This window comes from Xyrauchen texanus, chromosome 10 (assembly GCF_025860055.1).
Source record: "Xyrauchen texanus isolate HMW12.3.18 chromosome 10, RBS_HiC_50CHRs, whole genome shotgun sequence".
NCBI lineage: Eukaryota > Metazoa > Chordata > Actinopteri > Cypriniformes > Catostomidae > Xyrauchen > Xyrauchen texanus.
The window spans coordinates 30,989,390-31,057,517 of NC_068285.1; the positions used below are offsets into that span (position 1 = coordinate 30,989,390).

General features: G+C 37.7%; 3 protein-coding genes across 5 annotated transcripts; 2 read left to right on the top strand and 1 right to left on the bottom strand.

Annotated features, from left to right (window-relative positions):
* The first annotated feature begins 8,239 nt into the window (after positions 1–8,239).
* Positions 8,240–31,418, top strand: LOC127651032 (protein NDRG1-like). Of its 2 annotated transcripts, XM_052136734.1 has the most exons (16): positions 8,240–8,373; positions 19,002–19,076; positions 19,171–19,206; positions 22,378–22,483; positions 22,617–22,737; positions 22,830–22,892; positions 23,156–23,216; positions 23,456–23,542; positions 23,663–23,719; positions 23,812–23,915; positions 24,009–24,071; positions 24,354–24,405; positions 25,809–25,856; positions 26,242–26,277; positions 26,816–26,867; positions 30,050–31,418. In XM_052136734.1, the coding sequence occupies exons 2-16, from the start codon at positions 19,020–19,022 to the stop codon at positions 30,256–30,258; spliced, it is 1,152 nt and encodes a 383-aa protein (XP_051992694.1). In that variant the 5' UTR covers positions 8,240–8,373; positions 19,002–19,019; the 3' UTR covers positions 30,259–31,418. The 2 variants fall into 2 exon arrangements, with proteins under 2 accessions (XP_051992694.1, XP_051992695.1); XM_052136735.1 differs by lacking the exons at positions 8,240–8,373; positions 19,002–19,076; positions 19,171–19,206 and adding an exon at positions 21,286–21,449.
* On the bottom strand, positions 30,968–37,743 carry LOC127651033 (CCN family member 4-like). The gene is made up of 5 exons (XM_052136737.1): positions 37,577–37,743; positions 35,859–36,150; positions 35,222–35,476; positions 33,694–33,887; positions 30,968–32,289 (listed from the first exon to the last, which is right to left on the bottom strand). Exons 1-5 carry the CDS (start codon positions 37,622–37,624, stop codon positions 31,990–31,992), a joined length of 1,089 nt encoding a protein of 362 aa, XP_051992697.1. The 5' UTR covers positions 37,625–37,743; the 3' UTR covers positions 30,968–31,989.
* A 13,566-nt stretch (positions 37,744–51,309) lies between these two features.
* Positions 51,310–59,651, top strand: LOC127651034 (src-like-adapter). Of its 2 annotated transcripts, none has more exons than XM_052136738.1 (8): positions 51,310–51,479; positions 52,115–52,233; positions 52,342–52,435; positions 55,408–55,494; positions 55,938–56,041; positions 56,479–56,610; positions 57,649–57,778; positions 59,086–59,651. In XM_052136738.1, exons 2-8 carry the CDS (start codon positions 52,164–52,166, stop codon positions 59,282–59,284), a joined length of 816 nt encoding a protein of 271 aa, XP_051992698.1. In that variant the 5' UTR covers positions 51,310–51,479; positions 52,115–52,163; the 3' UTR covers positions 59,285–59,651. The 2 variants fall into 2 exon arrangements, with proteins under 2 accessions (XP_051992698.1, XP_051992699.1); XM_052136739.1 differs by having other exon boundaries at positions 52,131–52,233.
* Positions 59,652–68,128: the final 8,477 nt, after the last annotated feature.

Here is a 68,128-nt window from a genome sequence, read left to right on the forward strand (position 1 = left end):
AGACCATTTCCTGTCAAAACATGTTTTCTCTGCTCCACATCTTGCAATGTATTCGCGTTTGCCATGAGGTGGCAGCAGTAAGATGTGAAGGGCTGATATTTACACAAATAACCTTGCAGGACTGCAGCTATGGAAAAATTACTCATATTCATTAATGAACAATTTAGTTAAAATCAAGAATACTCGTCATAGCATGAATAAATAAGAAAACAATTCAGACATGGATACATGTTGAAACATTCACATGATGATTTATAATTGCCACTTTTTTTAAACGTTTTTACATCTAAAATATTCAGCCAATTTTTTTTAAATTTGCACAATTTTAAAAGTGTTTCATGTAAACAACATTTGTTGTTACTTCCAATAGGGTGTTATTTCCAAATACTGATGGTGTCAGTTTTGGTATATTTAGCCTAATATACAGTAAGTTTCCATTTCAAATTCAAATATTTTTTATTTTAATATCCAACAATAAATGTTACCAATTTTTTTTTTTTTTTTTTTACCAATTTCCAAATAAGACCAATATTTTTAATATCTGTACTGCAAGAGATTCGATTGGGTAAAATCAATGGTCTTATTTATTTATTGACCAAATAATCTCATTTCTAAATATAGAGTTTCAACTAAATACAAACAAAGGACCACAATCATTTACCCATTATTTACCAATTACTGTAAATAATCACAGTTGTAGAACATTTAGGCCTACTTCGGCATAGGATTATTCTTTACATTCTCCTAGTATTTCTGTAGATGTTCAACTATGATCATGTGTTGACACCATTTCGAATGAGCACTGACCATACCCAGATCAAGAACAGCCAACCCAGTCAACAGCAAATACACCAGAGACTAAAACTGTTTACCTTGCCTTAAAATAGACATTTTAACTAGATGCTCTTTTCCCTCTTGTCTGATTGTACAGAGGTTTAAAGCAGTGTCAGCATTTATTTTCCTTCAGGCAAGAGAGAGAGAGAGAGAGAGAGAGAGAGAGAGAGAGTGTGTGTGTGTGAGTGAGAGAGAAATAGAAACCCAAATGGTGACTTTATATGAAATAAAATAAAATCGACAAAACAAAAAACAAATGTCTATGAACTCTTAATAACAGCAAATTAAATGTCCTAATAAGTTTATTTTGACCAAGCAATGCTTAAATTATTCAAAGATGTGTATTTCCCACAACCTCAGTCCCTTACTTAATCTTGAAATCTTCATTTTATGGATTTTTAAGCCAAAGAATTTCAAGAATCTCACAATTATTATTGTACTTTATTTATCACACTAAGTTCAGGATTTACGTTTCTAAATAGTAGTTATTTATTTTCATACGTTATGGTTGTTGAGCCAACATTGTTTTTCCTTCTTCAGGTTGGATGGATGGGAATAGAATATTGTCACACCTCACAGACACACCAGTAAACACAGGCTACAATCGATAGGGGCTGGGAAACATTTCATTCTCATGTGCAAACCTCACGTTGAATGTTTACATCACCGTATATGCATTTTTAACAATCAATACATTTTTAACAGTTGATAACAATGGATTTTATTAATACATCATTTGGCGTATTTCCGAGTATTTCTTCTCATAGAACAATCTTCAATTATTCTTTGTACCATGCTCTAAAAACTAAATATCATTTGTAGGCCTACCATGCTCTAAAAACTAAAAACCATTGGCACGACAGTCTATTCGCAGACAGGTATGCAAGACAGGAAGATAAACAATCTTATTTCTCCCCGCTTAATGTTCGCCCCGCCCATCACAGGCGCACCAGAGACGTCGGCCACGTCTTCATGAGGACGTGAAGTCATGTTTGAGACACACCTCACTAGCGCCCAACAGCGCAGGTGGCTAAACGCTGACTGAGCACCAGAGTTTATACTACACCATCAGGGAGTGAAGGGCTTTATTTAACATGAATATTACATAATACAGGTCATAGAATTCATAGATTCTCGTGGTCATAGAAAATATGGGAATTGCAAAATTACGAATTCAAGTTGTGGAAAACATATGAAAATTTTAAATATTTAAGAAAAGTCCTCGAAATCTGTAAAGAGTGAGAGTTTGTGTAGAGTAAAATTGCTTGAAAACCAACATGACAACATCTGTGTGTTAAGGGTGTTACTGGAGGCTCCCTGTAAAAGGCACTCTCCCAAAACGCTAAATAGCTTCTAAAACTACCCCAGCAAACAGCTGTTTGTCACTATGCACTACAACATTTTCCATTATACGTGAAACGTTTAAATATTCATTTTAAGGTAATTTGATTGAACTTTTAATTGATTTAATAACACTTAAAATGTTGTGTTTCTTAAGTGGGGGGAATAGATTTGTTATGAAGAATGTTCAAAGTGGGCTCACATTTACTATAACTATTACTATAAATATCGCCCCAATATCTACACTATAACCCCCTGAGTGTGGTGTTAAACAACTATCCATTATCTTTTCCATTATGTTGTTCCATCAATATTCAATAAAAAGTCATGTGTGTGTATATATTAATCTTGATACAGTTTGTGATCAGAAAAAAACAAAGAAAAGCAAATTTTCTTTGAGGGGTGCTCCATTGTACCCTACAATTGTTTAAAACGTTTAAGTCCAAAGATTGGTAACTCACATACAAATGTAAATCCCCCTCAGTTCAGAAATTAAATGATTTTTCCAGTAATCATGATCGACTGGGTATAGGTCATGGAAAAGTCATGACTGTTCATTTAGTCAAAAAGTATGGAAACCCTAATAATATGTTAAATACATTGCACTTTATTTGTTATTATAACAATACAATATAATATTCTCCATCAGAATAAAGCTTTTATTAGAAAGTAAATGAACTCTGGTGTATGATCATGTGAGCATATGCCTTTGTTTTGATGCTGTAAGCGTGTTGTGTGGACAGAAGTCTTATGACTGGCTATAAGGTCATACGCTGGATAAAATTATTAACAGAGATTCCTATCAAGGACGCTATGTCCATCATCTACCTCAGCAGTGGAGTTATTATTACCTCTGCCTGTGGCTCAGGTTTAATGCAAAACAGTGGGTAAATAAGTACATTGTTTTCTCCTGGTTTCCCTTCGTTTGTTTAACCTGCATTCTCAGAAATGACATCTTTCTGACAGTGTTTATTCTTGTAACCACTGTAAATCATGGGTTTGCCAGAAGGGGAAAACATCTCTGATTTGTTCTTCTCTGCATTTCATGCCACGGGAGTTCTCTTGTCTGAATTTTAACAAGCATTTTAGACTACGCCAGAGGAGCCTGTACACCCATCCTCTCCGGCTGTGGCAGAAGTAATAGAATGTGTATATCTGAGATATTTTTCCAGAAATTCGAAACTGTTTTCCTGTTTCCAGTAAAATCAATAACAGTGGCCCTCCTGTGGTGAAGTGGCCCCATTCACACTCATCATTGTCCCTTTGTCATAACAAGATTAATAGTATATGAGCACATTTCAGATATTAGACTACCTTTCATAAACATACTCATTGTGTATGTTGCAGGTTCATACATATTACAATTTAAAACTTAAATATTTACTTCGGACAAGATGGTGACTGGTTACCTTGTAATGTCACCTTTGAATTAGCTTAGGCCCTGTTTTAGAGGTTATTTTCATGGAAAACAAAACAAAGTCAGGCCAAAGCAATTTTCCACTTCAGTAAATAGTTGCATCTTATCAGCAGAGGCAATGACCTGTTGCAAGAATGTTACACGTTGCCAGGTCAAAGTTAAGTGGACACGGGAGATCAGAAGGAGTTCTGCCATTGCTCTGGTATTGATATTGAATAAATTGAGTGAGGTACCTGTACATTATAACTTATGAAATAATTCCACTTTCATTACTTTGTATTGCATGAAGATGAACCAGAGAAAATAATTAATGCAGACCCTTGTTACTGTAAGCTTTGGTTTATTTGGCTGGGGAACAAACTAGGGTGTGTCTAGATAAAACAGCTGCAAGAAACCAAACAAAGACTGTGCTGCGGTATATCCATGCAAGCACTTGTAAAAAACTTAATGCATAAGCCTAGATGGGGGAAACTGTTTAGTAGAGTGTTATGATTTCAAGGGTATCTAGGTTAGTTAACTAACTGAAACGAAGATAACATTGTGTCTGTGAGCTAATCTTGGCACACTGTCTATTGTCTACACCATAGTTATATAACTAGCAGAAATGTCTGAAAACATGTCGAAAAACAGGACTCAGCTGCAAAACGTACGCTAGCCAGGTATCAAGCTTACATTCATTTATTACCAGTGGTCTGGCTGCATTCATCCTCCTCTTCCTTTTTCTTTTTTCTTTTTCAGCTCCCGACTTGTTGGTGTGCTTCATAATGATGTAAAACCCTTTGAAAGTGCGCGTGCCTGTTACATCTAGCTACAACTCTCTCCTTGCAGTTACATTATCCCTTCTCTGTCGGGCCACAAGGGGGCCCCCTAGAACTGTCTAATTGAACCATAACAGCTGCCCGAGTCTTACGCACCACTTTTAGTATATATACAAATATTTATAATAATTATAATAAATAATAATAAACGACCTTGCTTTGCGGGGCCCCCTGGTGGCTCGGGGGCCCTTAGCAGCCGCTTATACCACTTAGAGATAGGATCGGCCCTTGTATTATATGCAAGTGTTTGTTTGAATCTAGAGCAAACCAGTGGTATAGTTGAAACAAATAACTAACTGTACAATGCAGCCAATTCTTGTCAATTTTGGTAAAAGTTTTGAGTAATATTTCAGTAGAAAGTAGTAAGAAATACTCCAAGATCAAATACTTTTTAGTAGGGGCAGAAATGGGCCCTAAAAGAGTTATGGTCATAGTTACTTACTAATTTCATTATCCTCGCCATCAAAGTGAGATGAGCAGTAAAGTGCTATTGTAATTGTTGCTTCAGTGATAAAGACTGATAGTGGATACTGACCATAGATCAGATAGTTCAAGAGCCTCTGTCAGAACTTACCTCTAAAACACACACACCAGTGGCACCAATAAATTGCTAACAAACAAAGCATTTTGTTACTTCAATACATAACTCAATGCCTTCAATACGGGATATTTCCCTGTGCCACCGGGGCGGAGGTGCCCCTTGAGCGTTTTGCTGATAAAACACGATTCTTAATATCGCTTAATAATTTCAGGCAGAAATATGAGAAGTTCCGATTATGGGACAGTTGGCAACCCTAATTCTACATAATTATACTGGTTGCACATTCATGAGCACCACCCTGTTGAGATCAAATTACTCTCAGAACATTACTCCTTTTATCTTAATAATTATTTTGTAACTGCACCCTTTTGCTCGCAGAATAAATTACTCTTGGCTTATTGCAAATAGTGTATATTTACAATGACATTATAAACTGACCACAGTCAGATCAAGTAGTAGATGTTCATAGATGTCAGGGTTAATGTTCAATTGGTTACACTGTTGTCTACCTAGGTGTTGATCATTAAGTCGAGGAATCAATGAAAATACATCTCACCAAAAACTCTGTCTATCCCTCACAGCCTCGCTTAAATTTGCATTACTTTGCTGTCAACACTGATTAAGGTTTATAATTATGGATTTTTTTTTTACATAATTTTTACAAGTTTTAACATAACAGCCTTAAGATTCTTTTCCAAATCATGACTTAATGGGAAAAGGTGTATCTGGTGACTGGCATGCCATGTTGCTTCACTAGAGTCAGAGGAAGGGAAAGGGAACATCTTTGACAGTAGGCATCTCCTTTTGTCAGTCACAATCTCTATGTCAAACCAACACCCTTGACCTCTCAGCAGCTGAAAGAAAGGCTTATATTGCTTATATATATATATATATATATATATATATATATATATATATATATATATATATATATATACATACAACCCCATTTCTGAAAAAGTTGGGACAGTATTAAAAATGCTAATAAAAACAAAAAGGAGGGATCTGTAAATCATTATAGGATGTTTTACCTTGTGAATTTCATTGTTTGTTTTTTAATGTACAGTAATTTAAAATCAGATGATTGCAACACACTCAAAAAAAGTTGGGACTGGGATACTTTAAGACTAATACCAATTTGATGAGTTAAAATAACAAGTCAATGTGAAACAGGAGCTGTTTAATAGGTAATGCAATCGTGTCAGTTTATAAGGAGTATCCAAAAACAGCCTAGTCCTTCAAGAGCGTTCAAGACTTGTCAATTTGCCAACAGATGCTTCAGCAAATAATACAGCACTTTGAGAACAGTTCCCCAAAGACAAATTGGATGGATTTTGGGCATTTCACCCTCTACATTGCACAATATATTTCAAAGATTCAAGGAATCTGGTCAAATTTCGGTGCGTAAAGGGCAAGATGAAAACCACTTCTGAATGTGTGTGATCTCTGATCCCTCAGACATCACTGTCTTAAAAATCATCATTCATCTGTAATGGATATCATGAACATGGGCTTAGGATTACTTTATTAAACCTTTTTACTAAAAGTAATACTTTTAGTAAAGCTGCATCCACGGGTACAAGTTAAGACTTTACTCTGCAAAGCAGAAGCCCAACATCAACACTGTCCAGAAGTGCTGCCGAATTCTCATTTCATCTTAGATTGAAAGTAGAACAGCGGAACTGTGTTTTTTGGTCCGATGAGTCCACATTTCAAATAGTTTTTGAAAAACACAGCTGTCATGTTCTCCACGACAATGATGAAAAGGACCATCTGAAAATGTTAAGTGGAATGCAGCCCCAGTGCTCTGCATATTCATCAAGAACTAGGAATTGTGATCATGCTTGAATGATCATGCCTAGATATTGCAATGGCAATATTTCCAGTAAAAAAGGATTTATATTTTGTTCTGTTCTCACCCAAAACCAATTGGATCTCTTCAGAAGACATGGATTTAACCAATACATTTGAATGAATTACTTTAATGTTGCCTTTATCTGCTTGTTGGAGCTTCAAAGGTCTGGCCACCATTCACTTGCATTGAAATGACCTACAGATCTGAGATATTCTTCTACAATTCTTTGTTTGTGCAGAAAGAAGAAAGAAAGTCATACACATCTGGGATGACATGAGGGTGATTAAATGATGAGAGAATTCTCATTTTTGGATGAACTATCGCTTTAAGATTATTGTATAATTTTCTTATTTAACTTAAGATGACTGCAATAGCTAGTCATTCTTTTATTTACAGGTGGATGCATGCTTGTTCAGTGTATTTTATTAGAATTTTTACAGACTGGTGAAGTTATTACAAGAATCTAGTCTTCTTTTACTTTTGTCTAAATGGAGATGATAATTAGATTATCAAAAATAAGTGTAGCATGAGTATAAAACTAAACTCTGAAAAGATCTAGGTGAGTAAACAGTGAAATGAACCTGTCGGGTAAAAGTCCACAATTCTTATCTGTTATAATACTCATTAACCCCTTTCATAAACCTAAGCAGTCTTTATAAACCCAAGCACTCTGATTTGCTTCCAAATTCACACTGTATAAACCTTAAAACTCATAAAAGTTTATCTGGATAAGTGTGGTTTCAGTATCTTCCCTCAATACAATATAACCAGCTTTGCAGAGCTTTACATCAAAGAACTACCTAAAAATAACTCCAAGCACTTGACAAAGTTTTGATTTATGAAAAAGTCTCTCATGCTGAACACAGCTTCTGAAGAAAATTCTATTCTTTTTCCATTTCATTTATTTGGGATTCAGATTTAGATGTTTAAATGGTGCTTGAGAGTTGATCAGCATAATAGCTGTTTCTGTGCAATGCGGCCATTGTGAATGTGCTTGTTATCCCGTCCTCCTATAGAGATATCAGTGTGTGGTTAGAGAAGACACACATACGGATGCACGCACACAAAGGCATGCACTACTCTGAACAATACTTTTTTACAGAATTCTTTTTTTGTTTTTAACAACATTAGATTATCAAAGTCTGTAGTCTGTACCAACTGCGAGCATGCAAATCTTCCAGGTCTGGTTTAACAAAAGCACACGTTGAAACTTTGCCACAGGTGAACAAATACCAGTAAAACGAAGTTGCCTCTCTACTATCTTATAATAGATTTCAAAGTTTTATTCTAATGTGAAAGATCTGCTCTAGTGAAGGCACTTTCCTAAAGCTAACACTGTCATCAACTCTCATGCAATGAGAAGAACACATGACTCATTGATGTTGCCCAATAGAAAGAGGAGTGGGCAGGACTGACTAAACACACAGCTTTATAAAATTGCCTGCAACATCCTGTCTCGCAGGACATTGCAAATTTAAACACATATTCAAGAGTCAGACTTTTTAACTTTTCTGTTATACATTGGAGATCTTATTTGTAATATTTTTTGGACAATCAGTCTTGATAGGTGAGTCAAGTGCTATTAGATTCATTTATGATATCTTAGTAAATTTTAAACATGATTTCTGTTTTGAATAAAACAACATTCTGCATGTGCTACCAAACATGTGGTGTTTATCAAAGCTTTAAACAAAAAATATCTTGTGTAATAACTCAGTATAGCAAGCCTTTTTAGCTTTTATTCTTTTGCAGGATATTCAATATTTACAAGTTAAAATTCTAATTCTAGTTCAAATGTAATTTTTACTAGTGGAAATGTCAAATGTTGATATCAACAATTACATTTCCACTAATAAAAATGTGAGTTCTTGATATAAAAAATGACATCATCACTTGCAGAAATCACGTTCTTGATATCAAAAATGGATTTTCACTAGTTGAATTTCACAATGATCTCTGATAATGTTGCAAGCCGATTTGACTTTTATTCATTCACAGGCAATCGGTTGTTGATATCAATAATGACATTTTCACTAGATAGACTGCTAATTCTTGATATCAAGAAAGACATTTTTACTAGTGGACATAACAATTGTTCATTTGCAGACAATCAGTTGTTGATATCAGTAATTATATTTCCACTAGTAAAAAAGTGAATTCTTGATATAAAAAATAGCCATCATCATTCACAGAAATCACATTCTTGAGATCAAAAATGGCATTTCAACTAGTAAAACCCCTAATTGTTTATATCTATAATTACATTTTCGTTAGTAACATTTAACTTGTCAATCACTCCTATTTAAAACTCCTATTGATATAAAAAGTAAAAACTAAAGTAAGTTACTTACTTGCTGAAATTCCAATTTCACATATCAACAATTCTTTTCTTAAAAGTATAATGTAATTTTTTATATCAAAAATGTAATTTCTACAAGGGAAAATGGAAATTTTCACTAGTGACTATTTTAATTTCTGATATCTGTAATTCAGTTTTCACTAGTGACTATTTTAATTTCTGATATCAGTGATTCAGTTTTCACTAGTGACTATTTTAATTTCTGATATCTGTAATTCAGTTTTCACTAGTGACTATTTTAATTTCTGATATCAGTGATTCAGTTTTCACTAGTGACTATTTTAATTTCTGATATCTGTAATTCAGTTTTCACTAGTGACTATTTTAATTTCTGATATCTGTAATTCAGTTTTCACTAGTGACTATTTTAATTTCTGATATCAGTGATTCAGTTTTCACTAGTGACTATTTTAATTTCTGATATCTGTAATTCAGTTTTCACTAGTGACTATTTTAATTTCTGATATCAGTGATTCAGTTTTCACTAGTGACTATTTTAATTTCTGATATCTGTAATTCAGTTTTCACTAGTGACTATTTTAATTTCTGATATCTGTAATTCAGTTTTCACTAGTGACTATTTTAATTTCTGATATCTGTAATTCAGTTTTCACTAGTGACTATTTTAATTTCTGATATCTGTAATTCAGTTTTCACTAGTGACTATTTTAATTTCTGATATCTGTAATTCAGTTTTCACTAGTGACTATTTTAATTTCTGATATCTGTAATTCAGTTCCCTTACGAGGGAACTTGCGATGCGTCGATGACGCTTTGGGAACGCCTTTGCGTGATTACCTCTGAAGCACGTATGTCAACTAGTCAATGGAATGAATGAACGCCACGGGCGGGTGACGTCATGACCAGGAAAGGATATAAGCACATCCGGTGCGTTACTCGCGTTAGCTTTTTTGCCTCAGCAAAGGGCTCTGTGTCAAAACTCTCTGTCTTATTTATTGTTGTCTGTCTCTCTTTATATTGGATATTATGGCGAAACAACTATTTAAAGCCTGTGCTTCTCCTTGTCCTCGTTATATCACGGGTGGAGATACACATGAGCTTTGTGTAGTTTGTTTGGGAGTGGAGCATGCGATGGCAGCCTTCAAGGGGTCTGACTGTCAGCAATGTGAGCGTCTGCCGCTCCGCGTGCTCCGCTCCCATCTGTCCGCATTTGAGGATGATGGACAGGCTCGCGAACCTCAGGGTTCTGGACCCGCGGCTGCCGAGGCAGCGCGGAGAAAGCTCACTTGGGGTTCGCAAATGGATCTCTCGGCGGGGTTGGAGACGGTCTCTGCCTTATCTCCTCCTTTACCCGAGGGATCCATTGCTCTGTTGCCGGTGTCGGAAGCCCCTCTAGCTCTGAGGAGGTAGAGTTACTGAGCATTTATGAGAGTGACACAAACACTAACACAATAAGGGGAGAGGATTCGCCATCCCTCTCCCCAGCATATGAGGAACTTATTGAGGTGATAACTCGTGCTGTTGATAAATTAAATATTGACTAGCCTGCAGAAAAAAGAGATACTCGTCCTAAAAGCAAATTAGACGAGCGTTTTCTCACATCTAATGTTTCATCTCAATCACGGGCCCTTCCATTTTTTCCTGATCTACATAGTGAGCCATGTAGATTATGGAATAAACCATATTCGTCACGTCTTTTTAGTCCCCATGTTCACATGTATTCAAATATAAAGGGGCTGAAAGATTTGTTTATGGGTCGATGCCCCCAGCGGAACAGACGCTCGCGAGCTATCTGTCTCCTGGGTCAGCATCGTCCCTGAGGGATCCCGTGTTGCCGAATAAACCACTAAAAACCACATCCAATTTAGTGGGTAAGGCTTATACGGCAGCAGGTCAAGCTGGAGCCTGTCTGCACACGATGGCAGTGCTCCATGCCTATCAGGCAGATCTGCTGGGGGATATTGATAGGAGTGAGGGAGTTAGTTCCGACGAAATTCGAGAACTTCGTCGGGCTACAGATCTTTCTCTTAGAGCCACGAAGGAGACCACCCGTGCTATTGGGCGGTCTATGGCAGCCCTCGTAGCTACTGAGAGACATCTTTGGTTAAATCTTGCAGAGATTAAAGATAAAGAGCGGGCTTTTCTCTTAGATGCCCCTATGTCTCCCTCTGGTCTTTTCGGTGACTCGGTGAATACGGTTATTGAAAGATTTCAAGAAAATAAAAAACAATCTGAGGCTTTTAAAAAATTCCTTCCTCGCCGAGTCCATCCCCCTGGGGATGCTGGGCGTGAGCATCCCCAGCCAAGTTCCTCGCACCGTGTGCAACAGAAAATAAGTGTTGCGTCTCGTGCTCCCCCGAATAAATGTTGGGGACCGAGCCAACACTCTCAGCCGAAGTCGGCTAAGTCTAAGCCGGATCTGAGGACCGTACTTACGGCTAAGAAGGCTTCGGCTCAGAAAAGGTCCTGACGCTATGCACGTCAGACCATCGAGGACAGCCCCAACCGGGGTGGAGCGGTGTACACCTCAGAATACAGTGCCTGCTCCACTTCGGGGTCCTCATGGGACCAGTCTGCCAACCCCGCCACCCTTGGTGCTTCGGGGTGCAGTGGTATCCAGCGAAAGTTCGGCGCAATGTCGACTCGACGTTGGGTCGGACTTGAGCCCTCTGAGGGGGGTTCAAAAACAGTCAGTTCGGTTGTTTCCTGCCAATATGCTTCAGGTCGCCGAAGTGGCTGTTCCTTTAACACCAGAGGCCAGTCTCGAGAGTCTGGTACCCTTAGTAGATTTTCTGACAGAGTGGAAGAATCTGGCGAATATATCTCCTTGTGTCCTGCAGATAATAGAGAAAGGTTACAGAATCCAATTCGGTTCTCCTCCACCTCGTTACAACGGGGTGTTACTCACAGTAGTACATCCCGAGCAGGCTCTGGTAATGGAGCAAGAAGTAGAGTCTCTCTTAGCAAAGGGAGCTATAGAACAGGTGTACTCCCCCGACAGAGAATCAGGGTTTTACAGCCGATGCTTCATTGTTCCAAAAAAGGATGGGGGGTTGCGTCCAATTTTAGATCTCTGTTTGCTGAATCGTGCAGTCATGAAATTGAAATTCAAGATGCTCACACTCAAACAGATAGTGACTCAAATCAGATCCGAGGACTGGTTTGTCACGATAGATTTGAAGGACGCTTACTTCCATGTCTCCATCCTCCCTCAACACAGGAAGTTCCTGAGGTTTTCTTTCGGGGGCAAAAAATACCAATATCGGGTGCTTCCATTCGGTCTAGCTCTGTCACCCCGCACGTTCACGAAGTGCGTAGATGCAGCTCTGGCCCCGCTCAGGCTGCAGGGCATACGCATTCTGAACTACATCGACGACTGGCTGATTCTGGTGGAATCAGAGCTGTCAGTGGGTCGGCATCGAGATGTCGTTCTCGCTCATATGAAGAAATTGGGGTTGAGACTCAATGTCAAGAAGAGTGTGCTTTCTCCATTACAGAGAACCACTTTCCTTGGTGTGGTATGGGATTCAGTCACGATGCGGACCACACTATCACCCGTTCGTGTAGCTGCTATCTTCACAGCCACAAAAGAGTTGAAGCTAGGCCAGTCACGCACTGTGAAACAGTTCGAGAGACTGTTAGGCCTCATGGCAGCGGCGTCCAATGTGATCCCCTTTGGCCTGCTGTACATGAGACCTTTGCAGTGGTGGCTCAGGACCAGAGGGTTCTCCCCGAGGGGGAACCCACTTCGTATGATCAAGATCACGGCGGTGTATCCGCGCCTTGATTTTATGGAGGACACATTGGTTCCTGTCCCAGGGTCCGGTGTTGGGAGCTCTTTGCCATCGAGTTGCTATCTTGACAGACGCTTCTCTCACCGGCTGGGGAGCGGTAATGGAAGGCTGCTCAGCTCAGGGTCTGTGGAGGAACCATCATCTCTCTTGGCACATAAATTGCCTGGAGATGATGGCCGTCTTCAATGCGTTGAGACATTTCCTCCCAGACCTGAAGGGCCATCATGTGCTTGTCCGTACAGACAACACATCGGTGGTCTCTTATTTAAATCGACAGGGGGGGTCTGTGCTCGCGTCCACTCTGCAAACTGGCGCACCAGATCCTCTTGTGGTCCCTGGGTTAAATACTCTCCCTGAGGGCAGTGTATATCCCAGGGTACCAGAATATAGGAGCAGACACCCTGTCGAGGCAGGTGCTGAGGCCAGGGGAATGGAGACTCCACCCCGAGGCGGTGGAGCTCATTTGGGAATTTTACGGCCAAGCAGAAGTGGATTTGTTTGCGTCTCAGCTTACGACGCACTGTCCACTTTGGTTCTCCCTCACGCAACCAGCCCCCTTGGGGTTGGACGCTATGGTACAGACGTGGCCGAGGCTACGTCTGTACACATTTCCCCCTGTTGCTCTGCTCCCAGGAGTTCTGGAGAGAGTCCGCCAGGACGGAGTAAGTCTATTATTAGTAGCTCCACGCTGGCAGAGTCGAATTTGGTTTGCGGACCTAATTCATCTCCTCGACGGCCCTCCTTTCGAGGTACCTGTCAGGAGAGACCTTCTGTCTCAGGCAGGGGGCACGATATTTCACCCCCGACCGGAGATTTGGAACCTATGGGTTTGGCCTCTGAGGGGGCCCAACTTTTAGAGAGTGGTCTCTCGACTGAGGTCGTTGAGACCATTCTTAGCTCCAGAGCTCCAGCCACGAGGAAGTTATATACACTTAAGTGGAAAGTTTTCACGTCTTGGTGTCACCAGTATCAGCGAGATCCAGTTAACTGTTCAGTCAACACAATACTTGAGTTTCTCCAGTATCGTTTTACATCAGGTTCATGTCCTTCTACCTTAAAGGTTTACGTGGCGGCCATTGCGGCTTTCCACGCCCCTGTGGGTAGTACATCTTTGGGTCGAGACCCCCTGATTATTCGTTTCCTTCATGGAACCTTGAGGCTGAGGCCTGCGGTTCGAACTAGGGTGCCGGCATGGGATTTGGCGATAGTTTTTGAAGGCTTGTCTGGGGCTCCCTTCGAGCCCCTAGAGTTAGTTTCAGAAAAATTTCTGACGTTCAAGACTATCTTTCTGTTAGCCATTTCGTCCCTAAAAAGAGTCGGAGACCTTCAGGCTCTTTCGGTGTCTCCCACCTGTTTGGAATTTGCACCGGGTATGGTTAAGGCGTTCTTATACCCTACTTACGTCCCTAAGGTGCCAACCAATATTCCAAGGCCTATTGTACTGCAGGCATTCTGTCCTCCTCCGTTTACATCCTCGGACCAAGAAAAACTGAATCTCTTGTGTCCAGTGCGAGCACTGGACACTTATGTCCACAGGGCTGCCCCGTGGAGAAGATCTGATCAGTTGTTTGTCTGTTTTGGTTCACCTAAGAAAGGTCTTCCTGCTTCTAAACAGACAATCAGTAAGTGGATAGTTGAGGCTATTTCTCTTGCATATGAGTCCTCTGGCCAGCCGTGCCCTTTGGTGGTCAGAGCTCACTCTACTCGAAGTATGGCGGCCTCTAAAGCCCTCTTATCAGGAGTTTCCCTCCAGGAGGTTTGTGATGCGGCAGGTTGGTCCTCGCCACTAACTTTTGTGAGGTTTTAGAGCCTGGACCTGGAAGCTGCCCCAGGATCCCGGGTGCTTTTTACTTAATTTGCCGACAGTTTTTTTATCATCTGGCATTTTGTAATTATGGCGGATTGGGTATTATCGTTCCCAAAGCGTCATCAACGCATCACGAGTTCCCTCGTAAGGGAACGTCTCAGGTTACGACTGTAACCCTAGTTCCCTGAGAAGGGAACGAGACGATGCGTCGCCCTGCCATACTTCCTGCATCCCTGCGATCGACTTTGCTTCGGCTCTAAAAGCTAACGCGAGTAACGCACCGGATGTGCTTATATCCTTTCCTGGTCATGACCTCACCTGCCCGTGGCGTTCATTCATTCCATTGACTAGTTGACATACGTGCTTCAGAGGTAATCACGCAAAGGCGTTCCCAAAGCGTCATCGACGCATCGTCTCGTTCCCTTCTCAGGGAACTAGGGTTACAGTTGTAACCTGAGACGTTTTCACTAGTGACTATTTTAATTTCTGATATCTGTAATTCAGTTTTCACTAGTGACTATTTTAATTTCTGATATTTGTAATTCAGTTTTCACTAGTGACTATTTTAATTTCTGATATCAGTAATTCAGTTTTCACTAGTGACTATTTTAATTTCTGATATCTGTAATTCAGTTTTCACTAGTGACTATTTTAATTTCTGATATCAGTGATTCAGTTTTCACTAGTGACTACTTTAATTTCTGTTTTCACTAGTGACTATTTTAATTTCTGATATCTGTAATTCAGTTTTCACTAGTGACTATTTTAATTTCTGATATCTGTAATTCAGTTTTCACTAGTGACTATGTTAATTTCTGATATCTGTAATTCAGTTTTCACTAGTGACTATTTTAATTTCTGATATCTGTAATTCAGTTTTCACTAGTGACTATGTTAATTTCTGATATCTGTAATTCAGTTTTCACTAGTGACTATTTTAATTTCTGATATCTGTAATTCAGTTTTCACTAGTGACTATTTTAATTTCTGATATCTGTAATTCAGTTTTCACTAGTGACTATTTTAATTTCTGATATCTGTAATTCAGTTTTCACTGGTTGTATTTCAATTGTTGATATCAAGAATGAACATTTGACTAGTAACAATATAATTACTGGAATCAGGAAAGAGAGCTCTACTAATAACAATTATTGCCTTGATATCTAAAATAGCCTTTGTAACTAGTGAAAATAGAATTACTGATATCTTAAATGTGATTTTAACTAGTAAAAATATTATTATCAATATCTAGAAATAACATTTTAACAGGTAAGAATAGCTATGGTAATGAGTTTATGAATATTAATGAGACCTCATTTTCCCATGAAGCCCATTTTGGCGCCAATAGTAGCAGGTATGTGGGAGATATTCCATGTGGAAAAACAGCAATTTTATTTTTACGGTTTTATGTTTAAGAAACGGAAATGATAATTAATTTCTTTTTTTCTTTTTTGTTTACTGTTAAAAATAAAAAATAAAAGCAATATTAGATTGGCATATTTGGGCGCAACTGCAGCGCCCCTTTCATCTGATTGGCCAGCCTGTGCCGTCTTCTGTACTGCCTTAATAATTTTAGCCAGAATAACAGTTGGTTCTGCTCTGCATATTTGGCTTAATTTTAATTAAATAGTGTCCTGAACTACCACTCACTGTAAACTACACATGCTATACGCAGAACAATCTTTTTGTTGGGCACAAAGCTGGTGCTGTTGCGAGGTGTTGTCTCTAATGGTTGACGCATAAGAGATTGCAAGCCACATCATATGGTGACTGGGAGTTTATTCTCACATAAATCTCTGGAAAAAATTAAGAGACCACTCCAAAATTTTCTTAAATCAACTTCACATGTATGGCAGCCATTCCATTCTATTGTCTGTTGAATTCCTGCTTGAATTTGTGTGCCAGGAGTGGAATAAAGTCACACAAGAGCAATGTGAAAGACTGGTTGAGAGCATGCCAAGACAAATGAAAGCTATTATTGAAAATCATTCCACTAAATATTGATTTCTGAACTCTTCCTAAATTAAAACATTAATATTGTGTTATTTAAAAAATAATATGAACTTTTTTGTTTTGCATTATTCAAGGTCTGAAAACACTGCTTCTTTTTGTTATTTTGACCAGTTGTCAATTTCGGCAAATAAATGCTCTAAATGACAATATTTTTATTTGGAATTTGGGTGAAATGTTGTTAGTACTTTATAGTATAAAAAACAAATGTTAATTGTATTCAAACACAAATAGTAAAATAAATAGTAAATCCAGATAAACTGATAATTTGGAGTGGTCTCTTAATTGTTCCCAGAGCTTTATATTTGTCTATACTGTATATTTGTAGACATTTGTGAGCTAATAATTGTTAACTGCAGACCTACTTATTTAGGTTACTTCATTAAATTAGACATTTGATCAATTAAAACCTCACAAATAGTGCACACATGTTTATAACACATGAAGAGGCAAACAGCTCAGACGCATAGGCTACTAATCAAAAGATAGAGTAGAGAAATTGTGCATTGTGTGATTATAGTCTTTTGTGTTGTAAGCTGTGTTGTCAGTGTTGGTGCTTCGTAAGATTATAATATTTCGTTTGAGGCCATGTATGATCATGCAGAGTCTGTTTAATATCAAGTTTGACATATGTCACAATCTAATGTAGGTCTACACTATCTTAACCCAGGCTTCTGGATTTGACCAAATACATTCTCAGAGATTAGGGAAGCAGTCATTGTTTCAGCAGATGTCTTCTAGTTATATTTTCTTTGGCACTCTCTTTCTGTGGTTAAATCCCTTGTATGAATTGCAATACTCTGGTATAATATGTAAACAACCAAACAAAGGTAGAATGAGACTGTCTTCCTGTGTTTTTCAAATGGGAATTTGAATTCTTTCATATAGCAGTGTCAAGAGAGAAAATAAGAAGAACAATAAAACAATGGTAATGAGAAGTGAAACAAATACTTCCCTCATCCATTTCTATGCAGTGTAGTGTGCAGATGCAGCGCTATTTCAGTCACCCTCTTTTAAAACAAATAAACAGTTACATAAGCATTACTAATACCATGCAAAAATGAGTTTAAAGCTTGTCAAAGTTAGCCAAATAAATGTACACACACTGTAAATAGCTCATATGCATGTGAACGAAAGAGTTGTATCTAAATGCCTTATCAGTACCAATATTGAATATTTGATTATATTAGATATTAGTACACATTATACATTAGTCTTCATGAATGAAGTTAGTAAATATAAAGTTTATCATTGCATATTGTGATGGAAACATGGACTGTAGAGGCAGACAGGTGGATTTGGATACTTTGAAATAATTGATTAAAATTCTCATTTAATCAGTTATTTCAAACATGATCCAAATGTTCAGCTCTCACATGATTCTGGTCAGGAATGTGTGTAGTGGGCTGCAATAGAACCCTCAACAAGTGATGGACTGCATAATGACGTTTTTGAACCACAGCTTGGCTTGGTTCCTAGAGCTCCTCTGTGAATCTGAAATTCAGTTGCTGCTTTGGAAGGGCTTGGTACAGGAACACTCCTTGTTGAACCTGTGGGATGATAAGACACAAAGGCTTTCATGCTGACTTTGGAGCAGAGCTGGAAAAAGTTGGTTTATTAAAGGGGTGGAGGGACTGCAGACGCCATGGAAGCAGCTGTGTCAGTGGCTTCCTGTGTGTAGCGTCCAGACCCGCTACAGAGGAAAAGCCTGACATGTGACCTTTAGAAACCTCATCTTAGACAAAGGGCCCGTTCAAGCCCTCATTCCATTTACATGCACATTAACATTCAAACTGCCATCTTTTGAACTCCATGATCTACATCGTCCTTGGCGCGAGAACAGCAGAGGAAACAATCACATATAGCTAAAGCTGCATATTTAATATGAATATTCAGTTCAAATATTTGTCCATTTGTCTATTTTTAGATAGCTAGATTAAGCATTGCTTTTCCAGAAATAAATTGAAGCTATAGGTTTTAGGTTGGAATCCATATATTATCTTTACCCACTGGAGACAATTCATCAGTTTATAAACCTCCCCAAATGATCAAGAGAGAGAATGAGCCCTATTTCCTTGATCTCACTTAGAAGTTATAAATAGTGTCTGCCAAAACTGAATTAAACCAAAATGTAGAGAGAGGAACTGGATCTTTCTATTGTTCTGTAATTTGATACTTCCTTCTGTGACCTTTGTGGAAGATTACAGCAAATAAGTGCACCAACATGAATATTTGTGTTTCTGTCACCTTTATCTTACCTCTAGGTGTCCTCAGCATTGAGAATGGACGATATCCAGGTAGTTGAGTCGAAACCTCTGCTTGTTGACAGGGATTTGCAAGTATGTGTATCACTGTTGTTTTTCTAGACTTGTACTGAATGCACATTCATTCTTATATTGAAATAACCTGCACTGTTGTATCGTTTTTTCCTAGGGGCTAAGGGAAGCTGTTCAGCAGCTGGTGATTAAGGCAAGCATTTCATATTTTGCATTGTATTTGTACACTTTGCTACTTTAGAAACTTTAACAGTGATGCATTATACACTGCTTTAATACTTACATTTTCCCTAATCCAACATTGTCACCATCAGCATTAGGTGAAAAGTTGAATAGTTGCTAATAAACTATGTATGATTACATGCAAGAAGACTTAAAAGTACCAAATTGTACTGTGAAAAATATATTTAATACTCTGATTTCATTGTGGAGTGTAATTATACAAATACTTTGACAAATCATTAGTGGTTAGAATCACTTCATTTAAATGTATTTAAATATTCTTTGAAATTGTATATTTAGTATCTGTACACATACTGCGAACTTATTTTGTTGTTGTTATTATTTTGTTATAATCATGTTGTCATCTTAAGGGAACATTCCGGGATCAATACAAGTTAATCTCAGTTTACAGCATTTGTGGCATAACGAGGATTACCACAAAAATACATTTCGACTTGTCCCTCGTTTTATTTAAAAATCGTTATTACATTGAGGCACTTACAATGAAAGTGAATGTGGGCAATTTTTGGAGGGTTTAAAGACAGAAATGTGAATCTTATAATTTTATAAACGCACTTATATTAATTCTTCTGTTAAAACTAATTTATTATTTGAGCTGTAAAGTTGTTTAAATGTTGTTTTTATTTTTACATTTGTTTAAAAAGTAGATTTTTATAGTCATTTTATGGTTTAAGGGTTTGTTAACATTACATCGTCATGGTAACGAAGTTGTAAAATTGGCTATAACTTTACACAGAAAAGGTTATTATGAGATTTATCACAGTAAAATCTAATTATTGTTTACATCTTGAGCTATACATTTGAAAAAGTGAATATTTTAACATTCAAAAATTGACTTCCATTGTAAGTGCCTCATTGTAACCCAGATTTCTGCTTCTTTTAAAGAAATGGAAGGGCAAGTCGAAATAAATTTTTGTGGTAATCAATAATATACCACAAATGCTGTCAATTGAGCTTAACTTGTATTGAACTTAGAATTATTTCTTTAAAAATCACAGTTTTCATTCCTTTACTGATTATCATCAACGCTGATCGTAACACCATGGCGTTAATGACTGGCCTCTCGTGCTGATCCTCACGTGGATTAAAGTCCTGAAGTTTGAGGGTCATGTATTTTATTAGAGAGTTCAGCCTGTAGACCAATGACGTGGGCAGCTGAGGGATGACCCGGCCATCTGTGCGAGGAGCTCACGTAGGGCTCGTCCCGTTTAAAGGAATTAGTGCCAATGGAGAGACAACATATGTTTGTTTTCAGTCAGTTTAAGGCCAAGCTTAAGATGTTTGTGTCCTTGTCAATGTTAAAGATGTTAGCTGACATTCTTAGCAGCTTGTGCTTTAACTTGAGGCAGCTGAAACTAGTTTCTGCAGCGTCAGCCTGATCTTTGTCCAATGCCCTGCCCTCCCAGACTTTTTTCACTGACTTGCAATCCAGTGGATGGTATATTTGTCAGTGCTAAATCACTAGTGTTATATTAACTCCAACCAAGTTAAATTGAAAGTTTAAGGTAAATCAGTTGGAGATGATTAATGATTTGTTGGTTTTAGTGATTTTGTAGTTTCCATTTAAGATATTGAAATATAGATATTTGCTGAGTATTAGTGTAGTCAAGATAAGGTCTTTCCACCATACATCTTGTATGAATTGGTTACTTGGTTACTTTTAGACTTTTTTCATCAGAAAAAATAAATGAATAAAGAAAAATGAAAACCCATATTGGACATGACCAGTTCTGACCTTTCTTGAAATATTTAATAGATTTAGTAAAGCTCTATTGTTATTGATGATTTACTTATGAATGACTGCAACACAATTATTGACTGGACACTACCTCTACCATAAGCACAAGATAGTTTGGCTCTACTTCCATGAACATTTCCGATGCCCTAGAGCAGGCAACTCAAAGCATCTGACAAACGCTGATCCAATTTACAGAGATCTTCAACTAAAATTAGCTTGTTTTGATCTTGGTGCAAAGCATGCCGGGAGCATGGGGCTTATGTCGTGTGATGACAACGGGTATAAAACACTGCGCACAGATGAATATTGACCAAGTGTGCATGCAGAAGCTTACTTACAATCGGATCATACCTACCGACTCTAAAGTGTCCTCTTATCACGAACACTAATTACAACCTGCAGCCATGGTTCTAGAGGATTCTGAAATGGAATTAGTGTTTGAGATTGAAGTCTCTGTGAGTACAGACTTTTAAGTTGTTTTGCATAATTTTTTATACATGTGCATTTTGTTGTATTAGTGGTTGAAAGTATTTGTGCATGAATTAGGTTTTAATGTTGACTCAATTTTGAGTAAGCTTGTAATGTTGTTAGATGCAGTGTTTTGGATATTATGAAATCAGACTGACTGGTAGCTTTGCTTACTGGTTGCAGATTTTTAACTTGATTTGCATTGAGTGTTGCGATTGGTCTTTGGGTCATTGACACATAACACATAATTTGGCTCATATATATATATATATATATATATACTGTATGTACATTAGCAACATCAATATTTTAGGTTGAAATTTAAATGAATGTAAAAGTGTATATCTAATGTCTAACCATTTTCTTTACAACTTTTTTCACTAGTACATTTTAATTAGTTCTGCTGGGTGACAGATGATTTTTTTAAAAGCACAAATATTAAAATTAGTCTCTTAATTAATATACTATAGTAACTGCATACATAACAAGGTAACATTTTACAAGGTTCCATTTGTTAACATTAGTTAATGTATTAGTAATCATGAATTAACCATGAACAATATATTTTTACAGCATTTATAAATCTTTGTTAATGTTAGTTAATAAAATACAAATGTTCATTGTTAGTTCATAGTGCATTCATTAATGTTAACATTTACAACTTTTTATTTAAAAAATGTATTAATATATGCTGAAATTAACATCAACGAAGATTAATAAATGCTTTAAATGTATTGTTCATTGTTAGTTTATGTTAACTAATGTTGTTAACTAATATTAACAAATTAAACCTTATTATCAAGTGTCACCCATAATAATTATAAATGATTGAGCAAAATGCTGTTTAAAATAGTTTTAAATGGAGTATAGCATGGCACACCCGATGCTGATGAGTGCTTTCTTGTGTGCATGCAGGAACATGATGTGGAGACTCCATATGGCAGAGTCCACTGTACCATGAAAGGAGTTCCTAAGGGTGACCGACCTGTCATCCTCACTTTCCATGATATCGGACTAAACCGTAAGCTTTTATACCCATCTCTACAGTAATAAAACTGTATTCAATTTCCCCCAAATCTTTGCTCTTACGTCTTAATTGAGAGTGTCTTCTAAAGGAGACGGTCTTTAATGAATGTATACTGTTTCTCCAATAGAGAAATCCTGCTTTGAAACCCTGTTCAACCATGAAGATATGCAGGAGATTATGCAGCACTTTGCTGTGTGCCACGTAGATGCACCAGGGCAGCAAGATGGAGCTAACACCTTCTCTACTGGGTGAGATGTACTGTGTATTAACATATATATGGGTATTTACAGGGTGAATGATTTTTAATCAAGAACCATATAACAACCGACTTGTCTTGTAGATATGAGTACCCTTCCATGGACCAACTGTCTGAGACTCTCCCATCAATCCTTAAACATTTTGGGTAAGGCGACTTTAATAAAAATTTTGAACAAAGTTTGGGCACCATTTATTATACTGTGTCATTGTTGTATATGTTACATGTTACCAACATTAACAATAAATAAAGTACTAATAAATAAAAAAGTAATAATATCAATATATAATGACAGTCAGCTCAAAATAGTTACAGAAAGTTCATTGATATTGCTCAGTACTTACTTATGCATATGAAGACTAAGTTACCCAAAGTTCTGTCTTTTTAACTGTTTTTCTTAAACCCTGTAGACTGAAGAGTGTAATCGGCATGGCTGTTGGAGCAGGCGCTTATATCCTTTCTAAGTTTGCTGTGAGTTTAATTTCCTTTTTGTGCATTATTAGGTGCTTTAAAGTTTTAATTAAACCAGGATAAAGGGCTAAAAGTGTTTCTATCCCCGTGGATTTTGGCATTCATTTCTGCTGGTTTTCCTGCTGAGGAATGTCCAGAGTAAAAAAAGTTATTTTTTTTTTGGTTCAAGACATTTCTGCTTTACTTAAATAATATGATTTACTAAATCAGCCATTTACAAATGCAGATTTCTGTTACAGTTGGATTACCCTGATTTAGTGGAGGGCCTTGTTCTAATAAACATCAACCCTTGTGCTGAGGGCTGGATGGACTGGGCGGCACACAAAGTGAGTGCTAAATGCTATTACTCATCATTCACATTAGTCTTTTTTAATAACATCTTTATTCAAATAATTCCTGTGTCTGGACTATTTTTCCACATAAATAACCACTGGTTATTTATACAGATCACTGGTTGGACTCATGCCATGCCTGACATGATCATCTCACACTTGTTTGGAAAGGTTGGTCATGGTTAATATGTGTAAATACATGTAATATTATTCTGAAGAGATCCTTTGAGTTCATACTAACAAAGCTTTAATAATTTCTACAGGAGGAAATTCAACAGAACCATGAGCTCATTGGCAGGTACCGTCACCACATTGTGAATGACATGGACCAGTTCAATCTGCAACTCTTTGTCAAGTCCTACAACAGGTAAGCAAAGCACCCCTACCGAAATCCTGACAAAAACAAGGTTCACTAATGTTATATGAGCATTTTACATTTAACCATCAATTTCGTCCACAGCCGACGAGACCTAGAAATCGAGAGGCCTGTACCTGGTGGAAATGCCAGTGTCAGAACTCTTAAGTAAGTGTGAAACTGGCAGAAGAAATGGTTGTAACACTTTACAATAATTTTTCATTTGTTAGCATTAGTTAATGCATTAGGTATCATGAATAAACAATGAAAAAAAATATTTGTTACAGCATTTATTAATCTTAGTTAAAAAAATTTAATTGTAATGTTAACAAATGGAACCATATTGTGAATTGTTATCAAAGTTTTCTCATTGTTTTTGGACATTTCAGTAGATTGTGGGATACATTTTCCTCCCTGCTCTGTAGTGATATCATGCCACTCTATTTCCAGGTGTCCTGCACTCCTGGTGGTTGGAGACAGTTCTCCTGCAGTTGATGCTGTGGTAGGTATACTTTGACTTTGACACTTCTTTCTCACCATTAACCTCTTGATATTCCCTCATGACTGCTTTGTGCATTTTCCATTTCTTTTTTGATTTTCAACTAGTAGCACCTAATTAATAAACAATAATAATAATAATTCTAGAACAAATAGTTTTCCTAAAAATGGATGTCCACATTTGTGGATGGCAGGACTAAGTTGTGAAATTTTAAGTAATTTCATGAAATTATATTTTTTTTTTTCATCAAATAGTTTATTATGTGTCCAGGAGTGGTGGTTATTCATGGTTTTGAGACACTATAGAGCGTTACAGCTGATTTTCTATAAAACTGAATAAACAATTCTGATTAAAAATAATGGTCAGCATCATCCAATCACTGCCAACCATGTTAAAATAACATTTTGCATTATACAATTCTGAATCTATGTACTGATTATCATTGTCCTGTATCTGTCAAACATGTTGAGTGGTCCAAACATCATGTGCAGTCTGAAACTGAAATTCTGACCAGATTTTTAGAAGTGAAGGCACTTAGCTGCATAGGAAAGTTATAGGATGCTCCTTTGCTCCCTAATTAAGTGAATGACTTAACCTCCAGTGTGCTGTCTGTCTGCACTGGACTCAGAACAGTTTGAAATGCATCTTATTTCCATATACAGCCTCTGAAAGCAACTTTTTCCATTGATTCTCAATGTGATAATGCAAAGTCAATGTAGGATTTTTTTTAATGGAAAGTTAGTCCTATTGTCCAAATACATGGACATTGTGTTGAACAGCATGGCTTATCGGATGAAACTAGAGATAGAGTGTTTTGTCACATGACTTGGTGCACTGAAAGTTTAAACCTTTAATGACAGCCTAGAATCTCCTGAACTGAGATAAATTGGTTTAAAAAAAATCTAATTAAGCATAGCCTATAGCGAAGCCATAACGTAATGTCTATGCATGTGAACACTGTACCTAAATAGAGCACAAAAGCAAACAAAAATCTTCTTAAAATCAAACATTGAAATGTATTGATATGACCATGAATTGCATAGGCCTAACAATAAACAAAAATGTAAAATGTTATAAATGCATCAACAACAGTAGAAGTGTGATGTACCAGTCATTAGAATTATATTTGATGTATATAGACTGTGACGTCAACAACAAAAGATATGGAAAACATTTTCTCCTCCTTTTAAAAGATAAGGATAAGACTATTTGTATTTTCTATCCTAACTATGCACTATTATTTGGTTAGTTAGATTTTATTTTTTGCATTTAGCATTGTTTCGCAATTTTGCATTTTTAGCAGGGACCCACCAATTTAAAACTATTGTCATTATTACAGCACAATTCATATCTTTAACATTAATGTTTTATAATTTAACATGATTTTTGTTTGTTTTTCTGCACAGGTTGAGTGCAACACTAAACTAGACCCAACTAAAACCACACTGCTTAAGGTGAGTAGCCTCTAATGAAGCAGCCAGGTATTTATAGCCTACATGGAAAAGTCGGGCACTGATGAGATTCAGATAGCTCAACATTATCTAGTGACTAATTTACCCAGATAGTGCAGAATCTGTCAACACTGGCCAGCTCCGGGCTGAATCCTTCCTCACCTGACCTAGTTTTCCATAGTCTGCCCTCCGGTGGACAGAAAATCAGGTTTATGGTGTTTGAAATTGTCTATTTATCACTGATAATTGTTTAGACCAGAGCAGTTAATGGAGCGCTCTATGTCTTAGACACCCGTGTGAATGGTAAAAGCAAAAATGAGAACCAAGCAGTGACGTGTGTGTTTTTATACTGAATAAATAAGTCCCTATGCCTCTCTCTGTTTTACAGATGGCTGACTGTGGGGGCTTGCCACAGGTCGACCAGGTGTGTGTTGAGAGTGTTTATGACTACTAGATTCATTTCCATCTTTGCTCAACACTCAATAAAAAAAATATTTTAGCCTATTTTCAAGATGTATCCATTTCAATGTAATAACAAATTTCCATCATATTGAACTGAATAGCCTTGAAGAAAATGTAATAAATAAAACTAGCATTTTTTAAGATTTGTACATTTTATTTAGTTAAAGATTAGGCAATTCAATTAGATGGAAATGTGTTTTTTAATTGAAATGGATACATCTTGAAAATAGGCAAAAATATTGTTTTGAGTGAAGGCACAGGAGAATAGTTAGAGATGAAGCGCACCCTAATCACATTAAAGTGATGGCACATAGTCCTCAGCTCTAATAGCCAGCTCACCACCTGCTACTACCGGCTGTTAGAATCCACCATGTTTCACAACATGTACTTAGAGAAATCTATTTTCCACCATGACCTAATTAGCTGATGACACCTAAAAGTTGTTCATGTTGTCAAAAAAAAAAGAAAGAAAATGACTTCAGCTCTTTTTGTTTCCTTAGCCTGGAAAGCTTACAGAGGCTTTCAAGTACTTCATTCAGGGTATGGGTTACAGTAAGTATTAAAATATACATTTTCCAACAGTATATGCTGAACATAGCCTTTCTTTTACTTTACATCTAGGTCTGAATAAAGAATGCCAAAAACTCACAAAAAAATTTTATCGGTCAAAAGTAAACATTAATGCAATGGTCAAATCTTCCACAGGTCCTGAAAAATAACTGTAAAATAAGAGAATAACAATGACAATATGTGTTCTGAAATAGTGTTGCGTGCCCTCGCAATATGTTTTGTGCACGCAAAACTATTGTGAGAAAACGCAAACCTATTGTGAGGGAACTCAAAACTATTGCGAGGGAACACAAAACTATTGCAAGAGAACACAAAACTATTGCGCGAGAACGCAAAACTTTTGCGAGAGAACGCAAAACTATTGTGCGAGAACACAAAACATTTGTGAGAGAACACAAAACTATTGTGCGAGAACATGAAACTATTGCGCCGAGAACGCAAAACTATTGCGAGGGAACGGGAAACTTTTGCGAGAGAACGCAAAACTATTGTGCGAGAACACAAAACTATTGCGAGAGAACACAAAACTATTGCGAGAGAACACAAAACTATTTTGAGGGAACGGGAAACTTTTGCGAGAGAATGCAAAACTATTGTGTGAGAACACAAAACTATTGTGTGAGAACACAAAACTATTGCGAGAGAACACAAAACTATTGTGCGAGAACACAGAACTATTGTGAGGGAACGGGAAACTTTTGCGAGAGAACGCAAAACTATTGTGCGAGAACACAAAACTATTGTGCGAGAACACAAAACTATTGCGCGAGAACGCAAAACTATTGTGAGGGAACGGGAAACTTTTGCGAGAGAACGCAAAACTATTGTGCGAGAACACAAAACTATTGCGAGGGAACGTGAAACTATTGCGAGAGAACACAAAACTATTGCGCGAGAACACAAAACTATTGCGAGGGAACGTGAAACTATTGCGAGAGAACACAAAACTATTGCGAGAGAACACAAAACTATTGCGCGAGAACGCAAAACTATTGTGAGGGAACACAAAACTATTGTGCAAGAGAACACAAAACTATGGCGAGAGAACACAAAACTATTGCGAGGGAACGGGAAACTATTGTGAGGGAACCGGAAACTTTTGTGAGAGAACACAAAACTATTGTGCGAGAACACAAAACTATTGTGAGGGAACATGAAACTATTGCGAGAGAACACAAAACTATTGCTGCGAGAACACAAAACTATTGTGCGAGAACACAAAACTATTGCGCGAGAACGCAAAACTATTGTGAGGGAACGGGAAACTTTTGCGAGAGAACGCAAAACTATTGTGCGAGAACACAAAACTATTGCGAGGGAACATGAAACTATTGTGAGAGAACACAAAACTATTGTGCGAGAACACAAAACTATTGCGAGGGAACATGAAACTATTGCGAGAGAACACAAAACTATTGCGCGAGAACGCAAAACTATTGTGAGGGAACACAAAACTATTGTGCGAGAGAACACAAAACTATGGCGAGAGAACACAAAACTATTGCGAGGGAACGGGAAACTATTGTGAGGGAACCGGAAACTTTTGTGAGAGAACACAAAACTATTGTGCGAGAACACAAAACTATTGCGAGAGAACACAAAACTATTGCGCGAGAACGCAAAACTATTGCGAGGGAACGTGAAACTATTGCGAGAGAACACAAAACTATTGCGCGAGAATGCAAAACTATTGTGAGGGAACACAAAACTATTGTGCGAGAGAACACAAAACTATGGCGAGAGAACACAAAACTATTGCGAGGGAACGGGAAACTATTGTGAGGGAACGGGAAACTATTGCGAGAGAACACAAAACTATTGTGCGAGAACACAAAACTATTGCGCGAGAACACAAAACTATTGTGAGGGAACACAAAACTATTGCGAGAGAACACAAAACTATTGCGAGAGAACGCAAAACTATTGCGCGAGAACGCGAAACTATTGCGCGGGAACGGGAAACTTTTGCGAGAGAACGCAAAACTATTGTGCGAGAGAACGCAAAACTATTGCGCGAGAACACAAAACTATTGCGAGAACACAAAACTATTGCGCGAGAACGCAAAACTATTGTGAGGGAACGGGAAACTTTTGCGAGAGAACGCAAAACTATTGTGCGAGAACACAAAACTATTGCGCGAGAACACAAAACTATTGTGAGAGAACACAAAACTATTGCGAGAGAACACAAAACTATTGTGCGAGAACACAAAACTATTGCGCGAGAACACAAAACTATTGTGAGGGAACACAAAACTATTGCGCGAGAACACAAAACTATTGTGAGGGAACACAAAACTATTGCGCGAGAATGCAAAACTATTGTGAGAGACCGGAAACTTTTGCGAGAGAACACAAAACTATTGTGCGAGAACACAAAACTATTGTGAGGGAACACAAAACTATTGCGCGAGAACGCAAAATTATTGTGAGGGAACACAAAACTATTGCGCGAGAACGCAAAACTATTGTGAGGGAACGGGAAACTTTTGCGAGAGAACGCAATACTATTGCGAGGGCATGTAATACTATTGTGAGAGAAAGCAAAACTATTGCAAGGGAACGCAATCTATTTTTTCCTCTTAATTTGTAAACTTAAGTGTGAGGTATGCCATTTCTGTGCCATTAGCAGCCCCAAAAATAATTGCAAATTTAACGGTCAATCTGGTCGGGATCCTCAAACCATCAGAACAATTTTGAAAGCCCCGTAGTGTTTACACATCAGGGAAAGCAATCTATGAATGGGCATAGTTGTTAATGCATATTTAACTGAACTTAAAAGTCACACACATGACCTTTAAAATTTCCTTTAAAGTTAAACAAATAAAAGATTGTTTCAAAACAGTTCAAATGTTCTTCATGTGATAAACTAAATAAACAGTTTTTCATACTGACTGCATACTGTCTGTTTACACCAACATAAGTCATTTTTAAGAGTCAAGAGATCAATTAGAAATTAAAAAAAATAAATAAAGATTAAAAATAGTGCTTTGTGTGTAAATTAGTAAATTAGGTTTTATTCAAGTCAAAAATATAATTTAATCTGACAAATTAGTTTTCACAAACCAAAGTAATTTTATAATTTAGAAAATAAATAATAAAATGAGTATAACGCTTATATTCACTTATATACCAATACCTCACTGTCTTCCTTTGTCTCTCAGTGCCATCTGCCAGCATGACCCGCCTGGTTCGTTCTCGCACAGCATCCGGATCAAGTGTCACTTCCTTCGATGGCAACCGCAGTCGTTCCCACACCAACGAGGGCCGTAGCCGAGCCCACACTTCCGACAACCAGCGTGGACGCTCGCACACCGACACCATGGACAGTTCTGTGGACCAGGCTCCCAAGTCCACTGAAGTGTCCTGTTAGACTGGCAACCATGTCTCCAGTCAAATCTCACATTAGCCTCTCTGTTCTGACTGTGCTGCGCTGCCACTAACTACACCCGCAATAGGACTGCATGCCACCAGCTCTGGGGTTTCCCAAAGGGGTCTTCCACCATTTTCATAGTCAGAGAGCATTTGCGCCAAAGTGTCTTGTATTTAAGACTACATATCCTGGGGAAACACTGAGAAAAGAGTGGATAGAGTGGATGAAGAAAAGATGGAGTTTTATTTTGCCCTGCACAATGGCTGTCTTGTTGTTGTTAGAGGCAATGCAGCACAGAGACACTGTGATGGTCAACATCCAAAAAAGCTGGGCACTGAAAAGCGCACACGTTTGTAAATGTATGCTGATCCTTTAATCCACATTTTATTTTCTTCTTTACATTCACATATACTTAACTGTAGTGTCACTCATTGAATGATTGTAAATAGCTCATTTATGTCAAGTTATAATACCAGATATTTACATGCTAATTTGAGTGCATAATTAATTTTCTGTATATCTTGAAATGGACCGCAATGTTTGGAAAAGGGATTTGTTGACCAGAGATGAGTTAATATTTTAATGATACTAAACTACCTTATAAAATTAAGGGATAAGCTCATACTGTGTTTATCTGCATTTACCTTTTGGGGTGTCCCATTATTGTGGGTTATATTTGTAACTCAATGACTGATGCTCTTGAGAGTGATTCTTTTTTTTCTTTTAAATGTGAGATCAAATAACTATAAATGTTTTAGAAATAATCTTATCATTAATTGAAATTCAACAAAACCAATCTGTAGATAAGGCAAAGTGAATGTAGTCTGTACATGAATATTTTTGTTGTTTTTGTTTGTAACAATGATTTCTATGCAATCAAGCACAACAGAACAAAATGTGCCATGTGCTCTACTTGGACTGAATGCTTTTTCTCTCAAGGTTTTGAAATTGTAATGCAATGGATTGCTCAGAAGGAGAAAGAGGTAAATCTTAGAAATTCACTTGCTCTTCCATGCACACTAAAACAAAAGCTTGCAGGCTCTGTAAGGCACATTGCTTTGTAATGATGTACAACTTAATGCACTGCATTTTTAATGGAAAAAGATTTGTATTTATAAAAATATATATAAAAAATTAAAATAAAGTTATGAGAAATTTAAGATGTGTCCATACATGATCATACTTTTTTTTTTTAATAGACATTACATGCAAGGTAAATCTAACTCTTTGTAGTTTACAGTGTTATTACAGAGCTTACATGCAAAATGTGCTTATTTGTATAAAATAGTTTGATATTACAAAATATGTACACTATCAATACATAGAGGCAATGTCCTATAGTTATTCTTTCCATATGCTTTACCTAAATTAAGTTTTTGACCACAAAAGTCAAAGAGATCTTGTCTTTTTACATATATCATGTGTACAAAAGGATTAATTTGTCAATGTGACAAAAGCTGTCTGTGGTCATTTTGGGTGATATATATAACCTCACCAATATTAACATTTTGGGTGCAAAAAGCCACATTGTCGTAAAATAATATTTCTATACATGGACGGTTCATATACATTTTTCCAAAAGGAAAAAGGTCTTATTGGAAAAGACCAAAGATGATGTCAGATTAAATAACTCTTGTGCAGAAAATAATAGACAAAAGAAAACTAAATCTGTGGCTCTTACATCCAATATTAATTTGGACTTAAATCAGTTCAGCAAGGGCTAGTACACTTTCAGTTCACAATCTCATGCTTCTCATGGTGCAGCTCTAGCTCTGTGAATATGTCATTGGGGTTCTTACAGCTCAGGTTGCAGAAGCAGGCATTGATCCACATGACTTTCCAGGAGAAGCCAGATCCACTAGGACACTGAAACTCAACCTCAACAGTCTTAGATTTGTATGGGATGCAGCAGCGCTCGTCCGTACACACTCCACAGTATTTGGGCCGGTAAGACTGTGTACTGGTGCAGCCTGAGATAGTGAAGTTGTGTGGCCTCTCTGACCTGTAGATGTTCAAACACTTCTTTCCAGGCTTATGGAGAAATAAGTAAAATAAGGAGACAGAGTTGATATATAACGGTTGTGACAGAAAATATAAGCACCAGTACTCTAAAATTACATGTAAAAACGTTAATCACAGCCTGTGACATTACTGATCTCATAGCAGGTAAAATATCAAACAAGGATCTTCAGGATGAAGGCTGACTTTTATATTGCTTTACATTTTTCATAAATATCTGAGGGTGTTGAGAAAAAGTAGGGCATAGCTTTGAAATCTTATAAAAGAGGTACATTTTGCAGTCTCTTGCAGCACATAGTTTCTACTAGGGATCCGATACTGAAGCTTTTAGACGGATTGGGTATCGGCCCGATCCAAATCAGGTACTGTGTTTTAGTCATGTGCGTTACTGTCAAGCTCCAAAAAGGACATAAAAGAACCATAAAAACACTAATGAACAGCTGAGCTCACTGCGCACACATCCCAAATCAGACACGAATTGGCGGCTTTTCTTTCATCTGTTCTTCAAAATATAATCATGTTTCATCAAACACGTACCTTTGTGCCTAATTTCTTGTAATATATCATCGGAAGAAAGGAAATCAAAACTGTCATTGACTTCAAGCTTTGCAATCGCACCCACACTTTCTGCTGGAAAATGATCTCTAGAAAGTTTTAAACGTTCATGTGTTGGTAAAACACCCTGCAAGCCACTTGATTTTTAACAAAGAGCCACAAAAAAGGAACATTAATGTAAAATGTTACCAATAAATGTGATATTTAATATAGACCTTTAATATAACATTGAATCTGACAGGGGCCTGGATAGCTCAGCGAGTTTTGACGCTGACTACCACCCCTGGAGTCGCAAGTTTGAATACAGGGTGTGCTGAGCGATTTCAGCCAGGTCTCCTAAGCAACCAAATTGGCCCAGTTGCTAGGGAGGGTAGAGTCTCATGGGGTACCTCCTCGTGGTCGCGATTAGTGGTTCTCGCTCTCAAAGGGGCGCGTGGTAAGTTGTGGGTGGATCGCAGAGAGTAGCATGAGCCTCCACATGCTGAGAGTCTCCGCGGTGTCATGCACAGCAAGCCACATGATAAGATGTGTGGATTGACTATCTCAGAAGTGGAGGCAACTGAGACTTGTCCTCCGCCACCCGGATTGAGGTGAGTAACCTCACCACCACGGGGACCTACTAAGTCATGGGAATTGGGCATTCCAAATTGGGAGAAAAGGGGATAAACAAAACAAAACAATGAACCTGATGTTAGGATACTTGAATAATACACTTTCCTTTTGAATTAAATACTTTGTTCTTAACATCGTTTTTAAAGTCAGCTTTACGAATGACTTTGCTAAATGTAACACGCAACCAAGACATGCTTGCAAATCAGCAGGTAGTGGCACATTTGCTTGGAGCACTAAAAGACTGCCTACCTTGATGTGTTTTGTGATGTCCACTTCACATGGTCGAATGTTGCATAGTCTGTTCTCTTTGACCATCTGACACTGCTTGTTGTTGTTAGAAATGCGTGAAGACACTCCGCGGCCACAGGTCTTTGAGCAGGGACTCCAGGAGGATGTCTGGGCCACACAGTTCTTGTGCCAGTTGTCCTTTATGCTAGAGAGGGCTATAGTATCAGAGTGCAGAGGTGACAGTGCATGCAGTCACTGCTTTCTTATGCCAAATATTGTGCGGTCACAATATCTCAAAACATCAGTTTGCATGAAACTGAGACTGTAACAATGCCTTCATATACTGTAGTCTACTACGACTTCTTCCATCATACATTTGACCACTGAATTTCCAGATTACTGCACTGTAAAATGGATAGTGTGAGTTTACAGTAAATTACTGGCTCCTAGTTGCATGACATTCACAGCATATTTTCCAGTGGTATTTCTACAATTTATTACAATTAAAATACAACTGTATACTGTGACTTTGCATGGACTGCAGAATTACTGGAATGTTGTTTTGTAATATCTAAATTATTAAATGTATATTTTTTTTTTACTTTCATTAATTGTCACAAATTAATTGTCATTAATGATTAATTAATTTTAATTAATTTTGTTTTGTATGCTGTGAGTTGATATCTGTGTATGCCTGGTTCATGAGAGATAAAAGTATTCATTGCATACATTCCTTCCTCATTATTTAGAATGATAATATTGCTTCACATTTAACTGCACCAAATATTGTATAAATATAGTGATTTTACATTGTGACCGAAACTGAAGTCAGTCACTAAATTAAACTGATATTTTCCATGCATCTCAATGCAATATATGCATCAGCTGAGATAAAAAAAAATCCCATCCAAAGGAAACAATAAACACCATAATGGTGACTTAAAATGAAACACTATTATCTCACAATGCAGTGAGATATTTATCATTTCTTTTTTAATGGTAATTTGTTGCGTTACGTGGATAAGGATATTAAAAAAATCCTTTTATAGGGATTGCACTCAAAAAGATCCATTTAAAGCCAATGAACTGTTTCAGAGCTGAGCATAACAACAAGATTTGCATTAACTATGGAATTATTTATAGAAAGATTATGTTAATTTCCAATCATTTTCGAGGCCTGGAAATAAAAACCTGGTCATAATATTTGCAAACAATTTCCTCTCTTTGGTTATAAGGAACAGTTTGGTCGTAATATCCTGTGGCAAACAAGGGTTTAATTTGTGTGTTCCTCCAAATACTGTATAACTCAAGAGCAAATAAAAGGTCTCTCTGAATCACTAGTCACAATCTTGTATTTACAACACAGCAATGATCTGCACTGGCTGGCACTATTTATCATTGTTCAGACAAAATTGTTATGTAAATATTTTGTGTTATCTGAGAGTGACAGATTTCATAATGGGATATCTTCCTACTGTTATCAAATCATCTGAACTCATTTTGTGGATTTATTCTTATCTCAACTGCAGGAAATATGTCAGAAACTTACCAGCCATTGTGTGTCGTGGGGCCGTCTTGCGCCCCCTCCTGGACTCATCACAGATCCACTGTTCACAGCAGTGGCCAGGGATTTTAACCCTCCGTGGGTTCAGGCACCACACCCTGGGTGGCTGAGACTCATTACACAGTGAGACACAGCCAATCGCCCCATTTACACACAGACACTGGTATTTGCAATTGGGCTGGAAGCTCTGGCCATTGCGATAGATCACACCATTGTGCTCACAGCCAGTGCCAGGCAGATCTGGATAGCGACAAAGAGCAAAACTTTCATATAGTCATAGTTCTTATTAAATAGTACATTGACCACTATCTAAGACATTATATAGAATATGATGTTTTAAATGGGTTTTCATACGGAATGAATGGCAAAGACAGGTATTATTGGGATATACTGTATATCAGAAAACAATACAAAGAAAAGTAAGTGATATTTATGTGAGAGCTTTGCAAAAAGGTAAACAAAATGTATTATAGTTCAGTTCAGTTTACACTGGCTTGGTTTAGCTGGCTTCCGTCACCTTAATCCAACCTTTAAATCGTCACCGTAATCTAATCTAAGAGTGGAACACAGTGTTAATAAGAAGGCTGTGTTACAGGGCATGTGTTAGTACAAGGACACTTACATGCACATACTCCTTTTTCGTACCTCGGCTTGTCTCTGCTGTAATCACAGTAAAGGCCACGATGATGGTCACAGTTTTCTTTCTCATTGCAAACCTCACCCACCTGTTTGGCACATGCACGGCAGCAATCGCAGCCGTCCATGATCAGGCTCACACCTGGTGGACAGGTGGGGGGAGTTTTAGGGCATTTGCAGGGCCACTGGCAGAACTGGGTGCGGTTGTAGGACTCCAGGGAGGTGGGCTCTGTTACGGACAACAGCTTAGAGGAATCCTGGGCGAAAGCCCAATAGATCTGTAAGACACAAATTCCACAGATTTCAGTTTCTGACAGATTAAGACATTTGTTTCTTTGTCCAAGTGCTGTCCCGGCTGTAGACAAACATGGAAATGCATTTATGTGCAGCTGGGATTAATAAATTGTGTTCACGGTGGAGGCCATAGAGTTGACACAGCTCAACATCTCCAGCAGATGTTGTTTATTTTAGGAAGTGTAGAAATTTCATTTCAAATTGAGTTTAAACTGGATTTTAGGTAAAACACTATTGGAGGCATGTCATGAGTTTTTAAATCAAATTTCAGCCCAAACAACACTTTGTAAAATAAATATTAAAATGATTTAATCAGATATTTATTGTCCTGATGTATGGAATTCAAAATGTAATTTGTATAGGACTTGTTGTGCTATCAAATGAGAGATGGGAGGAGTGAAATCATGAAAAAAGTTCTTATTTTTGGAGTTCTGTTCGACATTAGTGGCACAGAAAGTCCTGGACATACATTTTGAGTCCTATACATCTGTCAAGTCAAGCCATTAAAATTTTAAACAGATATAAATGGTGGGTAAAAATAAAGTTGTTTTACCTAAGTCATATATATTCAATCAGTCACTTGTTATATTAAGGTTGGCGGCTAAATAATGTCAAATAAATATTGTGAATGCGTTGTGAGGGATAAATAATGTTGAAAAATCAAATTCACTTTCAAAGGCATGTCACAGGGTTCCTCTTCAGGCAAACTGCTTTCGGCCCTTGTGTTTTGATTAACATTATATGATTGATTGACAAAGTAGCAAAATAAGTAGCCCCTTTTGCATTACTCCAATCAAAAAGGGGATACTCTAAATACATCTGCATTATTTTTACTTTTATGCCAAGAGCCTTGAGATTGTCCTCTTAAGGACCTCTTGGGAGCCTTGCCAGACAAAATCGTAAATTTGACTCATAACCACATGGCGGCAGTGTAGGCCTACCTTAAACATCACATTGTCATGTCGTCACTGCATACTTAAAATGCGCGAAATATGACGTAATTTGTTGAGTATTGGAATGTCAAAATAGAGGCGGCACAGATGTACTAGAAGTTACGTAATAAACCTTATAATGTGTCTACCCCCCTCCCCCGTTATAAATTCAAATTGAATCGCCATTTGAATGCATAGGAATGCATACAGGCTAGTCTATTCATTTTTTTTAATCTGTCAAGTTATTTAAACCTTACGACTAATAATAGTTTGCAATGATAAAAGCATCCGTCTTAAGTTAATTAAAAAATAATTAATTTAATGGTGTTAAATCACAAATGACAAAAAAGGTGTACTTGGTCCTGTATGTATCCAACTGCATGTCTTTTATCTGTTAATTTCACCAAAATATGAATTATTTAGGCTTCAGACGAGTTGGGTTGGAACTTGGAACTCATTAAGTAAAATATTTTCTTACCTGTGGTACATCGGCAAGTAGTAGAACCCACGTCAGGAGCCAAATCATCACTGGTCCCGAATGATAAATGCATTGAATCCAGAATTAATAATTAGAGAGTAAACAAACGGGCTCCATTCATTCTGTCAGTTGATAGTCTCTCTCTCACACACACACCACCGCGCGCTTTTCTGGTGCTGCTATGATCAAGTTTTTTGATACTCAGTCCAGACCAGACCATTATGACGTCAGGACCAATGAACTGCCTCAGTCGTGCTCAAAACTAATGAACTGGTCCCATGACTTGGCTAAGAACATCTATCTTTTCTCTGGTACCAAATGATGAAATGGATGATGCAGATGCACTGAAGCATATTGTTACTTTTCTCTGAGAAAAGTCTAATTTTCTGTGAAAAAAGAAAGTGTGAGAAAGAGAGGATGTCGTTTTAAAACAGGAAAAAAGAGTAAAAGCTCCCATGCTCTTTTCATACCCATGATATATTGAATTTCCACTTTGGCACTGTCTACATAATGCCTTTGTCAAGTCAGTTTTCCCTGATGAATACTGCAGGAATGTCCTGTAACTATTCACATTTCATGCCTTTGGTGAATACATTATAAAACACCATCCTTATTGAGTACTGTCTGTCTAAGCCTGACCATTTATAGGCTATAGTATCTTTAAAGACTTTATAGACGTAAAGGGATAGTTCACCCAAAAATAAAAAATCTCCCATCATTTGCTCACCCTCATGCCATCCCAGATGTGCATGTCTTTCTTTCATCTGCTGAACACATTTGAATATTAATATAAAAAAAAAAAAAAGTGCAATAATAATTAATAATAAGTGGATGGTGATCAGACCTTTGAAGCACCAAAAATCACAGACAGTCAGCATAAATGTAATCTATACAAATCCAGTGTTTAAAGAAATGTCTTCTAAAGCGACATGATCACTTTTGGTAACAAAAATTTCAATATTTAAGTACTTTTTAAATATAAAGCATTGCTTATAGTAAGCAGCAGATATTTTTCTATTTTTCTTCAAATTAGTTCTGCAGAAGAAAAAAGTTGTATATTTGGGACATCATGAGGGTGAGTAAATGATGAGACAGTTTTCATTTTTGGGTCAACTATGCATTTAAGATCATTGGCCGCCTGATGGCCAGATGGGACCCACAACCAAAATTATGACATCCATGTTTTCTGGCAAATGCCTTTATTGAACTAAAATAAATCCACTTGTTGCTTTGTCTAAATGTAGCTAAATGACTATTGTTTGATGCTTTAGTCTTGTGGGACCTGTTAACAGGAAGAATAATGAACATGTGAACACACAAAACCACACAAAGATGACAAACTGGCTTCTTTAATCAGTGAAGTGTTTATTGAAGAATATGCAGGTGAAGACATTTGCAAGTTAAAGCTGTGAGAGTAATTGTGGTTGTACTATCAAAGAAAAGTACATCATTTTCTTTTAAGCTAATATACAGTATTTAAGCAATTGAGTGCTTTGAATGCCTTATTCCTTCTATAAAATGATTACTGTATAATAAGAGTAATAAGGAAACCGATTTTCATTCAAATTATATTTTAATTAGCAAATTCATTAAACACCTTCTGCTGTAAAATATAATGCCTTATATAAAAGAAGAAAGTAGTTATGCAACCATTATAATACATAGATGGTTATGGCACAAAGCGGATACGTTGGACATGAACTGTTACTATGTTATGTGTTTTAGCACAGCTGGAACTCTGTATTGACCAATCAACATTCAAAATGACAACTATCTGTTATTATAATGCAAAATATGGATGTGCAAAGTTCACAGGTTCAGAGTTAAACACTTTGTTAACTCTTGTTCTTATTGGACATCCAGCAGCCTATGTCAGTTAAGTGTCACACAACATAAATGAACACAATATATTGTGATGCTCATCAACTGTCTCTGAAAATAGGATGTTCAGTCTTATATCTTTTAAGTTAAACCCTCATAAGACTGTCCTTGGCATTTATGGCTCTTTATGACAAAAACATATGAAGTCAAGGTCTGCTTAGGAAAGTCCCTGTGGCTTCAAAATAATTGAAAATGGGAAAAAAATGTAACAAGAGTGAAAGTGACTCGTGAACAAAACAATATTCTCTGTATTCTCTTTAGTTAAATTTTTTGTAATAATCCATTCTATCTCATTTATTCTAGTGACAGCTAATTTTTCATCCCAGCATTAGAAATGTGAACAATAACAATGGGTTTTATTACTCAGATTCAACTGAATAATAGTGTTGATTCAAATGATTTGCCTTAATAGGAAAAGATAAACGCAGAACACTACCCTGATGACCTCCAATTATATTGTGTCGATCAGTCATCATTATCAAGCTTTAAGAGGTCATAGATGAATTAAAAGTAATGGGAATACAGAGCAGAAAAATGTATGCATTATGGGGAAAGTGGTTGTTATATAAAGGTCTGTAATTGTAAAAATAAATCTTATGATGCTCATACAGCTGATATTAGCCAATTATGTTTAGTTTCAAATGTCATGTTTTTCTGCTTGTTCAATTGCACGTAACAAATAATGGGGGCTGTTAGTAGAATAGTGGCTCAACATAGTAATCCAAAGGTCTTAGGGTTCAAACCCTAAAAGGCATGATCCATGAACTGGAGAGCTGCCGAGCTTCTAACATCATTGTATATTTAAGCAAAGCACTTAATCCCATGTCTCTCATTTGGGACTTGTAATAAGTCCACTGTATGTCACACTCTAAAAAATGTTTGTAATTTTAAATGCTACTTTAAAAAAAAAACGTTAATTGATCAATGAGTATTTACTGTAAAATATACAGTAATATACAGTAAAATGTGTTCATTTTAATATATTTTAAAAGACAATACAGTAGTTTTTTACAATACAATGTTGTAAAAAAATTTTTTTTTAGATGTAATAGGTAAGATTTTCCAGTATAATTAATGGTATAAATGTACATTATGTTTAACAAGAGAGTACATGTACTTTTTACAGTAAATTATTGTTAAAATAACAGTAACAAAAATAATAATCGGGTGTTCCCACAATTCCCTGCATGACCCATCATATTTCATTATATTTTATGGGAATAGTTATGTTTTTGATTAACAATACCTTATAAAGTAAAAAGCTGATTTTTAATATCAAGTTTCTGACATTTTATTTGACTGTAAATGTGAATTTTTTTTTTTACAGTGCCAGCATGGTCATGTAAATTACAACAGTTTTAAACTGTAAAATGTACAAGTTGTTCTGTAAAGTTGTTTACATTTTTACTGTATTTTTTACATAATTATTCTGGCAACCACAGCTGCAAGTTTTTATTTTTATTTTTTTTAATGTTGTTTTTACAGTATACTTTGGATAAAAAGCATCAGTAACATTTTGATTAAGGAGTTAAATTCAATAAAAACACACACAAAATGTCTTTCCGATTGCCAGGTTCAGATGCGGCAGAGAAACTAAGCTTTATGCCAAAGCCAACAGAGCATGGGAGAGAGACAGCCACAGTCCAGTTTTTTGTTTGTTTTTTTATTTTATTTTGCAAAACATGTTGCTGCAAGGAACACATGGCTGTAGTCCCATTCAAATGAGTATATTTACTCCCATTAAGGGAATTCAAATTTGACTGGAAGCTTTTTAGTTAATAACTACCATTTTTGTTCCAATCTATAAACATTGCATATAGAGGTAGATCATTGTGAAAGAAAAAGTAAAATTACTGTTACATGTAGTTGTTCATACATTTCCCAAGATGGCTGTCTGTTTTAAAAAGGGCCACATCGCAGGTACAGTGCACTTCAGAGCTTCCATTAAAGAACAATGACTGGCAGCAAATATAGAGTGACAGGCTTTATAGAGACTGAGCCAAAGTTGTAATGCAAAGTCTGTAGTGCAGAGATCCTCCACGTATTTTAATGAAAATAAATGATTATTATTGTTATATTAGGTACAGATTATTAAAATAATTTCTGTGGGCTTGTCCAGTGCTCCAAAGAGATATAGTAAACACATTGGTATCTTATCATAGCTGAATAAGTCATTGATCTTTAACATTGACTTTTATTTCACCAGTTCACTGGTTCATATATCCTGGAGTGCAGTAAGGTAAATGGATTTGACATGCTGTCCATAATGTAGGGGCTTGGGCACAGGACTAGTGTGTAACAATGTAATGTATCTTTTGTTCCTGATCAGTAACAGTGAAAAAAGTGTGTGACAACTAGCAATGGCCTCCCCTGTAAATACTATTATTATGTTATTGTGGGAATTCAATCTATATTTCAATGTTTCCATGTTTTATTTGCCAGTGGGTGAGTGAATGCATGACATAAAGGAAAATGCCAAAATATTTGCCTTGCGCTCAACTATTATGGGCCACGTGGTGCTTTAGAGCAGATGGTGATTTTCTCAAATGAGCAAATAAACAGTACTTAGGAGTTGAGCTTTTATACTCACTCTACAGGAGCCAAAACTACACATGCACTTGCGCAATCAGATTTCTGAATACGACCAAACATTTCATTCTACATCTGGACTGAAGACCATCAGACTGGAGAAATATTCAAACAGAAGCATTGCTCTGCTGCCAGGACCATTAAACAATCAGCAATACCAGCAATGAGATCAGGCCAAAGATGTCATCGCTCGAAACAAAGCAGGCTCTATCATTTGGCTGGAGTGAACGGTGCAAGCTAGAAAAGAAAAATGTGGCTCAATTGAACCATACATGGAGTGACAGGGTATATTTCTCAGATTATGGAAATGCATTGAAATGTGGGAAGTTCTTGCATTCCTTTCACTTTTCATTGGCCTTTGACATGCAGATACACTGTATACTTATAATTTGGCTGTCACTGTACCTATTTACTATCTATCACTTCCATTTAAATGTCAGGTGACATCATTTATTGCTTTTAATTTTTCTGCTTATTGTCTATACCAGTGATCTAGCACTAAGTTGTGGAACTCAGCTATTATCATTTAATGCTCAAATAAAATTATCCTGTGTCTCAATCAGCTACCTAGCTGATATGTCATGAATCAATATATAGTGAACACGAATTTGGTCACTGGCAATGGTGTTTATCCATTATGCATTGGTACACTTATGACTCAATCACCTGCGACACTATTAGGAGGTTGCACGTTTAAATGCAGCTGGTATTAAACTGGTTTAAATTAAACTATCATGTCAGATATTAAAATGTACAGTGTTATTTTGAAAGACAAGAGTGTATCTTTTCCTAACAACTCTTTTATTTGAAAGATTTTTTCCTTTTATTAACATTTTGGATAAAAGAAAATGATCTTTTAAAGAGAAAATAAAGCTTTGGCATTAAATATTTACACTTGCGCTCATTCTCTTAACGAATTGAGAGAAAACTGACAACATTTCTGGTAAGGGAATATTGTGAGCAACGATGCTCCCTGGTTTTTAAGATTGTACATTCTGCGGAATTTTAGAGAGCAAATGTTTCAGTGCTCCAGAACGATTTTGCAAATGAGACAGCCCTAGAAATAGCTGACGTCCTGATCTATGCCCTAAGCTAGAGAGCTGAGACACACCCATATAGTGTTTTCTGATCGTTCTGCATACTTAGCCATATTTATGTTGTCCTGGCCATATAGGGATCGAGGTTAGGATGTGGTCACATCACTGATACAGACATGCCAGAACAGACACACCAGACATACTCATTTTACTTGAATTCCAAGTACTTGACTCCACTGTCATCAGGCTATAAATCTGATTTTGTTACTGTCAATAAATTAATTGAAAGAACGTCCCAAGGAATGGAAAACCAGTTTAGATATGACTAAAATGTCTTCCTTTGACTGCTATCTGATTGTAAAGTGTGTTTTCAATCTAAAGCTAGACTTTCATCACAGGGCTATGTTGACACTTTCTGGGGAGCATACAGAGCAAGGACAGTTCTCACATATAATTCAAATTATCTAAACACAAACGATAAAAAGATTTCAATCTGTGTCCATTGAAAGCATTTTGTAAGGCATAATTCAAAGCATAAATATATTTCTAAGAATCTTGATTTGAATCCATGGATACCAAATAAATACTCTGCAAATTCAGAGAAGAATGGCAGAAATCGTCAATTTCTCAGCAATGAAGGAAGGTTTTTTTATTAGCAGCTATGCTAGAAATGCAAACAAATAATATTTTAACTAAGCAAACTTAATGCTTGGATTCTGTCTATTTTTTAACAAAACAGAAAAATTTCAATCCATCCCGTAACTGTAAAATAGATAGCTTAATTCTTCTTCAGGTCAATAGACTCTTCACTCATACCGGGAGTGGTGGTGGTGTAGTGGGCTAAAGCACATAACTGTTAATCAGAAGGTTGCTGGTTTTATCCCCCACAGCCACCACCATTGTGTCCTTGAGCAAGGCACTTAACTCCAGGTTGCTCCAGGGGGATTGTCACTGTAATAAGTGCACTGTAAGTTGCTTTGGATAAAAGCGTCTGCCAAATGCATAAATGTAAATGTACCGTCACTCTCCTACAGTATGTCATATCTGTGCAGGTCTCAGGGTGTGCTGCTCATTGGGCTTCACTATACATCTTACATTTTCTGGAAATGTGCTTTGGGTTGTGCATGTGTTTTTATTAAAGAAATATCTTACAGTACATACAGGGCAGATTAACAGGGTGTAATGAGAGGGAAAACGATGATGGCATAGAGATAAGAGCAGTGAATGGTGCACCATGGTCATAAACTGGTAGTTTTATAAGGTAAGATAATGGGAGAGTCTTGCTAACATGGAAAGCTAAAGAGAGGTAGGCATACAGATGGCCTGTTTTATTATCAGTGTTCCAAAAAAGCTCATTCTGACCTCAATGTTTAGACTTTTCTGTATTCCTTTTGTGGAATTCATGTCATTTAATGTATGGTCACACAATTTCAGATACTGTAGCTCTATTATATTTAATGGATCCATATACAGTTGTAACGTATTCAATGGAAAGGAGGAGGCGAGAACCGGCTTGATAATATAAATGATAGTTTAATGGTAAACTTAAAACAAAGACACAAACACATATGACGGACATGTCCGCTAACGATCTCTCTCTCCCGCACGGCCCCCTGCAGTCAGCCTTTAAACCGCACAGAGGCATAATTAGCCTAATACAAGACCGGGTGTGTAGTATCACGACCCGGCCCCGCCCTCCGCCCTGCCACAACAGTATATAACAGTCATTCTTAAAAAATAACAATTAAAGTGACAATTCTGTGTGTCCATTTCTTCTCTCAAGAAAAGATTGCTAGGGGATTTATGCATAGTGTTAAGTGTTATCAGATTACAAAGTAATTAGTGTGAGAAATATGAAATTGTACATGCTGTTCTGCTCTGTGTATGTGTTTCTGGCCTTCCATGTATGTTCAGTTGACCCCAGATGCAGGCTGCATTGCGCACGATAGTGAGTCAATATATTTAGCAACTGCTGACCATTTTCTCTTCCTCTTTCTCATGCTCTGCATACTTATTTCTGTGATATGATTAAGGTCACACCTATCTGACAAGGTCAACCGTAAGGCATCCCGGCTGGAACATCTGTATATGGCCTCTTTTCTGTACACCCATTTTCTCCTTGTTACCACTTTCCCATTGGCTGCTTATTGTCTCAAGAAAATATGAATGACATGCTTGCTCTAATAAACATTGAGTAGATTGAATACAGACCGACTGTGTGTTGTTCTTTCTACTTCCTTTGCGAAGTCTCCAGAGACTCAGACTCACGACTGCACCTCACTGGGCACGAACATTAGAAAGACGGGACCGGGGAATTGGAGATCGCGACTAGATCAAAAATATTCCTTACAGTTTGGGGGCTTCGTCTGGGATACCTCACAAACAGGTAAGGTCAATTTTTTTGACAAACTTATGTTGGCCTGTTTGTTGGAGTAAGAAACTTACGACACAGTCAATTGACTGGACGTGATTATAGACGATACTATCCAAAACCTTACCTCCAGAAATAACTGAATTGATATTAATAAATAAAGTGACTTTGTTGGATACAAATAGAGGAAATAGAGGAAGGAAGAACTAGGTCAGGTAAAGACTTTAAAGGAACCACATAGACTAGGCATGGGGAGACAATGACGCTTTTTAAAGACCTCCTCACATTCCTGCAGAGTATGGCAGCATATAGACAAGATATTAATTTTACCACAATCTCCATTCTGCTTATTAGATCGTGATCTGGTGCATACAATTGGGGCTAAGTTGACTCTAACTCTCTCCAATTGCTGTTCCCATCAGTATATTCCCAGTCTGTGTATACAGGATGTTGTGGTGATGTCTGTAGTTTCACGTCTGCTGAATCCTCAGCAGCAAAAACAGAACTGCCAAATGTCAACCAGGCACTGTGGGCTGCCAACAAAGACAAGGCAGGCCTCAATGATATCAGACCAGATATGTTGCAAAACTCTGCTCTGACATGTCGGTATACTGCAGAACAATACCCACTATCCAAGGAAAAGGAGGAAGTGCACCAGTATCTCATGCCGCACAGCCTCTGTTCGCATTCACATACAGGGGCCAATAGTACACTTGGTGCCACCTGCAACAGAGTTTCCGAGACTCGCCTGCTCTATTCTCCACTGTGGTGCACGCCTCGCTGAACGACACAAAGCTTCCACCACAGATTGTTTGCTACAATATGCAGACGACATTCTAGTTTTCGGCCCTGATGCTGCATCCTGCACAGCTGCCTCAACTATTGTCTGCAACGTTCTGGCACAGGCTGGCTTCAAAGCATCCAAAGAGAAACTGCAATGGGAAACTGAAATCTCGGTCACGAACTGCAAAAGAGCCTGGGTGCCAAACTGCTCTTTTAAGACAAGATTCTGAGAGAAGCCATACTCTCAGGGGCCGAAGAACCCATTAAGTGGACAGCTGAGATGGACATGGCTTTTAAGCATCTCCGGAGCAGCATTAGCTCCCAACCAGCCCTAAGCTTACCCGAATATGGTGAAACATTCCACCTTTACGTGTAAGAGGCGGCAGGTACAACAGCAGTGATCCTTGCACAATCCCATGGCGGCACCGACAGACCAGTTGCGTACCTCTCAAATACCCTTGATTCGGTCGCCAAAGGCCTCTCTGCGTGTCTGCAAGCCGTGGCTGCTGCAGCATTGATGGTGCAAGATGCAGAGCATATTGTTCCGCTCATTGTGCACACATTTCACCAGGTAACACGGAGTTGGTGATCGAGGAATACGTGGACTCCTTAGTAAAAAACAATGAACGGTCCTCGTCCTCAGGTTGAAACCAACCAAGGCTGGGGAGCCCCGGTACCGGTCATAGCCGTGGCCCGAACAGCAGTCCTGACTGACCTCCAGCAAAAGTGGATTAACGCGTCCCGAGTTAAGCCAGCACCAGAGGAGGGACCGACAGGTAACTGCTGAGTGCGACCCCACTGGAGGAGCTGAAAACGCAGCATCAGTGGCTAGCATAATGCAGGAGCCCTAGGTCCTGAGAAGAAACACCACATGTGGGAGCAATTCAACATGTGGATTAAACAACCCACACCCGAACAAAAAGGGCGTCCTCCACTCTAACAAAGATATTCCTAACAATTAGTTATGGTAATCTAATGATTTTTTAGATAAAAAGTCTGTTTGAGCCTCCCGAACAGCCCAACGTAGCAACATTTGCTCAAACAATGACTTTAGTTTGGGGCAGTTCTATCAGCTTGTCCAACCAATGGGAGACTGGGGGAGTGTTCAGGAAACCAGGAAACCAAAATTTTTTAAATTCTGTTTGGTGACGCTGATAGCTTTTAAGTTGATTACTGTGAAGTGTATTTCTAAATGCAAATGGACACTTTAACATATATGATGTGAATAGCATGCTTCTATCATTGGCAACATTTGAAAATGCTTAATTTACTACAGGATGTCTTTAGTTTTTCTTGCTTAAGACAATTTCTTTTTTTGAGATACAGCTCTGAGTCATTAGATCTGGCCAAGACAGAGCTCTGCCACGTGTTCATGCTTTAGTACAGCAGTGTCTGATGAGTGCCATCTAACTCGTGATGTTGGAGCCACAGTGCCTAATTTGCACTGTGATTTAATAACCCTGTTCTATGTCAGAGTTTCCACTGAAGTCTGCATGCATTGTGGCTGCAGTACAGATGAGGGGCCCCTGTCTGCTGTGGTCTGTGTGGATCTGCCTAGAACCCTGCTGCCATTAACCAGTCCAATTATGCCCCAACAGCCTCACTGGAAATACCAATAAGAATATAACATCTAAAGTCAAGGATATAGTTAGACTGAGACCATTTAAATGGCACAAATATGAATCTACAAAAGTGTTTGGGCACTTTAGTCACACTTAAAACCTGAACTGCACAGAAAAATTCTCACAAGATTCTCATTTGCTGCTTCTGAGGTTGAGGTACAGTAGGTTTACCTATAAAAGTAGGGTTAGGGAAAGGGTTGAGGTATGGTTAGGTTTATGTTTAGGGGCAAGGTTAACAGTGTATATACAGATATAATCAAATACAGGTACTTCAAATGTAAGTACAATGCAACAACACTTGTGTACATAATAAGTATATTTTATCAAATACTTAAGTAGTTAAAGATATCTAGTCTAAAGAGGGTCCCTTAATCATTTCTGGCCCATTTCTAAACTGCCATTTTTTCCAGCTCTATTCATTCTTATCTGAAAACAACATTTTAGAAAAAAAAATTGTATTATTTCAGTCTGGTTTTAGACCTCGTCACAGCACAGAGTCTGGCCTACTCAAAGTGACAAATGATGTATTGCTCACTGCTAAATGAAAGCTAAATGAGAGCAAGACGTAAATTGTTCTGTTTGACCTCCCTAGCGCTGTCTCTTATATCACTAGCAATCTAGTGACCCTGTCATGTGGAGAAGGGCACCTTTTTCCAACTTAGGTTGATTGCTAAATGAAAATCATTGCTCTCATTTAAGGATTTGGAGATAGTTATTCATGCCTACATCACATCCAGACTTGAGTATTGTAATGCACTTTAAATGGTCTTGGTCATTCATCTCTGTATTGCTTGCAGTTAGTCCAAAATGCAGCTGCTAGGTTGCTGACTGGAACAAGGAAGAGGGAAATTATTTAATCCGTTCTAGCATCTCGCTGGTTACCAATCCAATACAGGATTTATTTTAAGATTTTGTTATTTGTTTTTTAAGCTATAAATGGTTTAGTCATCAACAATCCTCCAGGACTCTCAGATCCTCTGATAAACTTCTCCTGCATACACCACGCTCATGCTTGAAGTTTAAAGGGGATTGTGCCTTTTCCGTAGTCGGCCCTAGACCATGGAATAAAATACCTCAGGACATGAGATTTGCTCCTACTCTTCACATTTTTAAATCACGTCTGAAGGTGTATCTATATTATTTGTCTCTTGTATGAATTTATATTGTGTTGTTTATTGTATTTAATCTTAATTTATTTATTTTCCCATGCCACTTTGGTATACATTTGTTGTTCTTTTGAATATCTATTGTTTTATAAAACTTCTAACTGTAAAAATATAATTTGGTTTGATATTATGATGCAATGAAATTCATACCTGATCAAAGACAGCATGCAAGGAGTGCTACTTGAGTGTAAAATAATTCCCACTGGTGATCTTTGGATAAGGGATATTTTGTTAAGATTCTCTAGTAGTCCAAGGCACTCAGAGTAGACATTACATTTAAAAAGCCTTTATTAAGTCGTGGCTATTGGATTAAAATATACCACAAACCTACACGTTTGATAACTTTTTACATGTGACTTAAGTGTCCAAATACCTTTTGAGGCTATATATTATTCTAAAGATGATTCCTCCATATTGTTTTCAGTAGACTGCAGGACCTATTATAGATGTCACATATTTATTTGTCTGGTTTGTGGCTATTAACTGTGTGAATTCCACATGCTATTGCTGCTTAATTATAGATAGCAATGTATGTTTTCTTGTTGAGTTTAACTGACACTGAGAGTGATCTGACAAAAACATTTCTGTCTGTAGTTGTTGTCTATAATTCAAGTTGAGAAAGGGTGAAGAATGAGTGGATAAAATGCAGTTGATCAGAAGCATGGCACAAATGACTTTCACAGACCGAGAAGATCACTCAAGAAGTTTTTGAATCCAATTCCATGTCAAAATAGAAAAAAGTGCACAGAGAGAAACATTTTTCTTGGGAATAAGACAACCACATGTACTGTAAATGTCAGCTAAGCGTGCGGGAGAGAGAGATCGTTTACACATGTCCGTCGTGTGTGTTTATGTTGTCTTTTAAGTTTATCATTAAAACTATTATTTATATCGTCAAGCCGGTTCTCGCCTCCTCCTTTCCATTGATCACGTTACACTAACTTTTTGGCATATTCTGAAAACTCCTTTTGTGTCCCATGGCAAACAAAAATAAAATTTAAATGCTTAATAAATTATTAAACAATTACAGAATTTTTATTCATGTTAACATGTTAATGGTTAAAGTGATATAGTCTTTTACAACATTGCATAGGGCAGCCGTAATGAAACCGTTGTCATTTTATAATATCAACTGCATTAAATAAATGTGATGCCATTTAACTAATCCCGCTGCTTATAAATGTATTTAACTGATTAAATCAATTAATTGTTCAATATTATTCAATTCAAACAGCTGGCACACGTAAACATTTGTACATTTCTATAGGTGTTAATACGTAAAATGATGACGTTTACATGCGGTCAATACGTCACTATTGTACGCTTTGGTGTCAATGCAAATGCGAGAGAATGTACATTTGCTAGAACCAAATGTTACGTAAGAGTACATATGAGTTCTCATGAGATCAAGTTATATACATATATAAATATATACAATTCTATAAAATCTTATTTAACTGGAAGATGTAATTTAATGGGTTGCGGAAGTGCATACGATCCTCAGCTTTCATCAAAAAGTAAAAGCCTCTTAATCTGAGAAAATTAGGCTCATGTCTGTCCAGTGGTCATGGCAGGGTTACACATATTTCTTCTGAATGTTGAAATCAGAAATACTTTTGAGTCATCAGTGTCACATCATCTTATGTTAATTTTTCAAGTACTCTGATACAGTACATGACATGATTAGGAAATTAAGTAATATAAAAAAGTAATACTCACTATACTTCAGCAGTTTGCAGTCTTTTTAAGTGATTTATGGTATATTATTAGTCGCCAGAGGCACACCTCTGAGGCTCGATCCCCACTTGGCATTCAGAGACTGTAAAACATTACATTTTCAAATTTATAAGAAGCATATAGAAGACCATATATTCAGTTTTTCGTGTGCACTTAGTCATGTTTGTTAGGGAGTGTACTTAATTATATTTAAATGTACAGTTATAGGCGTTATGGTTCTGAATCTCACACATTTCAAAGTGAGTAAACACCAACGCCAACTACAGGAAGTTGCTTAATACCCAACTTGAGAGTACTCAACACAGCTGTGCAGACAGTGCCAGCAATTACTTATTAAAATAAATCTAAACAATGTAAACATTGTAAACAGATATCTACAGCAATTATGATTTGCATAAATAATGTGTAATGAAGAATTTACGTTGGTACATTTTGAGGGGATGATGGAAAACATAGGCAGGGAACTCTTCCTCATTTTACCAGAGGAAGTATGTGGCTATGCGCTGCTCTCTGTAGATCAGTGCTCAGTTTAGATAAGCCTGCAGAGCCGTGCAGGCCACTCTGAACACAACTGCTGTAACTGCTGACATTGAGTCTTAATCCTGGCCAGAATTTCTTTACCCTGAGCCACCTGCTTCAACTTTATTGAAAGCAGCCAACCCCAACTGGAGCCCTTTGGGATGAAAAATGGATATGTAAGTGCTTAAAGTGACAAAGGTAAGGAAACAAATGTATGCACCCGCACCTAGCATATATCTGTTGGAGTGGAGTGAAAAACAAAAATGAATTATTTACATTTATTAGGTGTTTCACTGAAGAAGAAAATAAATAAATGTAAATGTTGTTTGGGTGTTATCCATTGAGAGTTATCTACTACTAGTAACATTCATTGGACATTTATCATATTTTAGCAAATATCAAATGAAAATGTAAACTTATTTGTGTGAGCGTTTGGATTGGAAATGGGTTTGATTTGGCAATGAAGAGTGTGCTTATACGTCTACTACTTCTGTGCTTTTTTTTAAAATAAATACGTGAAAAACTTTAACCATCATGTTGAAGCTGCTTTAAGGCCCAATTTGCAACATGCCTCTTTAAGAAACAAGACACATAAACAAGGGGAGTTAATGAAATATGACAGGGCTTGAGATTGAGTCTCTGTTGTCCAAATGAGCTATATTTACATTCAGAAAACAGTTGAGTGGAAAATAGTGGTAGACTCAAGCTCCACGCAGCTTCCCTGTTCAATCTAGAGTGTCTTGTAAGAGATAACACTGTTCAAGGGGAAGTTGCAAAATTAGAAATGCAGCTATCTAATAGAAATCCTTGTTCACTGCATGAATTTTAAATAGGAATTTGAAATTCCAGCATCTATAGAGCTGTGGGCTCTAAACTGCCATCATGGGGAATGCAATGAAAAGTCAGGAACAGAAAAACAAAGTGCCTAACAGCTTGGAAACTTTGTCTAAAGGTGAGCTGTGGATTTTCAGCTGTATGGAATGAAAACCATTATTTGTGTTTGTGATGTTTTTAGTTGTTGTTAACATTACGAATGGTATTTGTCAACCCACATCTACAGACTGTGACAGCCTTGTGGTGCTCTCTGACTATCCATGCCGTGACATTAGTGAACCAATCTTTAAGATGGGGGACAGACTTAAGGGTCTCTCTGAGTAAGTGTACTTTTACAGAAATAATGTAATTCAATGTGTATTTTGCTAAATAACAAGGATATAACCAGGGGGGGAGTTCATAAAATAGTTATCTACCAATAATCTGAATATTGTGCGGAACGGGTTCCTCTCCATGTCTGTGCTATATAACAATAAACACTTGTAAAATTGCAAAGCATGAGTCTAATGTAGTGCTTTTTGAGCGGTATAACAACAAACGCTTGTGTGTGTGTGTGTGTGTGTGTGTGTGTGTGTATATATATATATATATACACTCACCTAAAGGATTATTAGGAACACCATACTAATACTGTGTTTAACCCCCTTTCGCCTTCAGAACTGCCTTAATTCTACGTGGCATTGATTCAACAAGGTGCTGAAAGCATTCTTTAGAAATGTTGGCCCATATTGATAGGATAGCATCTTGCAGTTGATGGAGATTTGTGGGATGCACATCCAGGGCACGAAGCTCCCGTTCCACCACATCCCAAAGATGCTCTATTGGGTTGAGATCTGGTGACTGTGGGGGCCATTTTAGTACAGTGAACTCATTGTCATGTTCAAGAAACCAATTTGAAATGATTCGAGCTTTGTGACATGGTGCATTATCCTGCTGGAAGTAGCCATCAGAGGATGGGTACATGGTGGCCATAAAGGGACGGACATGGTCAGAAACAATGCTCAGGTAGGCCGTGGCATTTAAACGATGCCCAATTGGCACTAAGGGGCCTAAAGTGTGCCAAGAAATCATCCCCCACACCATTACACCACCACCACCAGCCTGCACAGTGGCAACAAGGCATGATGGATCCATGTTCTCATTCTGTTTACGCCAAATTCTGACTCTACCATCTGAATGTCTCAACAGAAATCGAGACTCATCAGACCAGGCAACATTTTTCCAGTCTGCAACTGTCCAATTTTGGTGAGCTCTTGCAAATTGTAGCCTCTTTTTCCTATTTGTAGTGGAGATGAGTGGTACCCAGTGGGGTCTTCTGCTGTTGTAGCCCATCCGCCTCAAGGTTGTGCGTGTTGTGGCTTCACAAATGCTTTGCTGCATACCTCGTTGTAATGAGTGGTTATTTCAGGCAAAGTTGCTCTTCTATCAGCTTGAATCAGTCGGCCCATTCTCCTCTGACCTCTAGCATCAACAAGGCATTTTCGCCCACAGGACTGCCGCATACTGGATGTTTTTCCCTTTTCACACCATTCTTTGTAAACCCTAGAAATGTTTGTGCGTGAAAATCCCAGTAACTGAGCAGATTGTGAAATACTCAGACCGGCCCGTCTGGCACCAACAACCATGCCATGCTCAAAATTGCTTAAATCACCTTTCTTTCCCATTCTGACATTCAGTTTGGAGTTCAGAAGATTGTCTTGACCAGGACCACACCCCTAAATGCATTGAACCAACTGCCATGTGATTGGTTGATTAGATAATTGCATTAATGAGAAATTGAACAGGTGTTCCTAATAATCCTTTAGGTGAGCGTAGTTGAATTCAGACGTTTGCATACACTCATACATAAAACTAATTTTTTAACTACTAAACAGATTTAATATTAGCAAACTATAGTTTTGGAAAGTCATTTAGGACATCTACTTTGTGCATGACATTTTTCCAACAATTGTTTACAGACAGATCGTTTAACTTTTAATTGATTATATTACTATTCCAGTGGGTCAGAAGTTTACATACACTAAGTTAACTGTGCCTTTAAGCAGCTTGGGAAATTCCAGAATATGATGTCAAGCCTTTAGACAATTAGCTTTTGATAGGAGGTGTACTGAATTGGACGTGGATGTATTTTTAGACATACCTTCAAACTCAGTGCCTCTTTGCTTGACATCATGGGAAAGTCAAAACAAATCAGCCAAGACCTCAGAAAAATGTGGACCTCCACAATTCTGGTTCATCCTTGGGAGAAATTTCTGAAAACCTGATGATACCACATACATCTGAACTACGCAAGTATAAACACCAAGGGACCTCGCAGGAATGAGATGCATTCTGTGTCCTAGAGATGAACGTAGTTTGGTGCAAAAAGTGCAAATCAATCCCAGAACAACAGCAAAGGACCTTGTGAAGATGCTGGAGGAAACAGGTTGACAAGTATCTATATCCACAGTAAAATTAGTCCTATATCGACATGGTCAGCAAGGAAGAAACCTCTGCTCCAAAACTGCCATAAAAAAGACAGACTATAGTTTGCAAGTGCACAAGATGACAAAGATCTGTTTGGAAGCATGGGGATGGCAGCATCATGTTGTGGGGTGTTTTTCTGGTGGAGGGAATGGTGCACTTCACAAAATAGATGGCATCATGAGGAAGGAAAATTGTGGATTTATTGAAGCAACATCTCAAGACATCAGCCAGGATGTTAAAGCTTGTCGCAAATGGGTCTTTCAAATGGACAATGACCCCAAGCATACCTCCAAAATTGTGGCAAAATAGCACAAGGACAACAAAGTCAAGGTATTGGAGTGGCCATCACAAAGCCCTGAAAACTCTTAATGGACCAAAAGAACATTTGTGGGCAGAACTGAAAAAGCGTGTGTGAGCAAGAAGGCCTACAAACCTGACTCAGTTACACCAGTTCTGTCTGGAGTGAGATAAATACTATCAAAGTGTATGTAAACGTCTTACACATTGGGAATATGATGAAAGAAATAAAAGCTGAAATAAATAATACTCTCTACTATTATCCTGACATTTCACATTCTTAAAATAAAGAAGTGATCCTAACTGACCTAAGACAGGCAATGTTTTCTTCAATTTAATGTCAGGACTTGTGAAAAACTGAGATTAAATGTATTTGGCTAAGGTGTATGTAAACATCTGTCTTCAACTATACATACACACATTGTACTGTATATTCATGTACTGCACAGACATGCAGTACATAAATAAGTATAAATGGCAGCATAAAACCTAAAAACACCGTTTTTATTTACTTACCTATGACCTACAGAGATGGTTGCTGGTGGAAAGTCCGTTCTCTACAAACAGGAACTGAGAACTATATTCCCATTAATCATGTTGCAAAGGTCTATCATGGGTAAGTGTGGACTCTTTATCTCCAATTCAGCTACACAAAAGTTGAAACTTTCATGTACTTGGTGCATGAACTTTTTGTGAGATGGTTAAAAAAGCTATTAATTCCCAAAACATCACCCAGACGGAAATCATTAAGTCTTAAATACTTTTAGTTAAATTCTTCTCAATGATCATCGATGACAAATCAACATATGAAATGCAATTCATGGTTAGAACATGTTTTTTTATATAAGATTTTCGATCTGATGTAAGAAAGAATAAATTATCCATTCCATCATTTAATTGTGAAGTTGTATTTCTTCTTGTTTATTGATGTTGTTAATGCAGGGAGATTGTTTTGGCCTGATAGATATACTGAATACAATATATCTATGCTTTGTTGTTGTTGTTCTTTTAGTGTTATCAGTGTTTCCTCTTTGACACAAATATCTCTTGTTTCTAAAGATGGCTGTTTGAGGGGGTTGTGAGGCAGAAGGCAGAAGAGCTTTTGTCATTGCCTGGTAATGGCATTGGATCTTTTCTTATTAGAGAGAGTCCAAGGGAAAGAAGTAAGTAAAAGGAAGTGTCTTATGCTGTTGATTGTTTCCATCCATTCAGTGTTCACCATACATATATTTTCTATGGTTTACACTCTGATGTTAGTGTTTCTGTAGCTCAACTCGTAGAGTGTGGCGTTAGCAATGCCAAGGTCATGGGGTTTGATACCCAAGAAATGTATGTACTGACAAAATCATGTGACTTGTAAGTTACTTTGGGTAAAAGCTTGTGGCAAATTATTAAATGTCATTGTTTTTTGTTCCTGTAAGCTCAACTGGTAGAGCATGACACTAACCCCAAAGTCATGGGTTTGAATTCCAAGGATCACATAAAACATTATTAAATATAATGTACAGTATACCTTGAATGCACTGTCTACTAAATGCACAAATGTAAATATCAGATATCACACTTAAATTGAAGTGATTTTCACTGATATTATCTGCAGATGTGTATTCTCTCTCTGTGAGACACAGGACCATCAAGCACTATAAGATATTTCGTCTGAATAATAGCTGGTACTACATCTCACCACGGCTTACCTTCCAGTGTCTGGAGGATATGGTCAATCACTACTGTGGTGAGAACTTATCATATCTTTCTGAAAAAACAAACAAACCATCAACATAAATAGTATATACAGTATATCTTAAACCTGTCTAAGATGGTTTGTTAGTCTAGGCTGGTTTAAGCTGTCTTCAGTTGGTCAAGCTGGTTTCCAAGCCTAACCAGCTGAAAAATGCTCAAAACCCCTCTAAAAGCCACCAACAGATCAGCCTGGTAACAATCTTAGACTGGTTTAAGCTGATTTTCAGCAAGGTAACCCACAAAGAACACATGCGGAATATGGGGTTGCTCCAAAACTTTGTGAGCTGCCTCGCTGTCTCCTGCCTACATTGGCAGCAGTCTTTTATGGCAGCATACTTACTGAAATTATGCCTCATAAGAGAACAATTTGGAATGCTCTACATAGGTGGCAGCTCTGTGTATCATTTTAATATCACTCCTCACATGCAGCACTCAAAACTAATTTTAATACAGGTGACATGAGAGAAACTCAATCCTCTAATGAGAGTAAATCTGCACTCTACACACCCATTTTGGATAGTAGTTTTTGCATTATATTAAACTGTTAATTATCGACACTTTTCAGTATTGAATGGATTATATGTATATTTATATAATCTAAATTTCACTTGCTTTGTCCGTCATCTTGGATTTATTTTTTTCAGCTGAGCTCATAATGGTGCATTTTGGGATCACCTACCCGGAGAACGATACAAATGATGTTACCTTAGAATTTGGCCAAAGCGAGATATCTTAGCAGGCAGCATAATTAAGACATCTTACCTTTTGGAACAGCCTTCGCGTCGGGAGCATGCCTATGATATCTTAAAATGCTGCTTTCGGAGGATGCTCACTGGGTTTTGGGACAGCCCTACGTCTCTGCAAATCATTCAGTCTGCCTTAGCTGAGTCAATCGTCAACTGGATGCTGGACTTAAGACATATCTCCAGACGAAGCTTTCATGTATTGCCTGGAATGTATTTTGTAGGTTGGAGAAGATAATGGGTGTGTGAAAGACCTTAAACACTAATATGGTCTGGTTTTCCCTCAGACTCTTCAGATGGTATATGTTGTGTTCTCAGCGCTCCATGTCTGGCTCTATCCAAACCTGCCCCGAGCTCAACCCAGGAAGTGCCCCCTGTGTTGATGCGCCATAACTTGGATTGGAAGAAAGTTAATAGGTATGTTTCTGTCTCTAGCAGCATACATCGATGTTTTTGAACATGATAAAACAAAAGTTGTCTTTGCGTACTCTACGAATTATCCTACTTCCCACTTCTAAAGTCGTAATTACAAGCATGTCATGTTCAAGTGCATTGTTGTTGTAAACATGAAGGATGCCAGGTTAATTAATGTATATTTCTTGGGGAACTCTTATTTTGACACTGTAATACATGCAACTGGCTGACAATAATAAAATTTTGGTCAAATATATGCTATTTTCTCTGTGTAAAAATGTATGATAACCATCAAATAGTTCCTAACGTATTAAAATTAACTAAAAAAAGCAAGTGATTATATGGTAGAAGCATTTAGAAAATGAATAAAACCATCATTCAAGATTGAAACTGTACTCTGGACCACTATGCCGAATGTTTACGTCTTCCCTCAACTCTGAAAATGTGGGTATCAAAATTATGTCAGTGTTTTTCAGTCATAATTACAGTACGACTTCGGGGGGCATTCATGTGCAACTTCCAAGTAGGAAGCTCTTAGTTTACGATCATTCTATAGCATGTTAAACATTTAAAAAAATCTAGATTTTTCAATATTTTCACATGCAAATGAGCTTGCTATTCACCGCAAATGTTTGGCAGAAGTTTGCAGCTCTTCAGAAGTAGTGGTTAACCTGCAGCAAACCTTTGGCAACAATGAAGAGTTTGCTGCAAAGCTCATTTGCAAGTGGAAATTAATGAGTGGTGATTTTTGCGACATGGCAGGCAGCACAAGTCTGTCTATCTTTGGTGACCATCTTGGCAGGCAGCATAAGTCTGTCTATCTTTGGCAACTATCTTATATTTTCATTGTGGGTAATGAGAATACCAGTACAGAGCATCTCAAGCACATCCCTTATCCACTTGAATAGAGACAGCCTTGAATCTCCAAAACTTTCACGATTGTTTCAATTTCAAATTAGTAATAAAATCTGAAAACAGAGGCATCATAAATGTTACTTCTTTGGTTCAAAACAGACTAATAAACAGTTTTTAAAGATTGCTTCAGCTAATGGGCATGTACGTTCTAAAGTAAACAAACCGATAATGCCTTTAAAAAAACAATTGGTTGTTTTAACTGATAAGATTTCCCACCTCTGGGGCATTACAATTACTTCCATTCATTTTCCTATGAGTGATCAATCACCTTCCTCTTATCTTGTCTCAAATTCTCACCTTTTCCTCCACATACTGAAGTTTAATTACAGTTTGTGTGTGTGTAGCCATGGTTGGGGCTGGGAATAATTGGTATATTAATATTTCTCCATTAATAGGTCACAGTTGATGAGTCCAGGTGGGCTGGGTCATGTGGACAACAAAGATAACATGATGAGCTATGGAGTGAGGAGCAGCATAGCCACCTATCTGTCTTTGACATCAATACCTGAGCAGTCCAAAGACCGCAAGAAGAAAAGCAAGTCTGTCTATGTGATGCCTGACCACAGTAGTATGGATATAGATGAGAACTGTTAGCACATGATCAAAGATACAGATGTGTTAACACGTTTTGTTATGGACAGATAGCATTTTTGCACTGTATGACAATATCAGTATTTTTTGACTTCACTATCATACACATTTCTTTCTTAAAAATACTGAATCTGAAAACGATATAATTGGGAGATGCAGCATCCGTATGTTAGATAAAAAGTTAGTGTGGTACATGACCTGCTAGCAGTATTATTGACATTTGTGGACGTGTGTGAATGCGTGATAATTTAGTATACATTTGTCTTTATCAAAAAGCCGTCACTGCGTTCTTTTTCAAACTTGTCAGTGGCACTTTTTATGAAAGTGGAAAACTGATATTTCTTTATTTATCTTTCAATAAATCTTTCCTTTTGCACTTTTTTTTATTTGTGTTTTAATCTTCAGGACCTGAACAGCTCCAGAAATAGGGACTATTTATTTAATATTTTACATGTCAGCCTATTCCAGGATTGAGGTATGATCTGAATTACAGAGAAGTAACACGTTGAGCCTCTATCTTTCCAAAAAGTCACATAAACAATCCGATAGCTGTTTGTTGCATTTAATTTAAGATGTATCTTCCAATGGCTTTGACATTAAGTTCCACATAGAAAAGCATTAACTTTAAAAGTGCAGTCCAGGAGTTTTTTATTTATTTTTGCATTATTACGACATTATTTTAATACCAACCAATAAGTAATTAATGCCAATTTCTATCTAAATTCTCTTTAACATCTCTTTTATTTTTTAGTTAGTTTAGTTTATGTAGCCAAGTGGAGAAATTTCATGTAATTGAAATTGAAAACAGTTAAGTGTTAACTGTTTTATCAGTTAACACTTGATTGGGTGTCATAAATTGGATGTGGCCCCTTTAAGCATCACAGGTTTGTTACACATGCTTTCCAGCACTCTCTTGTGTTAGAGATGTGAGTGCAGGCATTGTGCAAGAGAGTTCCCGGTTTTGTTCCTCATTTGAGAATGACTTAGGATGCATATGGACTGCATGTGTGGAGTTTGATCACATTGTGTGCACACATGTGAGAACTGGTGAGAACACAATGATACTATACAATTTGAATAATATATAATAATTTATTTTCACATTAATGAGAAAATACTGACAATACAAATGCAATGTTCACAGTATTATGTTCAATGTTCTTTCATGCAATATATCATGTTTCAGTTAGTCCACCTCAAGAGAGAATGCACATTTCTAAATAGGGATTTAGCTTATTTATGAGTTTGACTGTGGTACTACGTAATTAAAATTTACAAACAAGTAGTTTTGATGCACTTTCACGTAACATCAAGGAAGTCTTACACCCAAAAGAAAACTACTTACAGCTGCAAATCCTGTTTTACGGAAAGGTCCAACTGAACTAGTTGGAAAAAGCAACTCCCAAAAATAACCTCCCACTGTTTTATCAGTTAACACTTGATTGGGTGAAGTATGAGTAAGCATTTTTTGTGTAGGGTGAGATATGTATAGGTTTTATGAAAGCATATGGAGTTCACATCTGGTGGTGCACACATGCTGGGTTCGATGTTGTTCCAGTGGAAACCATTACAGCCATGTTTTCCTAACATAGAATGCTGTCATGGACATTGTCATTTAAAATGATTCTGCTCTAAACTATCCATTAAAAACAATTGACCCACAATCAGTATCTTGACATTTTAAAGGGGTCAAAATGTAAATAGCATATGTTGAACATACCATGTCAAGGTGGAGAAAGATCAAAGTTATACATCAAAGGTAAAGCTGAAACATAATTGCCAATGAACACACAGCCAAAGGGATACATATCTGAGACAGATGCCGTACAAGCCAAAAAAGCCATTTAATAGTAACAAAGAAGATACATTGACAGGACAGAATGTTTTCTCACAGTTAAGTTTTTGAAACAAAAACTACTGCTAAAGCTGCTTTGGAATCACATTCGATTTATCATGATAGTTGTCTTTATACTGGTAGAGTTGCTAGACTTTGTTCCCAAACAATCATTAACCAGAGCTGAACCTAAGAGGAGGTTCCCTTCATAAAAGATGGATGTGGAAGATGGAGATAAAGACCTCTTCTCCTCTGTTGTGGTAGCAACACTAACATCTGTGTAATGATCTAACAGCTCCCTGGATCAAGCAAAACACCAAAAGCAGTATGTGGTGGTTTATGTCTTTGCTCAATGAGATTATAAAAACATGCACACAAGTCTGCTCTTCCTTTGAATGGGAATAAGAACAGATGCAGTGTTGAACATTGTATCATTGAACGTAATATGTTAGATGTAATTTAGCCTCAGGCCCAGCTGTCCAACCTCAAGATGGGTCCTGGCAGACCATGAAACATTCAAACAAATGTTTGCTTCCCCTTTAAAGGAGCTTAGCCACTCTTTTATATATATATATATATATATATATGTGTCAAAATCACTTTTACATAAACCACATAGTTTATGTGTATGCATTCTCAGATTCTGAATATCTGTTCTTTTCACAAATAAATTTGAGGTTGTCCAAAATGAGCCTCACTCATTTTGTACATAAGTCTTTTATGCAACTATATTTTGTTTGCTTTCTGAAGGAAGATCTGTGCATATATGTTCATTTTCATTCCTAATGCAACTGATGATTGTGGTGTGGTGTGGTGTGGCATAGCAGCTGAAGACTGGAAACCAGAAGGTTGCTGGTTTAAGCCCTACAAAGTGCAAGCAATGAGCTATCATCTTTGTTTTCTTGAGAAAGACATTCTTAACCCCATCCTTAGACTTAAACACAGGTTGCTCCAGGGTACTGTCCCCGTAAGAAGTCACTATGAATAAATGTGTTTGTTGAATGACTATAAATACTACCTCAATTCAGTTACATAATGTATCTAATAACAGAATTACATAAGAAATGACAAATTAAGAATGCAGCTATTATATTGATGACATTGTTTGGGTTTGACATATGGGTTTGTGAAATGGTGAAATTATTATAAATAGGGTCAATTTCCTTTTCGAAACTGGATGTTTCAGTTCATTAATTTGCTTATAAATAGAGGAGATAGAGAGAAACATTAACATAACATTCAAATAACATAAAAATGTTGGTTATGACACCCTTCTGTTTGAAAAGCCACAGACACATCTGTCATGCAATGCTGTTTAAAAACAGTATCATGCAGTAAAAATAGTTCCTGAAGCTATCACAAAGCCTTGAGAAAGCTTTTTCTGCAGAGAAGACACGTCTGTAAAAGGGTGACAGTTAATATATCACAAAAAATCATAGAAACTGTTTGTTTCAAAGAAATCTTTTGAAGATATTAAATGATTCATATATGCTAAAATGAAAAGATGACTGACTATATAAGCTATTTGTGAAGCGATCACAGTGAACATTTATTTTAAGTTGTTCAGCTCTCATGCTTCCTTATAGTGTTCCATTTAAACTCAACTGTGGCATGACATAATTGTCCTAACATTTCCATTATCCTCAAATTGCTTACAGGTTCCGTTCACTTAATGCAAAGCAATAAACTTAAAGAATATTGAACATTACAAAAACAGGTCATGCTGCAAAAATGTGCACACAATCTTCAATGGAACAAAAATAGACAGTTCTAGCATGACCTTTATTTCTTTGCTTTTGCAGATGTGTCACATTCTTTATTTAGATACATGTCTGCCAGCGTTTGCACCTTTATGAGGCAAATGGAGGGTGTTCAGGGTTCAGAACAGCATGAACTCTGTGGATTAAGCATTCTGTGTAACTCATTTGTGTGAGCGTTATGGCTTTAATCTTTCTGCACACAGTAAAGAGAGCATGTACTGATGATTCTGCTTTGGTATGGCACATTTAAACCCTTTTCTTCCACAAGTGTTCCAACAAAATCATAAATAAGTCTGAAAGAAAAACAGATGCACTGCTATAACACTGGTTATTGCACCTCTTGTGTGAACAAAGAACAAGGCAGACACTTACACTTCCCCGATTTTAAGAGTCAAATCTGTCATTGTATCATGTCTATAATACAGTGTATGTGAATATATATATATATACATATATATATATATTGTATTATATGCAGGGTACAATGAAAAAGAAAAACAATGCTTTTGGTGTTTATTGAATAGATAGGAAGATAATAAGGAAGAAGCTTGCAAACAGAAGTTGTCTCCGCAGCCACGTATACAATGGTGAGTTTGGTTAGTAGTTTATGGCAGGCAGGTGGAAGTCTGTGTGAGACGTGAGCCAACAGTCTGTTCTCTTTTTATCATCTGAGATTTGGCCTGTGTCAGTCTGTTAAATCCATCAACAATGTTTCAGTCTTGGCAGGAAAGCAGACTAGAGGCAGCAAATAAAGTTTTTGGAATGGTAACTTGTCTTGATAAGAAAAGTTTAGTAATGCTTTAAGCAAATTCAGTGTGATATGACTATGATTCTGACAATAGCATTGTGAATTGGAGAACTAGGGTAAAATAAAAAAAACAGTATTGTAATTTTAAACACACCTCACAATTAATAGCATGTCCTATGCTGCATATTTTATAGTGCATAATTGGCTATTCTTTAGTGTATATACCATGTAATATTTTGTGGCAATCGACTGGGGCTGCCCAGGATACATTGCAACATGTAGGCAGCTTTGATTTGTAATGTCAAAGAGTTTAATGTGTAATACTACACTCTTCTGGTGGTTTCTGTGAATTGTCAGGTATGCTATAAATTTGGTTTATAGTCCTAATAAACCAAAATACTTAAAAAACATACTAAACTCTGTTTTTTTTTTTTTTTTTTAAATATAAAAATGCAGAAAGGGTTAGAGTAACAGGATAGAATATATAGTTTTTAATATTTATTGTTTTACAGTATGGCTATAGAGAGTCCTTGTAAGCCACAAATACCAGCATGTGTGTGTGTGTGTGTGTGTGTGTGTGTGTGTGGGTTTGGGTGGTTTACAAGGAAATTTTTTTAGGTTACAAACTGGTAATTACAAGGCTATTATTCTATAAATGTAGTTTATGAGGACATTTCCAGTGTCCCCATAATTCAAATTGCTTAAAAAACTTTCTGCATTTTTACATTTTCAATAAAACATTGTTTAGTATGTTTTTTGTGAGGGTTAGGTTTAGGGGATAGAATCTATAATTCGTACAGCATAAAAATGATTATGTCTATGGAGAGTTCTCGTAAGGATAGCTGCACCAACATATGTGTGTGTGTGTGTGTGTGTGTGTGTGTGTGTGTGTGTGTGTGTGTGTGTGTGTGTGTGTGTGTGTGTGTGTGTGTGTGTGTGTGTGTGTGTGTGTTAAATTCAATTTCACAGTGGTTCTGCAGTACTGTTGACATCTAAATGAACACATCATATCTGTGCGTTACCTGCATCTTGATTTGGTGAGATATGTGCGTTACCTGCATCTTGATTTGGTGAGATTTTAAGATAATATATAGTAAGCTGATATGGTAAAATATTTGAATACTGTAATAAATGAATTATTGTTGAATGTTTTACCAAGAGTCAACTGTGATGACCAACATTTGCTTTAAGGGAACTAGTATGTCACAGTGTGATGTGCATTTCTGTGTGTTGTCCTTGATGAATACAGAATACAAATGTTTATTGTTATTGTTTTGTATTTTATTTTATATTTGCTCCACAGTTTTTAAATAATAAATTTTTTTTTTTTTTTTACTATTTTTAAAGATAATTGTTTTTGACAATGCACAGGTTGCTCCCCTTAATAAAATATTGCTGTGGCAGGGCGGACGGCGGAGCCGGGTCATGATCATACACACCCGGTCCCTTATCAGGCTAATCAAGCCTCCGAGAGGGATAAAGGCTGACTGCGGAGGATTGTGCGGGAGAGAGAGAGAATTATGCTGCCATGCCCGTCGTGTGTGTGTTTGTCTTTTGGTTTAAGTTATTCATTAAAATATGATTTATATCGCCAAGCCGGTTCTCGCCTCCTCCTTTCCATTGACTACGTTACAACTGCTTTTAAAGCAAAGGAAATGGCCCTGATGATTACCACCCCCACTTTAATCTGTTTTTGCATGTTTCCTCCTCCTGTCACAGCTCCTGTCATTTTCTTCTTCAGGCTGGGTGGACGATGTGGAAAGACTCTCAGTCGGCGCTGAGCACTCTGGTGGTGGTGTTGAGGGCTCTGCTAAGAACACTGATGGCTCTTCTGCCAGCTCTGTGTCCTCTAGTTCTTGTGTGCATGGCTCCTCTGGAGCTGAGGACTCCTCTGGTTCTTTTGTAGAGGGCTCCTCTGACTGTGGTGTTATGGGCTCCTCTGGGGCTTGTGCAGAGGGCTCCTCTAGTTCTTTTGTAGAGGGCTCCTCTGACTGTGATGTTATGGGCTCCTCTGGGGCTTGTGCAGAGGGCTCCTCTAGTTCTTTTGTAGAGGGCTCTTCTGACAGTGGTATTATGGGGTCCTCTGTTACTGGTGCAGATGGCACCTCTCGTTCTTGTGTAGAGGGCTCCTCCAACTGTGGCTTTATGGGCTCCTCTGTTACTGATGCAGTGCGCTCTTCTAGTTCTTGTGTAGAGGGCTCCTCCAACTCTGTTACTGGTGCAGAGGGCTCCTCTAGTTCTTTTGTAGAGGGCTCATCTGACAGTGGTGTTCTGGACTCCTCTGTTGCTGGTCTAGAGGGCTCCTCTAGTTCTTGAGTAGAGGGTTCCTCTGACTGTAGTGTTATGGGCTCCTCTGGAGCTGGTGTGGATTGCTCCTCTGATTCTTGTTTTGGTGGCTCCTCTGGTTCTTGTTCTGAGGGCTCCTCTGGTGCTTGTACAAAGGGCTCCTCTGGTGCTGTTGCAGAGGGCTCCTCCAACTGTGGCATTATGGGCTCCTCTGTTACTGGTGCAGAGGACTCATCTAGTTCTTTTGTAGAGGGCTTCACTGAAAGTGGTGATCTGGGCTCCTCTGTTGTTGGTGGAAAGGGCTCCTCTAGTTCTTTTGTAGAGGGCTTCTCTGACTGTAGTGTTAAGGGCTGCTGTAGAAATGGTGTGGGGGGCTCCTCTGGTTTTGTGCAGAGGGCTCCTCTATTTCTTTTGTAGAGGGCTCCTCTGACAGTGGTGTTCTGGACTCCTCTGTTGCTGGTCTAGAGGGCTCCTCTAGTTCTTGAGTAGAGGGTTCCTCTGACTGTAGTGTTATGGGCTCCTCTGGAGCTGGTGTGGATTGCTCCTCTGATTCTTGTTTTGGGGGCTCCTCTGGTTCTTGTTCTGAGGGCTCCTCTGGTGCTTGTACGAAGGGCTCCTCTGGTGCTGTTGCAGAGGGCTCCTCCAACTGTGGCATTATGGGCTCCTCTGTTACTGGTGCAGAGGACTCCTCTAGTTCTTTTGTAGAGGGCTTCTCTGAAAGTGGTGATCTGGGCTCCTCTGTTGTTGGTGGAAAGGGCTCCTCTAGTTCTTTTGTAGAGGGCTTCTCTGACTGTAGTGTTAAGGGCTGCTGTGGAAGTGGTGTTGGGGGCTCCTTTGGTTTTGTGCAGAGGGCTCCTCTATTTCTTTTGTAGAGGGCTCCTCTGACAGTGGTGTTCTGGGCTCCTCTGTTGCTGGTGCAGAGGGCTCCTCTAGTCCTTGTTTTGAGGGCTCCTCTGACTGAAGTGTAATGTGGTGATCTGGAGCTGGTGTGGACGGCTCCTCTGTTTCTTGTTTTTGGGGCTCCTCTGGTTCTTGTTCTGAGGGCTCCTCTGGTGCTTGTACGAAGGGCTCCTCTGTTACTAAGGACTCCTCTGTTACTAAGAACCCCCCGATTGTGGTGTGGTCTCTAAGCCTTCTGGTTCTGGTGTAGAGGGCTGTTTGGAGCCCTCTGCTTGCGGTCCACCCTCTGGTTCTGATATCAAGGACTCTTCTGAGCTCAGGAGAAAGGCTTGTGTGATCCACTGCCTCTGGGCTGCATAAGGTGGCAACCTGCAAAGTACATAATCCATGATATGTAAGGAGTCACTTGCAGAGCTTCTTTAAAAACGTTTAAGATGAAATTATCCATTCCATGAATACAAAATACAAGGTCTTTGCACTGAAAGATACTATAGTTGAGTAAAAAGAATCTCATTTTTAAAACACAGCTGCAGATATGAAAGACAATTCATGGCTTCAGACATGTATACTGGACCTTCGAGGTCTTGAGAACATCCATGGGCTATGTTGTCCTGTCGTTGTCCATCGAATACACAGAACTCCAGGTGTCCTCTTTCTGTGCTGCTGCATTGTTAACATAGAGGAACAGATTGCTCACTGATTAAACAGAAATGGTGACAAAGAGAGAAAAGAGAGAGTGACTCGAGAGAGAAACTACTTAATCAGTGAAGAAGATCATACAATAGCAGAATTCTTCTGACCTGGTCTCTTCCTATGAAGTACCTTTTCTGCCACCTCCTCTTCCTTTTTGGCCTCCTCGTGGACCCGCTGGATAGTCCTGGGACCTGGAGCATTCCTAGGAGACACCCAGTTGTTCTGAGAGAAGGGGAGAACAAAATTAACACTTATTCCCACCAAAAACAGACACAACTAACCAGTCGCAGGTCCTGGATCATGAAGCAAATGCGCAATGTTGTTTTTCGCTCCATGACAAACTGCTTCAGCCGACTGAAATGTTCATCCATTTTTGACTGAAAGTGGAAAAACAACAGAACATTCCTCAAGATTCATGAGCTTCAAATGAGACAAGGGTATGACAACAGAACACCTTCTCCAGTATATACTGTGTTGTGATTCTGCTGACAGTTTTGAGAAGTAATGGACTGCGTGTAATATGGATTATATATTCAGATCACATAAATCAAGTACTTGAAATGAGATTACAATGTTTAATTTTATGTTTACTACTGTTTAATGAAAGCAGTGTAAATTGGTGTGGA

Bases quoted from the DNA above. Each gene is read 5' to 3' on its own strand.
- LOC127651032 (XM_052136734.1), top strand. From the start codon at position 19,020: ATGGACGATATCCAGGTAGTTGAGTCGAAACCTCTGCTTGTTGACAGG. The intron at 25,857-26,241 runs GTGAGTAGCCTC...TCTGTTTTACAG, and splicing joins CTAAAACCACACTGCTTAAG to ATGGCTGACTGTGGGGGCTT. The intron at 26,278-26,815 runs GTGTGTGTTGAG...TTGTTTCCTTAG, and splicing joins GCTTGCCACAGGTCGACCAG to CCTGGAAAGCTTACAGAGGC.
- LOC127651033 (XM_052136737.1), bottom strand. From the start codon at position 37,624: ATGATTTGGCTCCTGACGTGGGTTCTACTACTTGCCGATGTACCACAG. The intron at 35,477-35,858 runs GTAAGTGTCCTT...GTCGCTATCCAG, and splicing joins CGAAAAAGGAGTATGTGCAT to ATCTGCCTGGCACTGGCTGT. The intron at 32,290-33,693 runs GTAGGCAGTCTT...TTTCTCCATAAG, and splicing joins ACATCACAAAACACATCAAG to CCTGGAAAGAAGTGTTTGAA.
- LOC127651034 (XM_052136738.1), top strand. From the start codon at position 52,164: ATGGGGAATGCAATGAAAAGTCAGGAACAGAAAAACAAAGTGCCTAAC. The intron at 52,436-55,407 runs GTAAGTGTACTT...TATGACCTACAG, and splicing joins AGACTTAAGGGTCTCTCTGA to AGATGGTTGCTGGTGGAAAG. The intron at 56,611-57,648 runs GTGAGAACTTAT...GTTTTCCCTCAG, and splicing joins TATGGTCAATCACTACTGTG to ACTCTTCAGATGGTATATGT.